The sequence below is a fragment of the Capsicum annuum genome, chromosome 10 (assembly GCF_002878395.1).
Source record: "Capsicum annuum cultivar UCD-10X-F1 chromosome 10, UCD10Xv1.1, whole genome shotgun sequence".
NCBI classification, from domain to species: domain Eukaryota; kingdom Viridiplantae; phylum Streptophyta; class Magnoliopsida; order Solanales; family Solanaceae; genus Capsicum; species Capsicum annuum.
Window position 1 is genome coordinate 191638712 of NC_061120.1, and position 72089 is coordinate 191710800.

General features: G+C 35.8%; 2 protein-coding genes and 1 non-coding gene across 20 annotated transcripts; 2 read left to right on the forward strand and 1 right to left on the reverse strand.

The window, feature by feature from the left end:
• Window positions 1-11805: 11805 nt before the first annotated feature.
• On the forward strand, window positions 11806-11879 carry TRNAV-CAC. The gene has a single exon. It is a non-coding gene; the product is annotated as a tRNA-Val (tRNA).
• Window positions 11823-44126, forward strand: LOC107843456 (PRA1 family protein A1). Of its 18 annotated transcripts, XR_001666384.2 has the most exons (12): window positions 11890-12169; window positions 16259-16299; window positions 16395-16473; window positions 17748-17834; window positions 17913-18001; window positions 18132-18203; window positions 18284-18431; window positions 22741-22804; window positions 23745-23819; window positions 29366-29424; window positions 39166-39221; window positions 43728-44126. XR_001666384.2 is itself a non-coding variant. In XM_016687760.2 (8 exons), the coding sequence occupies exons 1-7, from the start codon at window positions 12012-12014 to the stop codon at window positions 18385-18387; spliced, it is 630 nt and encodes a 209-aa protein (XP_016543246.2). In that variant the 5' UTR covers window positions 11864-12011; the 3' UTR covers window positions 18388-18431; window positions 29366-29643. The 18 variants fall into 18 exon arrangements, 6 of the variants coding, with proteins under 6 accessions (XP_016543247.2, XP_016543246.2, XP_016543248.2 ...); XR_007046296.1 differs by lacking the exon at window positions 39166-39221; XR_007046300.1 differs by lacking the exons at window positions 23745-23819; window positions 39166-39221.
• A 2811-nt stretch (window positions 44127-46937) lies between these two features.
• On the reverse strand, window positions 46938-50950 carry LOC107843459 (NADPH-dependent aldo-keto reductase, chloroplastic). Its single transcript, XM_016687766.2, has 7 exons — window positions 50689-50950; window positions 49620-49670; window positions 49004-49080; window positions 48479-48566; window positions 47986-48261; window positions 47607-47858; window positions 46938-47227 (listed from the first exon to the last, which is right to left on the reverse strand). Exons 1-7 carry the CDS (start codon window positions 50806-50808, stop codon window positions 47162-47164), a joined length of 930 nt encoding a protein of 309 aa, XP_016543252.1. The 5' UTR covers window positions 50809-50950; the 3' UTR covers window positions 46938-47161.
• Between the last annotated feature and the right edge of the window lie 21139 nt (window positions 50951-72089).

Genomic DNA, 72089 nt, shown 5'->3' on the forward strand with positions numbered 1-72089 from the left:
ATTAATTTATTCTTGAAACTTGCAAGTCTCTATTGAGAAAATTGAAAATTTTCATATTGCGATATATTTTTCAAGAGACAAAAATTAAGATTATCTTTTTTAGAAACCATTAAATTGTCGTAACGATTTACATGATCTTTTCTATGAAAAATATACAAAACAAATTAACACAGCATTTATAACTCAAATATATATAAAAAATCAAATTAGAGAATGCACGTGACAAATTCCTAGCCATCACAATTTCAAAATTAATTTAATTCCTTATTGAAGAAATTGCTCATGAAGTAACGTGTAATTAGAAATAAATTAAGCGTAGATATAATGATTTAAAAAAAAAAGTAAAGGAGACATGCAAAGCTTAGGAAATTGAAAGAAGAAAAAAACGAGGGCCCCACCAAAAATAAAGAGATCTCTTAAGGCTAAGAAGCAAATAAAAATTTACGAACAAACAAACACTAAATCGATAGCTAAATCATGGCATTCCACATTTGACTTTTTATATTGTGGGTGCCACTTAGCATATATATACCAATTTTCACAAATATCTATATATATACTACAAATTTTAACTTCAATGTATGAGTATCGTGACACTTCTACCTTATAAAACAGATTCTTCTTGGTATCTTGTTCACTCACTCTAACTAATAAAAGATGTTGCTCCCCTTTTTGTTTGATTTTTTTTAAGATGAACTCATTTTTTTGCTTTGTTGAAATATTTAGCTAAATCAAAACTATTTTTTTCTAAGAGCTGTTAAAATAGATTGATTGTTAACATGGCTAAATTGTATGTTCTTAAATATAAATATTAGTATTACTTCTTCTACCATTATGCAATGTGAAAAATAAAATCTAAGGCAAGTGATCCGTTTCACTTTTAGTGGTGGAATTGGTGGTATAATTAGAAGTAAAATAAATTATTGGAATCGTAGGCTTTATAAAAAAAGTTAATCAATTCAATCATTTTTCTTAACTAAGTGCTCTTTTCACAAACTACATGTAACATTGTAACACCCTGGGTGTTACAGAGTCTAAAATGAGTCTACGTAATCCCTAAATTAAATGTGAAACACCTTAGAAAGAGTTCGGGTGTATTGGCGGAGGTTTGAGACATCAAACTAGGTCGTGTATTGTGATGAGGTCGGTGCGCGATGGCCCCACACTATGAGGAGGCCCGCGAGGGTTGACTGCCTTACCTCTGTACTGGGCATCACACCATAAAGGAAAATCCTCGCGATTGGCATTGCGGTGCGAGGCTGGACCTTTATGTTGGGGTCCGCGCCATGACCCCTCCCGCCTTCATCAATGCAACATTGTTTTTAAATGTTTTAAGAGTATTTGGGTCCTTTCACGTCAGATAAACCATCCTACTTTATTTAACCCATTTTTAAGCCTTGAAACATCTGTATTATCTCAAAAGGGTCATTACTCACTCAAAAACTAAGTTTGAAAAGCAATAAGGTTAGGGTTCAAGTTTAGGGCTTTTCGTCTCGTAATCTCCGAGGAATTTCTCTTCAAAAAGGAATGTTGAACACCCCCTTATTTTGATTATCTTTAAATTGTGATATTTACTTGATATTCTTGTCTTTTAGTGGTTGTTTAAAGTTAGAGTTGAGGGATTCTAGTTGGCATATATTTGTATTGGTTTTTTCCCTTGTTTTAGTGGTTTTCCATGTTTGAGTAATGGTTTGTCAACCGAATTAGAAATCTGTATCTTAATTTCATAATGGATATGATTTTTAGATGGTAAAGATATAAACCTCAACCTTTGCATAACTTTCTTTTAAATGGAGATTTTCATAGCGCTTAACTCGTCCTTTGAAACATTGCATGACACTAATGAAAAATGTTTACATTAGATTTCTAAGTTCGAATTTGGAGTTTAAATGGTTAAATAGAAATGGTATGGCATTATATGGATGGATTGCAAGTCTTGGTATGACGATACCAATATGTGAATGCCTTAATAGAAAACTCCATGGTTAATGGTATGTGAAAATATTTTAATTAGACTTTAATCAAAATTTTGTAGCTTTACTGAGAAGGTTTTGTCCTTGATACCAACACTTGAAACCACAATTGCTGACGTTGGAAGATCTTATCCTGAAATATGAATACTCGGTGTATGCTTGCTTCGCGCAGTAGTACACAATTGTTTTAGAGAGGCTATTGTCTATTGGTGACTTTAGTCTAATCCTCGGTCCATGCGGCTAACATGGACTAAAGGTCAATGTAAGATATATAGTTCAGGATTAAATTTTCAAATGATCATGTCCTTGTGTTCCCCACCCCTTACTTCATGATTATTGCAGATAATGATACTATTTTATGACTGATTTTGGTAAATGTATATTTTATCTTTTTCTTGGGTTGCATGTCAGTACTAACCATACTGACTGTCTCTAATTCCATATTATTTTATGATGTAGGTTCGGAGGCTTTTTCTTGTGCCTCTGTACAATGTTAGGTGGTTCGTTATTCTATTGAACAGTTGGAGAGAGGTGGTGAGCCCTTCATCCTTTAAGAGACCTTGTTAATTATTCGATATTTTATCATTTTCATTATTTTGATTTTTCTTTGTCATAGTCAAGGTCATATCATGACTTAGTAGATATTTTAAGGATAAAGGCTTGTAGATAGTATTTTGTTGTGGTTTCTGGCTTTAGATTTGACTTTTCAATTTTCTTTTGTTATTAATCAGACTCTTTCACTTTATGGGTTGGATTTCGTAGTTTATTTATATTGTTATGCTTATGATGTAAGGCTAGGAGGCAACTTAGGCCTTGGTTGGCTTGGGGTGTCCGTCATGGTCAGGGACTCGATTTGGATCGTGAAAAGCTTGGTATCATAGCATAGTTCATGGTTACTAGGTATTTACAAGCCATGTCGAGAAGAGTCTCGTTTATTGGTTTGTAGCACACCACACTTATAAGGGAGAGACTGCAAGACATGTAGGAATATTCCCCTTCTTGTGTTCTATTTTATGCTATTGAGTCTAGTTATTATACATTTCCTCTAACTTCCTGATTTTCTCACATTTTAGATCATGCCTCTATGAAGATCTGATGGTCGTACGAATTTGGCTGGACCCTCTACCCCAATCGGGTCTAATACTAAAGAGATTTGCCTTACTCATAAAATGCAGACTCGATATAAGGCCCATAAACCTGACTGTACTATTTCTTCTGGGTTTCGTCAATCCCTACTAGTCTTTCTCAAACTCTTTGAGCTCTTCGATCTGGCGTTAACCTAATGTCTCTAATGCAGAGTTCCATCAACCCATTCACATGCTTGGTCAGATTGTGGCATCGCAATCTCGTCGGTCTAATCATGTTGGTTCTGTCACTGGCTCTTCAAAGGTTACTTGAGTTGGTTAATTTATGAGGTTGAATCCCCCGATTTTCACAGGTTCTAAGGTTGAGAGGATCCTTAAGGGTTCGTGGACAAAATGGAAAAAATCTTTAAGATTATGCATACTAGTGATATAGAGGGGGTCGAGTTTGCAGGTTATTAGTTGAAGGAGGTGTCTTATCAATGGTATCAAGAGTGGGAAAATTTAAGGGGTGAAGATGTTGAGCCAACGGTGTAGGAAGAGTGCTCAAGAACTTTTCTTGACCACTTCTTTCCCCAGGAGTTGAGGGGGGTTAAGGCTGAGGAGTTCTTAAATCTGAAGCAGGGAAAAATGAGTGTCAAAGAGTATGTGCTGAAGTTCACCAAATTATTTTGACATACTTCTAAGCGTGTATCTAGTATGAGGTCTAAAATGAGGATGTTTGCTTCAGGTCTCTCTCATGAATTAGTGTTAGAGTAGAAGGCTGATATGCTAAATCGTGATATGGAATAGCACAGCTAGTGATTTATATGCAGCAGTGGAGGATGAGAAAAAAAATCAGGCAAAACTGAAGAAAAAATAGAGTAAGGTGATTAAGTATGCAAAGCAGGATGTGAATCAGCAGAATAGTGGGAAAAAGGGTAGGAAATGGTTCAAGAGGAAGACTTGGAGAAACCCCTATCCTTCAGATAGTGCTCCAGTCCTTAAGCATTCTAGTGATCAGTGTTTCCAGTCTGGCAATGGCTCTAGGGCACAAGGTGTCCAGTCTCAAGCCAATGTAGCTCAATCAACCCCATCTTACCCTTCCTGGATTTTGGTGGTAAGTTGCACCATGGATATTGTCTTAAGGGGAAGAATTCATGTTCCAGATATGGGCAACCTGGTCATATGCAGTAATATTTCCCTAAAACTAGGGCTGCATATAGGGGTAATAAGATTTTAGTTGCCACTTCATTAGCTCCTACTGTGAAGGGTACTACTTTAGGGATGAGGGGTGGCCAAAATCAACTATATGCACTTTTCACTCGTCAGGAATCCGAGATATCCCCCGATGTCATCATTGGTATGTTACAAATTTTCTCCGTGATGTTTATGTCTTGCTTAATCCTGGTTCCACCCTATCCTATGTGACTCCTTATGTGGTTGTACACTTTGTTTTTGGTTTTGAGAGTATTTCTGACCCTTTCTCAATTTCTATCTCGGTAGGCGAGTCTATTATTGCTAGAAAAGTCTATAGGGGTTGTGTTGTGTCTATCTTTCACAGAGAAATAATGGTAGATTTAATAGAGCTTGGTATGGTTTATTTTAATATAATCCTTTGGATTCATTCGTGCTACGCTTCTTTGGATTGTAGGACTCGAAAGGTCACCTTTCATTTTCCTAATAAACCGGTGATAGAATGGGAGGGAAGTTTCCTAGTACCAAAGGGGGAGTTTATTTATTATCTTAGAGCTCAAAATTTAATATCCAAAGGGTGCTTGCATCATTTAGTTCGGGGCAAGAATTCTAATCCCGAAAGTCCCTCATTGCAGTCCATTCTTGTAGTTGATGAGTTTCTTGAAGTTTTCTTGATGATCTTCCCGAGATTCCTCCTGATGGATATATAGAATTTAGAATTGTTCTTCTGCACGATACCCATCCCATCTATATTCCACTATATAGGATGGCTCTAACGGAGCTGAAGGAACTAAGGGAGCAATTAAAGAATCTCCCTGATAAGGGTTTCATTCATCCTAGGGTTTATCCTTGGGGTGCTCCTGTACTTTTCATGTGAAAGAAAGATGGGTCTCTCTGGATGTGTATAGATTACCGTTAACTGAATAAGGTCACAGTGAAAAATAAGTACCATCTTTCTAGGATTGATGATCTTCTTTATCAGCTTTAGGGAGTTAAGTGTTTCTCAAAATAAACCTCCGTTCGGGTTACCATCGATTAAAGATTAGGGAGGCTGATATTTCCATGACTTCTTTCCAAACCCATTATGGTCATTATGAATTTTTAGTCATGTCTTTTGGGTTGACCAATGCTCCAACTGCTTTTATGGACCTCATAAATCAAGTATTTAGACAATTCCTGAACTTATTAGTCATAATTTTCATTAATGACATCTTGATGTACTCCAAAAGTGAAGAGGATCATGTAAATCACCCCCGAATTGTGTTGCAGACTCTTAAGAATCAGAAGTTGTATGTGAAATTTTCTAAATGTGATTTTTGGTTATGTATTATGACTTTTCTTGGGCATGTTGTCTCTAGTGAAGGGATAAAAGTGGATCCTCAAAAGATAAGGCAGTAAAGAAATCGCCTAGACCCATGACTCCAATCATCATTCAGAGTTTCTTGGGCCTGGTAGGTTATTATAAGAGATTTGTGGAGAGTTTTTCATCTATTTTTCATCATTTATGAGATTAACTCAGAAGAAGGTAAAGTTTTTGTAGTCTGACACTTGTGAGAGTAGTTTTGTGAAATTGAAGGATCGATTGATGTCCTCTCCTATTTTGACCCTATTGTAGGGTACGAAAGGTTTTATAGTGTATTGTGATGCGTCTGTGTGGAACCTGGGTGTGTGTTGATGTAGCATGTTAAGGTTGTGGCTTATGATTCTAGACAACTTAAGGTACACGAAAGAAATTACCCAACTCATGATCTAGAGTTAGCGACAGTGGTATTTGCATTGAAAATTTGGCTTCACTTTTTGTATGGGGTGCATGTGTATATTTACTTAGACCATAGGAGCTTACAGTGTGTGTTCACTTAGAAAGAATTAAACCTCATGCACAGGAGGTGACTTGATCTGCTTAAGAAACACAACATGAGCCTGCACTACTACCTAGGTAAAGCTAATGTTATTGTTGATTCTCTTAGAAGGTTGCCCATGGGGAGTTTATCCCATGTCAAGGAGGAAAAAAGAGGATTAGTGAAGGATATCAATCGGTTGGCAAATTTAGGAGTCCGCCTATCGGACTCAAAGAACGGGGGAGTGGTTGCACATGGAGAGGATAAATCATCTCTTGGGGTTGAAGTTAAGGAAAAGTAGGTTTATAATCCTATACTTATGCAAATCAAGGATGATGTGGGTCAGCAGAAAGTTATGGCATTTGAAATTAGGGGAGATGGTGTTCTTAAATACCAAGATAGATTCTACATTCCTGATATATATAGGTTGAGGGAGAAGATTTTTACCGAGGCTCGTGTGTCTAGATATACGGTTCATCCTGATTCGACAAAGATGTACCACAACTTGAAAGAGATGTAATAGTGGAATAACATGAAAAGGTATGTATCAAATTTTGTCACCAAGTGCATGAACTATCTATAAGTTAAAGTTGAGCTTTAGAGACCGGGTGGTACCTCCCAAGATATAACTCTACCTATGTGGAAATAGGAGATGACTAATATGGATTTTTTTACTGGTATTTCACAGTCTTGAAAACAATACGATTCCATCTGGGTCATCATAGATAAAATTACTAGGTCTGTTCCCTTTCTATCTGTGAGAACAAAGTACTCGGGAGAGGACTATGCAAAGTTATTCATTCAAGAGATAGTTTGGTTGCATGGAGCCCCCATGTCTATCATATCTAATTGAGGTACACAGTTATTTGCTCATTTCTGATAGTGCTTTCAAAAAGGATTGGATAACAGGTGAACCTTAGTACCGCTCTTCACCTTCAATCGGATGGGCAAGCAGAGTGTAATATTCAAACCTTAGAAGATATACTAAGGGCCTGCGTAATTGACTTCAAGGAAAGTTGGGTTGATCATTTATCGCTTATTGAATTCGCGTATAATAATATATGTGGTGGATGGGACTATATTATTTGGACCTAACCTGGTACATCAAGCGATGGAGAAAGTAAATATGATTCGAGAGAGGCTTAAAACTGCTCAAAATTGCCAAAAGTCCTATGCAGATGTGAGGCAAGGAGAACTGGAGTTTGAGGTTGGTGATTGGGTGTTCTTGAAAGTATTTCCTATGAAATGAGTTATGGGATTTGGGATAAAGGGAAAGATCAGTCCCCATTACATTGTGTACCAAATTCTAATGAGAATTGGAAAAGTTGCATATGGATTGGACTTACCGGCTATTTTGGTATCAGTCCATCTTGTCTTTTATGTGTCTATGCTCAAGAAGTGCGTGGGTGATCCTTCTTTGGTGGTGCCCATTAAGGATAGTGGTGTTAAAGATTCTTTGTCTTATGAGAAAGTTTCGATTGAATCTTAGATAGACAAGTTTGGAAATTAAGAACTAAGAAGATAGCTTCAGTGAAAGTGCGTTGGAGGAACCAAAAGGTAGAGGAAGCTACATGAGAATCAGAGAAGGTCATCAAAGCTAAATACCTGTTCTTATTTCCATCATAGGACGAGAGTGCTTGAGGTACGAATCTTATATTTTTTTCTTCTATTAATGCATTTTGAGTTCATTCTTGAGTCCCTCAATGTTCTTCTTTGTATTGTGCTAAAGGTGTCCTAATCTCTCATTCGAGGTCGAATGATCCTAAGGGGGGATAATATAATACCTCAGGTGTTACAAATTCTAAAATGAGTTAAAATAAACCTATGTGACCCCTAAATTAAGTGTAAAATACTTCGGGAAGAGTTTGAGTGCCTTGGGAGAGGTTTGGGATATCAAACGAGGCCATGCGTTGCGAGGGGTTAGTATGCGATGGCCTCGCACCATAAGGGGGCCCGTAAGGGATCACTACCTCTCCTCCATATCGATCATAGGACCAGAAAGGAAAGCCTCGCGATGGCCTCGCAACCCGAGGTTAGGTCTCTGCCATTGAAGTCCACACCGTGACCCTTCCTGCCTTCGTCGATGGGATATTATTTTCAAATGGTTTTAAAGGTATTTGGGTCATTTCACGTCCTATAAACCACCCTACCTTCATTTAACCCATTTCTAAGCCTTAAAACATTTGTATTATCTCAAAATGGGTCATTACTCACTCAAAAACTAAGTTTGAAAATCAATAAGGTTAGGGTTCAAACTTAGGGCTTCTCTTCTTGCAATCTCGGGGAATTTCTCTTCAAAAAAGCATGTTGAACACTTTCTTATTTCAATTATATTTAAATTGTGATATTTACTTGATATTCTTATGTTTTAATAGTTGTTTAAAGTTAGGGTTGAGGAATTTTGGTGGTCATATATTTGTATTGGTTTTTCCCCTTGTTTTAATGATTTTTTATGTTTGAATAATGGTTTGTCAACTGAAATTTGACTTACAAAATGGGGAATTTGGTATCTTGATTTCACAATGGATATAGTTTTTACATAATATAAGATATGAACCTCAATTATTGCATAACTTGGTTTTAAATGGAGATTTTCATAGCATTTAACTCGTCCTTTGAAACATTGTATGACATTAATGGAAAATGGTTTACGTTAAATATCTAAATTGGAATTTAGAGTTTAAATGGTTAAATGACAACGGTATGACATTATATGGATGACTTGTAAGTCTTAGTATGACGATATCAATTTGGGAATGCCTTAAGGGAAAAAATTCATAGTTAATGGTATGTGAAAATATTTTAATTGGGCTTTAATGGAAATTGTGTAGCTTTACCGAGAAGGTGTAGTCCTTAAGACCAACATTTAAAATCACGTTTGCCGATATTGGGAGGTCTTGTCCTGAAATATGGATGACTGTTGTGTGCTTGCTTCACGCAGTAGTACACAATTGTTTTAGGGAGGCTATTGTCTATTGGTGACTTTAGTCTAATCCTCGATCCATGCGGCTAACATGGATTGAGGCTCTCCGATGGGGGGAGGGAAAATCGAATCTATATAGCTTGTGGGTGACTAAAGGTCGATGTAAGCTACATAGTTCAAGATTAAATTTTTAATATATCCTTATGTTACTCTCCCTTTACTTCATGATTATTATGGATGATGATACTATTTTATGATTGATTTTGATAAATACATATTTTATCCCCTTCCTTGGGTTGCATGCCAGTACTTGTCGTATTGACCATCCTTGAAAGCTACATCATTTTATGGTGTAGATTTGAAGGCTTTTTTTGTGACCCTATGCAACGTTACATGCATAGTCTGTTATTATATTGGATTGTTGGAGAAGTGGTGAGCCCTCTGTCCTTCGAAAAACCTTGTTACTTTTCGGACATTTGATTATTTCCATTCTTTTGATTTTTCTTTGGCATAGTCGAAATCGTGTCCAGACTTAGTAAATGTTTTAAGAATAGAGGCTTATAGACAATATTTGATTGTGACTTCTAGCTTTGAATTTGAATTTGACTTTTCAATTTTCTTTTGTTATTTATCAAACTCTTTCATTTTATGGGTTGACTTCTGTAGTTTCTTTATATTAATATACTTATGATGTAAGGCTAAGGGGTCATCTTGGGCCTTGGTTGGCTTGTGGTGTCTGTCACAGCCAGGGTCCCAATTCGGATCGTGATGAACATATTCAAAACAATTACTTCTACTTGAAGTTGAACTATACTCTATTGAGATAATTCATTTTCTTGAACAACTTTAGCCTAATTTTGCAATATTAATTGATTTTGGTAAGTTTTTATTGAAAAAATTGGAGAATTTTGTATTATGATATAACTTTTGAGAGACAAACATTATAATTGTCTTTTCCAACCAAAAAAATAGACTCCAAATTTCAGATGATGCATGATCAATCCATTATTTTATAAAATCATTGATAAATATAATAACCTCAGTTCAAGTAAATAAAAATGGTATCACAACCACTTGTTAATTCTAATAATTTTATATGTAATAATTTGACTACTTTAAATAATCTTATTCTATCACTGATAATAAAGATCCACCTTCGATATGTGCTCTACCTTAGTTTATAAATAAATAATATTGTAACTATCCTTTAAAACTTCAAAAAATTAAAAACTCTAAATCGATCGTTAAAATCTGACTTTTTCATATGTGACTTTTTATTTTGTGGGTGTCACTTAGTATATATACAAAAATTTTCATAGTTATCTATATATATACTACAAATTTTCACCTAAACATGTAGGTGCTGTGACACTCTTACCTTTTAAGATAGATTCCTCTTCACATCTATTTCACTAGCTCCAATTCACAAAAGATGTTGCTCCACCTTTTTAAAAAAATTCTTTTAAGATGAAATGAACACTTTTCTTTAGCTATATTAACATATTTAGCTAAATCAAAATCAAAAGCAAAATATTTTAAAGAGCCATCAGAATATGTTGCTTGTTAATATAAGCTAAATTGTAAAATGAGGCCTCCAAAAATGAGGGGCCTAAAACCTTGGCTTTAGAGGTTTTGCCCAAAATTCGCCCTTAATGAGAGGCCCAACAAAAACAAAGAGATATCTTAAGGCTAAGAAGTAGATAAAAAGTTACGCACAAAAAACTCTAAACCGATTGCTAAATCATGACATCCCATGTATTGACTTTTTATATTGTGGATGCCACTTAGCATATATATACAAATTTTCACAGATATCTATAAATATACTATAAATTTTAACCTCAACGTATGAGTGTGTGACACTTCTACCTTATAAAACAGATTCCTCTCGATATCTAGTTCTCTCGCTCTAACATACAAGATGTTGCTTGGATGAACTTGTTTCTTTTGCTTTATTAAAATATTTAGCTAAATCAAAATTATTTTTTTTAAGAGCTATTAAAATAGGTTGCTTGTTAACATGGTTAAATTGTATGTTTTTAAATATGGAGTACTACTTCTTCTATCATCACACAATGTAAAAAAAAAATAAAAAAAAATCAAGTGATCCTTTTCACTTTCAGTGGTGGAATTGGTGGTACAATTAGAAGTCAAACAAATTACTGAAATTATAGATTTTATAGAAAAAATTAATCACTTTATTCATATTTTTTTAAAACTAAGTGCTCTTTTCACAAATTACATGTAACATATTTAAAGCAATTACTTTTTAAACTAAGTGCTCTTTTCACAAATTACATGTAACATATTTAAAGCAATTACTTACATAAGAAGTTGAATTATATTTTATTGAGATAATTCATTTTCTTGAACAATCTTTACCTAGTTTTGCAATATTAATTGATTTTGGTAAGTCTATGATGCAATTTTCGTGAGACAAATATTATTTTAGCTTTTCTAATCCCTCAAAATAAGACTCCATTTTTCAGACGATGCATGATCAATTCACTATTTTATAAAATTCATTAATAAATATAACAACCTCAGTTCAAGCAAATAAAAATGATATCACAACTACTAGTTAATTCTAATAATTTTATATACAACAATTTCACTAATTTAGATAACCTTAGTACTGTCACTATCAATGATCATAAAGATATACCTTCAACATATGCTCTATCTTAGTTCATAAATAAATAGTACAATAATTATCCTTTAAATCCCTACCCCGCGCCCCCTCCCCGCGGAAAAAAACAAGCAAACTTACATGATTAGGAACTAGGACAAAAAACACAATATGAAGGACAGATGTCTGGGTGGTGTAGTCGGTTATCACGCTAGTCTCACACACTAGAGGTCCCCGGTTCGAACCCGGGCTCAGACATTTTTCTTCACTCCACCTTTTCTTCTTTTTTTAATATAACCAAATCATTCGGTCCCTTTTCACTTTCATCATCTTCGTCATCAAAAATTGGAAACCGTTTTGCTACTTGAAGAATTTCCAGGGCTTCGCCTGATGGATTGGGGAACTGTGACTACAGAGGATCTAATTGAAGCTCTACGTGAAGTCGAGTGGTCATCTCCACCACGTCCCTTATCTGAATTCTTCTCTCGCTTCACTTTTCCTCGATCTTACTCCAAATGGAACAGTCGTCTCAAGTGTAATCTCTACTAGTACGTAAACCTTTTCTTCATTTTCACTCTCCTTAGTACTTTTAACAACCTAATCAACTTACTAGAGTTTGAAGAATTTGTATTTAATACTTGTTGAAAAAACACTGCAGCAATTTGTATCGAAATAGTAACAATTTTTGCATACTTATTGAAAAAACTGCAACAATTTGTATGGAAGGAGTAACAATTTGCGAATACTTGTTTAACAATTTTTGCATACTTGTTGAAAAAACTGCGACAATTTGTATGGGAGTAGTAACAATTTTCGAATACTTGGTGAAAAAGAACTGCAACAATTTGTATGGAAGGAGTAACAATTTTCGAGTACTTGTTGAAAAAACTGCAAATTTAATGGATAAAAGGGTGTGTTCGGTGGGAAGGAAAATGTTTTCTTTGAAAATATTTTACTTATTTTCTTGTGTTCAGTGTGTAAGCAGAATATATTGTCTTATTAAATGGAGGAGGATTGCCCAGCCTTGTAAGGAGACCAAGGACCTTTCCTCTTCCGATGTGGACTTAACACTCCCCCGCACGCCCAGGCTAATTGTAGCATGGACAACACGTGGACAACACGCACAGGCTAACTGGAGCGTGGACAATATATATAGGGGCCACCATCGGTGAACAAATATTTGGAATGGGCCTGACTTTAATACCATGTTAAAATTGGTCTTGGGCCTAACTCACACCCCAAAAGCTAGCTCTAGAGGGGAGGATTACCCAAGTCCATATAAGCAAACTACCAGTCCATTCCCCAACCAATGTGGGACTTTTACCCACTCTAACACTCCCTCATGTCCTGGCCCAACTGGCACTGGCGCATGGACCGGGAGCCCAAAACGGGGATGGACCTGGCCATGTCAAGAAATGGACCTTGGGCCTAGCTCAACTTCAAAAGCTAGCTCAAGAGGAGGAGGATTGCCCAAGCCACCACCCATCTCATTAACCACCAATATGAGACTTTCTTCTCTTTCTATCCCACACCGGAAGAGGAAAGGGTCTTTGGTCTCCTTATAAGGCTTGGACAATCCTCTTCTCCATGAGCTAGCTTTTGAGGTTGAGTTATGCCCAAGGTCCATTTCTTTATCATGGTATCAAAGCCAGGCCCACCCAGTTTATTGTTTTCGATGTTGGGCCCCCCGTCTTATATTGTCCACGCTCCAGATGTCCAACTCTGGGCGTGCGGGGGGTGTTGGAGTCCCACATCGGTGGGTTAAAGGGTCGTTGGTCTCCTTATATGGTCTTGGGCAATCCTCCCCTCTTGAGCTAGCTTTTGGGATGTGAGTTAGGTCCAAGACCAATTTTAACATGGTATCAAAGCCAGACCCATTCCAAATATTTGTTCACCGATGGTGGGCCCCCATATATATTGTCCACGCTCCAGTTAGCCTGTGCGTGTTGTCCACGCTACAGTTATCCTGGGCGTGCGGGGGAGTGTTAAGTATCCCACATCGAAAGAGGAAAGGGTCCTTGGTCTCCTTATAAGGCTTGGGTAATCCTCCTCCTCATGAACTAGCTTTTGAGATTGAGTTAGTCACAAGGTCCATTTCTTTAACATGGTATCAGAGCCAGGTCCATTCCCGTTTTGGGCTCCCGGTCCATGCGCCAGTGCCAGTTAGGCCTGGGCGTGAGGGGGTGTGTTAGAGTGGGTAAAAGTCCCACATTGGTTGGGGAATGGACTAGTGGTTTGCTTATATGGACTTGGGTAATTCTCACCTCTTGAGCTAGCTTTTGAGGTTGAGTTAGGCCCAAGGTCCATTTCTTTATCATGGTATCAAAGCCAGACCCACCCAGTTTATTGTTTCCGATGTTGGGCCCCCCGTCTTATATTGTTCACGCTCCAGATGTCCAACCCTGGGCGTGCGGGGGTGTTGGAGTCCCACATCGGTGGGTTAAAGGGTCCTTGGTCTCCTTATATGGTCTTGGACAATCCTCCCCTCTTGAGCTAGCTTTTGGGGTGTGAGTTAGGCCCAAGACCAATTTTAACAAAATGGAACAGTCGTCTTAAGTGTAATGTCTATGAGGATGTGTTACTTTCTCTTCATTTCACTCTCCCAAGTACTTCTAACAGCCTAATCAGCTTGCTAAGAGTTTATGAAGAATTTGTATTTAATACTTGTTCAAAAAAACTGCAGCAATTTGTATGGAAGTAGTAACAATTTTCGAATACTTGTTGAAGAAACTGCAAATTTAATGGATGAAAGGGTCTAGTCGGTATGAAGGAAAATATTTTCCATGAAAAATGTCTCTTTGGAAATATTTTACTTATTTTTTTCAGTGTGTAAGCGGAATATATTGTCTTATTCTAAATGGAACAGTCGTTTTAAGTGTAATGTCTATTAGGATGTTACTTTCTCTTCATTTCACTCTCCCAAGTACTTCAATCAGCTTGCTAGAGTTTACGAAGAAGAATTTGTTCAGATTGATTGAATTTCTTTTTATAGCAATTGAATGCACAAATTAGAAGCAGTGATTTTTCACGCACTTGTTGCAGAAACTGCAAATTTAATGGAAATGTAAAAAATATTTTACTTATTTTCTTGTGTTTGGTGTGTATGAGAAATATAGTCTTACTCTAAATAGAAAAATCGTCTTAAGCGCAATCTCTACTAGTACGTTATGTTCATTTCCCTTCCCCAAGTGCTTTTAACAAACTAATCAGCTTACTAGAGTTTATGAAAAATTTGTCTAGATTGATTTTCTTTTTTTAAGCAAATGAATGCACAAATTAGAAGCAATAAATTTCGTCATACTTGTTGAAGATATGGATGAAACGGTGTGTTCGGTACTAAGAAACTGTTTTCTTAGTGTAATCTCTACTAGTACGTTAATTTCTCTTCATTTCTCTCTCCAATTACTTCTAAAAACCTAATCAGCTTACTAGAGTTTACGAATAATTTGTCCAAATTGATTGAGTTTCTTATTTTATCAATTGAATGCACGAATTGGAAGCAATAACTTTTGCCACACTTGTAGAAAAAGCTGCAAATTTAATGCATTAAAGGTGTGTTCTGTATGAAAGGAAATGTTTTTCTTAGAAAATATTCTACTAATTTCGGCGTGTATGAGTGATATGTTGTCTTATTCTTAATGGAACAGTTGTCTTTAGTGTTATCTCTACTAGTATGTTACCTTCTCTTCATTTCATTCTCCCAAGTATCTTTAACAGCTTAATTGGCTTGCTAGAGTTTACGAATAATTCATCCAGATGATTTTCTTACGTTAGCAATTAAACACATGAATGAAAAGCAACAGTTTTTGTGTACAATGGAATGAAAGGATGTTTTTGGTATTGAGGAAAATGTTTTCTTAGTATAATCTCTATTCTCTACTAGTATGTTACGTTCTCTCCATTTCACTCTCTAAACCTTTAACAACTGGATCAACTTGCTAGAGTTTAGGAAGAATTTTTCCAGATTGAATGCACAAACTAAAAGCAACATTTTTTGCCATACTGGTTGAAAAAACAACAAATTAAATGGATGAAATGGTGTGTACAAAGGAAAATGAAACGGTGTGTACAAAGGAAAATGTTTTCTTAGAAAATTGGAAGCAACCTTCTGCAGAAATGCTGGGTGAGGCTGTGTACAATAAACCCTTGTGGCATAGCGAGAGTTTTAATGCACCAGACTGCCATTTTTAGAAATATTTTATAGGAAAATATGTGGGTTTCTAACTTAGTGTTCGGTATGTATGCAAAAAATACCATCTTAATAGCATTTTTATATAATCTAGTCTAGACAAATTATATGAGAGATGGGGCTTGGATGGTGGGGGTGGGGACTATTGGGGGTGCGTTGAAGATGAGGTGGTTGGAGGGGTTGGGGACTATTGGGGTGGGTTGGAGGGTGAGGAGGACACAATTAATGTGGAAAGTCACTTGTAGACTTGTTTTTCCGACTTCTAAGTTCTAATGAGTTAGTCATTTTTCTAATTGTTAAGCAACTTATTTTTGCAGAGGAAATATTTTTCAAAAATTTTGTCCAATCAAACGTGAGAAACCCAAATTCTATATCCTTTTGTTAAGAAGCTTTAGCGAGTTAGGTTTTCTTGATTGCATCTAAAATGTTTTTCCCCCTTTTTTTGCAGTTACAGGACGAATTACTTTATTATGATTGTGGTTATTCTTGGTAAGGAAAGATTATTGAGTTATGTATATTACTTTAGCAATACAGGGTTTATTTAGAACTCAAACAAGTACATTCATTTGCATTTCATATTGCAGCATTGGGGTTTCTAAGGAGGCCACTTGCAAGTGTTGCTGCGCTTTTGACAACGCTTAGTATTGCTTTTCTAAATGACAGGTACTCTATTCTATTTGGTGAGGTTTTTATTTGTCATCAGAGTTATAGTTTGCATATGATTGCCTATATTTTGCATTCTTGCCTTTGGCTTTTTTACTGAAAGGTTGAAGATGGGGAAAATAGGGAAGTGGTCAAATGGGTAAAGGGAGTGGTTTGTTTCATCTTTCCAAGAACATCGAAAGCTTAAAGAGCCAACATGGATTACGTTGGCGAGTAGGTGCTTCATTAGCAAAGAGAGGCAAGTATGTTTTGTATGGGTATCGACAAGGGTATTTCTGTGACCAACTTAAATCGGTTGGCTAAGCTAAGGAAAGTCAACAGGCGAGGGGCAAATTTGGACCTTTTCCACATAAAGTAAAACCTTGGTTAGGTCGTGCAACAAATGAAACATTTTTCGAAAATTTTGTTAACACATGGGATATGGATCATCTTGAGTGTGAGATAACACCTTTGACATCTCTCTCCCTCTTGGTCATCGCTTCTTTTTGTTATGCTTTTGTTAGTCTAAACCTGATGCATCTCCAAACTTAGAAGCTCTGTTCTTTGGACACAATTTTCAAATTCTCCCATTTATCAAAGGATTAAAAATCAACTATTTTAGCTGTGAGTTATTTACTTGGAAACTTATTTGGCTTTAAAACTGCAGTAGGTTGAACGGGATAGTCTTTTGCTTTGGTTTATGAGAAAATAATATCCTCCTGATGCAGGGTTGCAGTAGTGACTACCATGTATTTTTTCATTCGTTACCCATAGGCCATACTTGTACTCTTCCCTTTGTATGGAGAGATATGACGCAAGTCATTTGGACTCTTTAATATTTTTCCTGGTCATAAATATTTTTCAACGCTTCATATTAGGCTGGACAAAAAGGAAAAACAATGGTAGTTTTTCTGGCGATGTGTCAACAGCTAGAAGAATAACCGATTTCAATTGTCTTTCTGTTGGTTAAGATATCATTTTGTTCAGAGATGCATGTGAAACACAATTTGTCACCCAACATAAATTATACATGTATCTCTTAACTGTTTTCTTTGGTGTAACATGGTTATGCAATATGCATATGACACATAGGCCATGATACACTTTTTCAGTTCATTACAAATGCGTAGCGACATTTTTCCTGTAAATACTTCACAGCGCATTCTCAATGCTGAATATCTGAATATATTATCTTTAATAATCAAAAACACGATTTGCCTTCAAAGAATCAAGTTTTAATAATGACATTCATTTATTCCTGCATCTTCTAATGTTGCTTAGCGTTGTTCCTGCAGTTTTGCTGGTACTTTTAGTGAAAAGGTGACAAGAACTGTCAGACAGTTTTCACCTCGTTTAGCTGCAAAAATGAGGCCTGCGCTCACGTGAGTACACATGCTTATTTGAGTTCATAAAGCACACGAGGCTTGTGTCACTGCTGACATATGTTTGATAATGTTCAGGCCTGTTATTCGAGGGCGTCCATCCACTAAAAGAGCAATTTTCATTTGTGGAAGGCCTCGTTGGGTGTTTGTCTTTGTATTTTCTATAGGTACTGGAAGTGTTTGTTCTCTTCTTCTCTTATAGTTTTTCTATCATCCTTTTTCTTCTTTTTCTTTCCTGTTGAATTTTTGGGGAGTTATAATATAAAATTCTGTTTGGTAACTGTTGCAACTATGCAGTGAGTTTCTTCCTCTGGTTTGTTTCCTGTGGCTTCTTAACCGTTCTTTGGGCTTTTGGAATAGGCCTTCTTGGTGAGTTCTCTCTTCTTATTGTAATTTTGTTCAAATTCTATGTTATGATTGACTAAAACTTTGTCCTCTTTCTCTTTCAGCCACTCTTGTTCATGCAAGCTTCAGGAGTCCTAATTTGAAGGCTCGCCTCAATACATTCCGTGAAGAATTTCGATCTGTCTGGCGTAACTATAGCGAGCTGTAGCTTCAGTGGAGTTGCGGTTGCTCTACCATGATGTGCCATTAGATGTACTAATTCGTTCATTATATTTTTCTTTGGCTTATCTGTAAATCAACATGGTCTAATCAGTCTTGAAATAGTAACAAATATGTGTGGTTCGGCATTTTACATGCTTGCTGGATGTAGTCTATTTTCCTTTCTTTAAAAAAGAAGAAAATACTTGGTCGATCCTGTACTTTTGAAATCTCTCTCCAATTTGATATGAAAATAGTGAAACGTTTACCTACTTGATTAAGAAAAAAATAATGAATGTTGACTTGATAGGCAAATGGATTGATCTAGTTAGTGAAAGCTCAATTATAAGCTAAGATGAAGGGAAGCCTTAGAGTAACTGGTAACGCTGCAGCCCATGTGACCAGGAAGTCTCAGGTTCAAGCCGTGGAAACAACCTCTGGCAGAAATGCAAGGTAAGGCTGTGTACAATAGACACTTGTGGTCCGACCCTTCTCCGGACCCCGCTATGGATGGGGCTGCCTTTTTTTTTTTTCCAGATATAAGCTAAGATCATATGAACTACAAGGCATTGGTTTAGACTCTTCTAGTGAAGATTTAAGTAGCTGGTGCATATTCTATAGTAGAGGTAGTATTCTTTTCTATTCATTCGTGCAATTTCTTACACTTGTTTGCATATTATTGAAGAAGAGATGGTGTGCCTATTTCTCGTTTTATGAAACGTTGAGGTTTATATAAACTCAATTTGAGCATTATAAACACTTTTAGTTTATATAAAGCCAAGAGAAGACTTTGATCTAGGGTCAGGAAGAACTGTTATTTGACGGAAGTTTTATCAGTTGTACTACATGATACCTTCTGGGTTTTTAAGAACTATATGGTGAAAAAATTACTCATTAAGCTTGTAACTGTCATAAAATGAAACCCATCTATAATCTTGGATGAAAAGCTCGGAGGGTGAAAGGGAAAGATGTTCAATTGTCATATTGAATTATCTGAACCAGAGGCGAGCGCCTCGTCGCCAATGGCGAATGGCGAGGGGAGGCGAGCCTATGTCGCCTCTTCAGTCCATGGCGTGGCGAAAATCAAAAGGCGACGCCTTTGCGAGAAAGGCGACGTGGCGAGGCGAGGCGGCGAGAAAGGCGACGCCTTTAATTGTTTTTTAAAAAATTAGGGTTTTAGGTATATAAGCTAATTTTAGGGTTTATTTACACATTTTAACACTACCAACTTACAAATTGGTGACTGCGGCTGCTATGATTCATCTCACAAGTTTGATTCCAACAACTGGCGATGAACTCCGGCGACTTCCGAAACTCCGGTAAGCAGTGATTTCTATTTTTTTTTCTTCTTTCTTCTTCTTCTTCTTAATCCAGTGACTGGATATGCCTTTTGGTGCTGTTATTTTTTTTCTTCCTCTTTTTATCTTTTTTTTCTTCTATTTTTCGGCAGCCGGCATCATCTGTAACAGTGAACTTGTGACATGCTCACATGCACTGTTACAGTGTTACTATTATAACCAGTGGTAATATTAATATACTTATTATGTAATTTTTTTTAATATACTTAACCAGTGGTAATATTAATATACTTCTTCTTTTTCTTATAACTTATTATGTAATTTTTTTTAATAACTTATGTAGATTGTAGAATTAACATAGCATAATGGTAATATTAATATACTAATTAAATTATTAGATCATTAACAACTTTCAATTCAATGACGTCCCAATCTACTAGTAGCAAACAAAAGGACATAGGATGGAATTATGGTACACAAGGACCGACAAAAGATGCGGTGATTTGTAATTTTTGTCGACGTACCATGAATGGCGGCATTACTCAATTCAAACAACACTTGATAGGATATTGAATTGTTGAGTCATTTAAGTTCTAGACTTTTAGTATCTATATACTATATATTTTTAATTCTTGACTTGAAATATTTCCTAATATATTAGTGTTATTAAAATTTTGATCATTTATATATTATTTTAATTTTTTATATTAATTGTCGCTATACATTCAAAAGGCGCTCGCCTCGCCGCGTGGTGAGGCGGGGCCTTGTCGCCTCTTGTCGCCTTTCGCCGTTCAAAACACTGATCTGAACATATAAACATACTAAAGTTTATGATCTAGTTCGAGATTGCTGAACGACTAACCATATCTTGAGTGTGGAGACTGATATCGCAGCTGAATCCTCATGGCATCTTATCACCTATTTACCAGTATAAATCTGATTGTTTTCCCTATTGATTTTATGCCTGTGCCATGCCCTGTGACTTTGAGTGTGCACATACCTCTTTTACCTGGTGTACCACTCGTATTAAGGAGATGCAACTAATTTGTTTAGCTGCATCTCAAACTTTGCTCAGTCTAAAATAGTATGCCCTTCAGCATTTTTTTGATGAGACCTTTTTAGATGGTTCGACGCCTTACAACTCTAAAATTGCGTATATTACATTGTAGTTATTGACAGTAAATCATCAAACTAATGGCTCCACATTATTGACGGTTAGAATATGTGTAGGAATAGGAATATTATATAGAATCTTACTTGAAAAAGGATTGTAACGTGAGTGTCCTAGTTGGAAAAGGAGTCTAATGTAGTGTTTATGAATAGGGTTTCAATGTAATAATTTAATAATATTCGTCTCTTTTATTTATCACATGACATCAGAGCGTTTGTGATAAAATTATCGCTATGCATCATTCCAGCATCACTTTGCCTTTTTCGGTGGCCCGAAGTAGCTGCCCAAATAAATATCTTTTCCGTCGGTGTTTTTCAAAACAAACCAACACCACTATCAGGTTCAGAATTTTCCGGCGAGCAAACCCCAGTCAGATTCGTTGGAAATAAGTGTATCACGCGTCCTCACGCATAGCCATAAGAAATTCTCTGGCGAGCGCGTCAGATCCACGCGCGGCACGTGCGACATCTCCCGGCCACTTTTTCGGCATTTTTTTCAGTAGCCTCGTCTTTTCGAAGGCTTCCCATATAATTATTTTTTGATTCTGAGCAACTGTCGGCTATCAAATCTAATTTTTCGATGACATCAATATTTTTTTTAGATTTCGAACGCAAATTTTCAAAATATTTTTGCTACAAAATTCTGATTTCACAATGTCTTTTGGGTGTGATATTTTTGGCTTTAAAAATAGGGAAATTGAAAGTTCAAACCCTATGATCACTTCCGAACCCTTAATGAGGAGATCAGAAAATCAAACGTCCCAGTCCATCAAGAATCGACATGGAGGAAGTGGTTTTGGAAGATATCGACCTAGGTATAGTTATTGTAAAAGGCTTGGACATACTCGTGACATATGCTATTCTCAACCTAAATATAGTTATTGTAATAGGCTTGGACATACTCATGGAATATGTTATTCTTTGTAGGATCGATCACCTAAAAATGCTCATGTTGCGTAGTCTAACACCACAGGTAATCAAAGGGTGTATTTGTCTGAAAAAGAATATAATGAGTATCTTCAGTATCGAGCAAGTAAAAAAATATCTCTACCAGTAGCCTCAACTGCACAATCTCCTACCTTTGGATCATGGTGAAACACCCCGGGTTTTGGTCCTTGAAAAATACCTAGACCTTTGAGTTTACTGTCCTTATTACGACCCACCCTACGAGTTGTAGGGTGACTTGACGGGTCGTAGGACCCAAATCGTATGGTGTCTAGTGACTTTTGCCTGAGTTACTGCCTTGGTGATGATTTGAGGTCACAAGTCGTCAAGACTCATTACGAGTCGTAAGGTTCCAAGTCGTAGGGAAACCAGTGTTGGATCCTAAGTTCCTGATGTGACTACAACTGGCATGCTACGAGCCGTAATGTCTGAGTATGAGTTGTATGGTATGACTCGTATCCAGACTAGTGTGGTTGCCCAAGGGTACTGTCCAGACTACGACTGAACAAAATGAGTCGTAAGGTCACTCGTAGCGACTGGGCGGTGTTTTTCAGTCTTTTTACTAGGGATATTTTGGACATTTTCCTCTTTCTCTAAATATAACCCACGACCTATAAACCCTATTGAGACTTTATTTTCATCCATAACTCATCAAAGCAAACACTTTCCTCTCTAAAAAATTCTCTCAAGCAACAATACTTAGAGTTCCCTAGAAATAGGTCAACTAGAGCTTCCAAGGGCAAATTCTCTTTATAATCTTGGGTATTTCAGGCATGTGACTCTAACCTCAAACATGTTTTCATTAAAGCATGATATTTAAATGATTATTGATGTGAAATTGAATGTGAGTTTTGACATAGGTTGAGGGTTTCGACATGGTTGGTTTTAAATTATTTTCTCATGGATTGTTATGCATTGTTTATGCTTTAATAATGGTTTTGAACTTGTAGGTGCGTTGGTATGGTGAATATACTAGGGGATTGTGATTTCCCCCAACTTGTGACTTTTGAAGTGGTAATGACCTCAACCCAATATTGTGAAATTAGTTTTGAATGTGAAAAGTATGCATATTAAACTATATTTGAAATCAGTTGCATAAGAGGCCTATTGAAACATAAATGGGTTTGAGTCCCAAATTGATTAAACGGGTTTGAGTCCCAAATTGATTAAACGGGTTTAAGTCCCAAATGACTAACTATTTTGAAGTCCTTTCGGCCGATCGGTTAGAGTCCCAGATGGCTAAGTAATTGCCTCGACATGATAATAAACTTGCAAGTGATGTTGATACGACGAGACCAACCAAATGCCTTAATGCATAAGTGGTTTACTTAATTGGGAATGTGTGTTAAATGTTTTAATTGGGCTTAAAAGAGGGTTGTGTAGGTGGGCCGTGAAAGTGGCGGTCTCGAGGGACCAACATTGGAAACCGCGTTTGTTGGCGCGGGGTCTAAACTGCCTGAGGATCAAGTCTCCTTGCTTATCACCAGGGAGGTTCGAGTCCCCCTTATTAAATGATTATTATATGATTGGGAGGTTTGAGTCCCCATATCACATTGCATGATCGGGTGCTTAATTCACCTTAGTATATGACTGGGAGATTCGAGTCCCTTATGCATATATATAAGATTATTCTCCGGTTCGTGCGGCTACACGCACTGGAGCCCGACCAGGGGGTGAGAGCTTGGCCCCACATAGCCCGTGGGTACTATGTTATGATGGTTAAGCTACACAATCCAGATTAAGGTTTTAAAGTTCGTGCTAAGCCTTGTTCCTTACACTTGCATGTGGTATATATATATATATATATGAAACTGTATATGGTTGTGCACACTGGATTTGGGTGGACTGGTTTTGAATTATTGATAATGGCATTATTTTTTCCCTTATCCTTGATTTACATACTAGCGCTCAATCCGCTAACCGTCTATGTACTCTGTATTCCCACATGATACAGGATTTGGGCATACTTTTACTTCTCCCGCACAGTGATCAGTTGATTGTGGGATAGTTCATGAGTTAGACTGAAGTGGTGAGCTTCCATACTTCATAAGGCTTCATTTCATGTTATAGCTCCCTTAAGTCATAGACCTTGTTTTGATTTGTTTTTGGCTTTCGTCGGGGGCATGTCCTGACGCTTTATTGATTTCGATTTTATTTAGAAGGCTTCGTGGATTACTGTGGGCATGGGTGATGTTGATTGGTTGTTTTGGTTGGTTACCGGTTATAGACATGACTTAAATTCTTTGAACTTATCTTATGCTATTTTGGTATATTTTCGGAATTCATCCAATGATTGTAGGCATTGTGTTCTGTTTGGTTAAGCGCAGGGGGTGGTCTCCGGTTTTAGTTGGATTTGAGATACCCGTTACAACCAAGCTCTGGTTCGGGTCGTGACACATGGGTTGTGGTTCATATTTTTAGTGATAAATTACTTGTATCAAATATTGTTTATTCAGTCTCTTCTAATTGTCACTTTAGCCAATGGTAACCAAACCAAATCAAAAGGAGTTGGACAAACTACTTTTGTATCCTCCCGTCACTTTAAATTTTGTTCTTTATGTCTTTGGTTGTCCTTTTATCTTACATTGGTCAGTCGTTTGACTCGTGCCCTAAATTGTGGCATACTCTTTCTTGTCGACTCTTTTGTCATGTATGATCGTAGTACGAGACAAACAATTGGTGTAGGATATGAATCACAAAGCCTTTATTACCTTACCTCTCCTAACTCCTTCATAACATGTCCAACTACAGATTCTCCGGACATAAAACACAAACGTGCAGGACATCCTAGTTTGTTCAAACTACTAAAGATGATGCCTAGTTTGTCTAATCTATCCACATTAGATTGTGAGTCGTGCTAACTTGGGAAACATACTAGGACTACCTTTCAACGTAGAATTGAGAATTGTGCAGTCTCTATCTTTTTCTTAGTCCACTCTGATATTTGGGGTCCTACTAGTATCAATTCTGCCTCAGGGTTTTGTTATTTTGTTAACTTTATTGAGGATTATTCAAGATGTACCTGGTTTGGAAAGTTCAACACAATTATTCAGAAGTTTGGCATGATTCGTAGTAAAGCAGACACTTTGTGTTTTATCAACATTCTGCTCCAAATCTATGTATTTATTTGGTGGTTTATATTGATGATATCGTTATTATTTACAATGATCAAGATGATATCATTAGTTTGAAGCAACACATCTTTCAACATTTTCAGACTAAAGATCACGTCGGACTGAAGTTTTTTTTAGGTATTGAAGTTGCTCAGTCCAAATCAGATGTTGTTATTTCGCAACGCAAATATGCCTTAGACATTCTCGAGGAGACATGAATGATGGGATGTAAACATATTGACACTCCTATGGATTCGAATACTAAACTTCCCCAGGACAGGGGGAGCCACTCAACGATCGTGGAAGATATAGGCGTCTAGTTGGTAAGTTGAATTATATCACAGTGACCAAACCTGACATTTTTTTATCCTGTGAGTGTTGTAAGTCAGTTTATGGATTCTCCCTGTGATAGTCATGAGGATGCAATTGTTCGCATTGTGCGATGTATTAAGTCAGCTTCAGGTAAGGACTACTCTTCGAGGATCGAGGTCATGAGTAGATCGTTGGATATAAAGACGTCGATTGGGTAGGATCATCTTGTGATAAACATTCTATATCCGGATATTGTGTTTTAATAGGAGGTAATTTGGTGTCCTAAAAGAGTAAGAAACAAAGTGTGGTTGTTCGATATAGTGCAGAAGCAAAATATTGAGCAATGACACTAGCCACTTGTGAGCTAGTATGGATTAAACAGTTATTGGGAGAGTTAAAATTTAGAGAAATCAGTGGAATGGAACTTATGTGTGGCAACCAAGTGGCTCTTCATTTCACATCAAATCCGGTATTTCACGAGAGGACTAAGTATATTGAGATTGATTGTCACTTTGTGAGAGAGAAGATACTTTTCAGAGATATTATTACAAAATTTGTGGAATCGAGTGATCAGCTTGCAGATATTTTCACCAAGTCCTTAACTGGTCCTCGTATTGATTACATTTGTACTAAGCTCGGTACATATGACTTGTATGCACTAGCTTGAGTGGGAGTGTTAGAATATGAGTAGGAATAGGAATATAATATAAAATCCTACTTGGAAAAAGATTGTGATGTAAGTGTCCTAGTTGGAAAAAGAGTCTAATGTAGTGTCTATAAAGCTTAATGTAATAATTTGGACACAACAATTCAATGATATTCTTCTTTTTTATTTGTCACAGATATTTTCAACTTATTTTTTTATTTTCTTGAAAAGTGGCTGCTACTTAGACTTATGTGCTTGTATCTAGGCTATTTGTATTGGAGTTAGCAATGCAACGTATTAGTTTTGCTTTGTATAATTCATACCTTTGTGGTTATTGATTTCTGCAATTAGTATATGCTTTGGGATTGAGATGGTGGAAGCCAAGATGAGGAAAGCGAGGTTGAGATAGTTCGGTCATGTGATTAGGGACACGGATGCCCAGTGCGGAGGTGTGAGAGGTTTTGGTAGGGATGGATTCAGGCGAGATATAGGTAGACCGAAGAAATATTGAGGGAGGTAATTAGACATGACATGGAGCAAGTTCAGCTTATCGAGGAGGACATGATCCTGGATAGGAAGGTGCGGAGGAGGCGGATTGGAGTAGAAGGATAGTAGGGCCGAGTGCGTCAGTGCTAGTAGGTAGGAGGACTTTGTTATCCGTATTAGTAGCTATAGTACTAGTATTATTTCAGAATGTTGTATCGTTTGTTGTATTAATTGGTGAGTTTTGTTTATGGTATTATTTGGTGTGGTAATTTCCGTTGTATCTCGTCTTTTAACTATTCCTTTTCTAGATTGTTTTATCTTGAGCCGGGGGTCTATCGGAAACAACCTCTCCATCTCACCTCTGAGGTAGTGGTATGGACTGTGTACACTTACCCTCCCCATACTCAACCTGATGAGAGAATATACTAGTAATAATTTTGTTGTCGTATATATGCTTTGTGATTGATTTCGATACGCATAGCATCTGTCTTTTGCACAGTAGCTTTCTCAGATTGCTTAGTGCATAATGGGGACTTTCTCCAGTGTATATTACTTGCAAACTTGTTATACTGAGATGCCTTCCCAGATCCAAGTTATAAACAGTGAAAAAGGGAAGCCCGGTGCACTAAAACTATTGCTATGCGCGGTGTCCAGGGAAGGGCCCCACCACAAGGGTGTATTGTACGCAGTCTTACCTTGCATTTCTGCTAGAGTCTGTTTCCAAGACTTGAACCCATGACCTCCTAGTCACATGACAACAACTTTACCTGTTACTCCAAGGCTCTCCTTCCAAGTTATAAACAGTGCATCTTGAATATTCTTGGTTTCTTTCCCAGTGGCTGATGCAATGATTTACATGTACTTGAGATTCCAAAAAAAAAAAAAGGAATTTACTTGTACTTTCTTACGAAAATCAGAAAACATTTTTGTGTCATGGAAGTTATATATCATAGATGGCCATTTGTATTACTAGCTTTTCACTCATCCATTGTAATCATAACTCCAGTTACTCCACCACCAAGTATTGTGGTGGAATGAATAGGTATGATATCATTCTACTTAGCGTCTTAGGTCCGAATCTAGGAATGGAAAAAAAAGTCAATGGGCCTTATGTCCCCGAGTTTGTCCGGTTGATAGGGTAAAAACCCAAAAGAAAGAAGACTCCCATTACCCATTCCATAATGCTTGTGACCCTACTCTTTTTTATATTGCCCTGGTTTAATAGCTTGAATGGATAAGCATAGTCCATAAAGAACAACTTTGTTTTTCCTTCAAATGATACTCTCTTACGAATTATATATGAATCATTGTACATGCGGGACATTTCTAGTGAAACTTTCCCACTTCTAATCATATTCATGAATTCAAAAAGTTTACACAACATTACCAACGATAATCTGAATGAAATCCAACAAATTATTATTATCTTCTGCAAGAGAGGATGTCAATTTCTTCTCATTAAAGTCATTGTCGCACTTTGAAACAGCAACCCTAGCACTTTCTCCTTGTTGACCTATAGGTCTTCCAGATTGGAAAGCTTCTCTCATGTTGTCAAAGTCCAATTTGAGCAAAGCATATGCTCCAGCACAATTGCCCAAAGCAGCTTTCATTTCTGGATCTTTTTCATGTTCCGACAGTAATGTACACTTATAAGTTACTGCATTGACAAATTTTGATCCCAAATCAAATGTTAATGTATCAAGACCTGAGCACTTTTTGCGGTTTTAGAACGAGGATCTGATCCAACAATCTTTAAGCGAAAGTTTGTGTCAATTATTTGTTGTTTGTGACAAAACTGTCTCATTAAGGGGGATTGGTATTGGCTTGTGGCTAGTTTTGTAATACATAAGAAAATGAAAAAAATCAGTGATAATGAAGGGAATAATAGTTTGCCCATTTTCTTTTGATGTGACAATGGAGCTATATAAAGTAAGCCTTTGAACATATCTTTTATAATTGAAATTTTTTGAACTTGTTTGGAAATGCATTTATGGCGAGGAGATCCAGTAAGATATGATCAAGATGAATAAAGTATTGCCGATCATAAACTTACTAATTAAGCAAACATAGTTACTATATTTATGCTCAGGATTAATAGAAAAGTTAGTTTAATTGCCCAAAAAATATATAGCTTAGTTTAATTGCCAAAAATAAACTAAAATAGCTATACTTGTAAGATATTCTACCAAATATAGCTATAGTTTAGGTTTGGTATACTACATGAACGTGCCCTTTAACTTGCCCAGAAACTTTAGGTGTGTTCAAGTAAACAATTAAACATGTATAAAGTTGAACAAGTGGATTCACGCGTCATACATGACATAATACAAATCAATTCAAGTGTATCTCATGCAAATTGCCATGTACGACATGTGTATCTGCTTATTGAACTTTATATAAGTTTAAGTGCCTACTTTGTGCATTCAAAAGTTGCAGGGCATGGATGCCAACTTAAATCAAGTTAACGGGCGCGTTTATGTATTATGTCTTTAGGTTTATAGCAAATCTCTTAAAAAATGGCCTAATTCCTTCTTCACTCTTACTCTCACATGGACACTTCCGTTGGCCATTCCTCGCTTTCATCTACTGCATCTTCTTCTTCTTCTCTCCCCCTGCATCCGCTCTAAAACTAGTTACTTTGGGATCGAAAAGTGGATACTCAAATTGGATCCACGAGCCATGAGAAGCTTAACTGAACTCCATTTTCTCCTTCATCCCGGAGCAATTTCCATAGCGAAAACCATACCGTCATTAATTGGAGATGTCATATTCAATCTTTGAATTAACAAACTTGATATGTTTTTTTTTGATAATTTTTCATTTAAAAATGATCTTATCGGATATATTGTCATTTTGAAAATTTGACATACATTTCAATAGTAATTCTTTATCTGGTTTATTCTCCTACCAATAAGAAATTGGAATACTCAAGTTTTTTAGTTAAAGTGCTACCCTCTTATGTTCTTTATCCATGCATATGCATTCAATTAGTTTATTTGGTGCTTTTGATTGACATAGGGTGCTTGCTGGAGCAGTTCAACGAGATGCGCGTTCGATTCCCGCTATGCCTCATCCTAGTAGGTGTTTGTGCCATTGGGCCAACTAAACTTGCTTTGATCTTCTACGATCAGTAGGAACTGTTATTTATGTACTACTTGATGTCTTCTGTGGCTCTGAGAATTACATGGTGAAAAAATTAATTACTAAGCTTGTGACTAGCACAGTAGGAACTGTTATTTATGTACTACTTGATGCCTTTTGTGGCTCTGAGAATTACATGGTGAAAAAGTTACTAAGCTTGTGACTAGCATAATATGAAACTCATATATGATCTTGGATGATAGAAGGACCAAAGGAAAAATGTTCAATAGTCGTAGTGAATTATCTAAACATATGAACAAAATAAGGTTTTCTCATGATCAAGTTCGAGATGAGCGACCATATCTTGAGTGTGGAAACTGATGTCACAGCTGTATCCTCATGGAATCTTATATAAGGCCCACTCTCTCACTTTCGATCTCTCCCTCCCCAGTCCCCAGGTCTCCCTCTCCCCGGCACTCTCTCTCGAGTCCCATTCTCACAGTGTCACTGAGGCAGCACCGATCGGAATCGGATAAAATAGTCGGTTCAACTACAATCGACGACCAGCGTACGGCAAAAGCAAGGAGATGCCCCGGCGACATTCTAGTGAAATTTCGGCATCATTCCGGTGAAATTCCGGCGACTTTCCGACGGCTTCTTTGCCGGCGAACCTAGTCAGGCAACAAATCTCGACACCAAAACTATAGTAACCAGCTATAGCAGGAGTACTCCCGGTGATTTCTAACCCTTTATTTTATTTTTACTTTATTTTATATCTTTGTGCTTTATTTTATCGCGCAATTTTTCGGTATTTTTGCTGCCTGTATTTTTTGTGGGATTTGTGTCGGTTAATTGGGTTCGAGTTGCTATTGTTCTTAAAATTGGGTTAAACTGTGTGCTTTGAGCTATCGTTATTGTTTTGCTGTTTTAACCTCTTCTGTTGCATTTGTTGAGTAGTGGCTTGGGTAGTAAATGGTGGACTAGGGTCATGTCCTGGGGGGCTGCGGGTGCGGTCGGGGCCAGGTGGTGGGTCAAAGTTGAGACGCGGAGGACGGGGTTTTAGGGGAGGAGAGTCGAGAGATGATAAGTTTAGGGTAGGGTCGTGGAACATAGGGACCCTTCAGGGTAAGTCGATAGAGCTAGTTAAGATTCTTAGGAAGAGAAGGATCAGTATTGCGTGTGTCCAGGAGACTAAATAGGTAGGTTCTAAGGCTAGGGATGTGGATGGGTACAAGTTGTGGTATTCAGGTAGTGAGAGGCATAGGAATGGAGTAGGTATCTTAGTGGATGAAAAGCTTAGGGGGCAGGTAGTGGAGGTTAATAGGGTTAACGATAGGGTGATGACTATTAAGTTGGTCATTGGGGGTTTTACGGTGCACGTCTGTAGAGCTTACGCGCCACAGGTGGGCCTGGGCGAGGAGGAGAAGAGTTTTTGGGAGGTCTTGGATGAGGTGATTCAAGGCGTGCCTAGTTCGGAAAAACTCCTCTTAGGAGGGGACTTCAATGGGCATATTGGGCATTTGCCGATAGGATACGATGATGTGCATGGTGGCTTTGGTTTTGGGGATAGGAATGATGAGGGTACTTCTCTGTTTGATTTTGCTAGGGCCTTTGGATTGGTGGTAGTGAATTCCAGCTTTCCGAAGAAAGAAGAACATCTGGTTACTTTCCGTAATAGGATAGCCAAGACCCAGATTGGCTTTTTGCTGCTTAGAAAGGGGGATAGAGCTTTGTGTAAGGACTGTAAGGTTTTTCCGAATGAGAATCTTGCGACCCAATATAGACTTCTGGTGATGGATTTGGTTATTAAGATGGGCAAGAAGAGGAGGGGTGGGGAGGGTCGACCTAGAGTTAAGTAGGGTGGCCTGACTCCGGTCAGTGCTTTAGAGATAGAGGCAAAGTTGGAAGGGATGGGGGCATGGGAGTGTCGGGGGGACGTGGATAGTATGTGGGATAGGGCGGCGGGTTGCATTAAAGAGACTTCTAGAGAGGTTTTGGGTGTCTCTAAGGGATGGTCTGGCCGGCATCGGCGGGATTGGTGGTGGAATGAAGAAGTTAAGAAGAAGGTGGAGACGAAGAAGACGGCTTACATTAAGTTGGTTGAGAGTAAGGAAGAAGAGGAGAAGCGAGTGTGCAGGGAGGAGTACAAACTTGCTAAGAAAGAGGCTAAGTTAGCAGTTACTACTGCTAAGACAACAACATTTGAGAGACTTTATTTGGGTTTAAAGGAGAGAGGCAGGGAAAAGAGGTTGTACAGGCTTGCCAAAACTAGGGAGCATAAGGGTTGGGATCTAGACCAAAGTGAAGTGCATTAAAGGAGAGGATGGAAAAGTTTTGGTGGAGGACGTTCTAATTTAGAAAAGATGGCAGTTGTATTTCCATAAGTTCCTGAACGATGAGGGGGACAGAGGTATTGTGTTAGGGGAGTTGGAGCACACTAAGCAGCCTTGCGATTTCGGCTACTGTCGGCGTTTTAAGGTCAAGGAAATATGTGAGGCTATTTGCAAGATGCGAAGGGGCAGGGCGATGGGTCCCGATGAGATTTCGGTGGACTTTTGGAAGTATGCTAGCGGAGTGGGATTGAGGTGGCTAACCCATTTGTTTAACAATATTTTCAAGACTGCTAAGATGCCCGAGGCGTGGAGATGGAGTACGGTGATTCCTTTATACAAGAACAAGGGAGACATTCAAAGTTGCAACAACTACCGTGGTATTAAGCTGTTGAGTCACACGATGAAGATTTGGGAGAGGGTGGTGGAGCGGAGGTTGAGGAAGATAGTGCCTATTTCGGAGAATCAATTTGGATTTATGCCTGGTCGATTGACGATTGAGGCAATTCACCTTGTGCGCAGGCTGGTAGAACGATATAGAGAGAGAAAGAGGGATCTGTACTTGGTGTTTATCGCTTGGAAAAGGCATATGACAAGGTTCCTAGGGAGGTTCTGTGGAGATGCTTGGAGGCGAGAGGAATACCAGTGGCGTACATCCGTTCGATTAAGGACATGTATGAGGGGGCGAAGACTCAGGTAAGGACGGTGGGAGGGGATTCCGGGCACTTTTCGGTTTTGACAGGGCTGCACCAGGGATCGACTCTTAGCCCGTTCCTATTCGCCTTGGTGATGGATGTGTTAACGCGAAATATACAAGGGGAGGTTCCTTGGTGTATGCTCTTTGCGGATGATGTAGTTTTGATTGATGAGTCGCGCCGAGGTGTTAATGATAAGTTGGAGGTTTGGAGACCGCCGAGGTGTTAATGATAAGTTGGAGGTTTGGAGACAGACTCTGGAATCTAAAGGATTCAGGTTGAGTAGGACCAAGACGGAGTACTTAGAGTGCAAGTTTAGCGATTTGAGGCAAGAGGATAATGTGGTGGTGCAGTTGGAGTCGCAGGCGGTTTGTAGGAGGGATAGTTTTAAGTATCTTGGGTCTATGATCCAGGGGAATGGAGAGATTGATGAGGATGTCTCCCATCGTATTGGGGCAGGTTGGACGAAATGGAGGCTTGCCTCGGGAATTTTATGCAATAAGAAGGTGCCTCTTAAGCTTAAAGGTAAATTCTATAGAGCTGCGGTCCGGTCGGCCATGTTATATGGGGCGGAGTGTTGGCCTGTTAAGAATTCTCTGAAGGTTGCGGAAATGAGAATGTTGCATTGGATGTGTGGATTTACGAAGGCGGACAGGGTCATGAATGAGACTATTCGGGAGAAGGTGGGAGTGGTTTCGGTGGAGGATAAGTTGCGGGAAGTGAGGTTGAGATGGTTTGGCCACGTGATGAGAAGAGGCATGGATGCCCCAGTCCGTAGATGTAAGGGGTTGGTCTTGGAGGGTTTCAAGCGGGGTAGGGGTAGACCAAAAATGTACTGGCGAGGAGTGATTAGACGTGACATGGAACAATTACAGCTTACTGAGGACATAACCCTAGATAGGAAGGTTTGGAGGAAGAGTATTAAACTAGAAGGCTAAGGTGGGTGGTCGAGTCGTAGTCCGTAGTTAGGAGGTTTAAGGATAGCTTGGTTGAGAGTTCCAGTTATGGGGGAGGGGGTCCTTGGGTTGTGGGTTGTTAATTATACTATTTTTTTTTTTGTGAATGTTGGTTCTTTTGTAACTTTAGCATATTGCTTGCCTTTTGGTTAATTATACTTTATTTTTTTGGATGTTGGTTCTTTGTTCTTTATCATGTTGCACAACTGTTGGTCTACGGTCTTTTGTCTTGAGCCGGGGGTCTATCGGAAACAACCTCTCTACTCCTTCGGGGGTAGTGGTATGGACTGCGTACATTTTACCCTCCCCAGACCCCACTATGTGGGAATATACTGGGTTTGTTGTTGTTGTTGTTGTAATTTGATTGTCCATCCTATTGATTTTATGCTTGAACCATGCCTTGAGACCGCGATTGTCCGCATACCTCTTTCACCTGCTGTACCAGTTGTGTTATAGAAACTCTATTAATTTGTTTAGCAGTACAGTGTATTGGTTTCCTTTGGTTAAGTTCTTACATCTGTTGTGGACTGAATTCTACAATTTATATACATATCAAAGACTTTGGGATTTCTATTCGCATAGATTCTGTCTTTTGCACAGTAGCTTTCTCAGATTGCTTTGTGAATAATGTGGACTTTCTTCAGCGTATATCTCTTGCAAACTTGTTATATAGGGCTTCCTTCCTAGATTCAAGTTGAAAAAGCTGCATCTTGAAAGAGATTCTTAGTTTGTTTTTGGGTTGTGGGGAGGGGAAAGGGGATTCCTCATCTTGGTTTCATTTCATTGGCTGATGAAAAGAATTTACATGTCCTTAGGAAAATTGAAAAACATTTAGGTGTCATGTAAAAGTTAGATGTCGTAGACTGCCATTTGTATTCCTAGTCTTTCATCCATCCATAGTAATCAGAACTCCAATTATTCCATCACCAAGTATTTTAGTGGAATGAATAGGTATAGGATCACCTTACCTAGATGTCTTAGATTACTCTAGTTTAATAGCTTGAATGGATAAATGTAGTCAATAAAGAAGAACAATTTTTTCCCCTTCAAATGATAGTATCATAAATGTTACTCCTTTATGAAACATTTTACACACAGGACATTTCTAGTGAAATTTCCCACTTCTAATCATATTCATGAATTAAAAAAGTTCACACAGTTACCTTTGATAATCTGAATGATATCAACATTATCTTTTGCAAGAGGGGATTTCAATTTCTGCACATAGAAATCGTGGTTGCACTTTGAAACAAAAGCCCTGGCTTGTAGTACTTGTGGTTCTATAGGTCTTCCAGATTGAAAAGTTGCTCTCATGCTGTCAAAATTCAAACTGAGCAAACTATATACTCCAGTACAAGAGCCCAAAGAACTTTTAATCTTTGGATCTTCTTCATTTTGCAACAGTGATGAACACTAAGTTAATGCTCTAGAAAATTTTGATGCCAATTCAATTGTTAATATTTCAAGTTCATGAAAATTTTTGCTGTTTTTAATCCAGGATCTGATCCAACAACCTTCATGCAAAAGTTTGGGTCTTGGATATGTTTGTGACAAAACTGTGATACTAAGGGGGATTGGCTTGTGGCTAGCTTTGTGCCACACAAGAAAATGAACATAATCAGTGATGATGAAGGGAACAATAGTTTGCCCATTCTCTATTGTTGTGAAAATAGTTCTATATAAAATAAGCCTTTGAACATGTCTTTTATAGTTGCAATTATGAACTTCTTTGGGAATGCATTTATGGCGAGGAGACCCAGGATGATAGGGTCAACATGAATAAATTATTGCTGATCATAAAATTACCTAACTAAGCAAACATAGCTGTATATAACTATACTTTTAAAATGTTACCAAATATAGTTATGGTTTAGGTTTGGTATAATGCATGAACGCTCTTTAACTTGGCATCAACGGGTATTTATATCTTCCTAACTTTGGATGTGTATAAGTAGGCACTTAAACTTGTATAAAATTACACATCATACATTACATGCTACAAAATAGTTCGAGTGTATTGCACGCGAATCGTTGTGTCGGATGCGTGTGTCTGCTTGTTCAACTTTATACTAATTTAAGTGTCTACTTTTGCACACTCAAAGGTTGCTGGCATAGATGCCAACTGAAGTCAAGTTAAAGGCACGTTAATGTATTGTCCCGTTAGATTTTATAGCAAATCTCTAAAAATTGACCTAAAACCTTCACTCTCTCTCCCCTGGATACTTCCCTTGGACCTTCCCCTCTTTTGTCTAAATGGGTAAAATTGGAGAATAAAGTACAGTTTATGTCTTAGTTTCTTTTCCTTAATAGGTGTCCATTGGGGTAGAAGATCATTTATTTTGGACTAGAGGGAGTAATATAAATCTGATTGTCTTCCTATTCACTTTATGCTTGCACTATACCTTGTGACTTATAGTGTGCATATGCCTCTTTTACCTGGTATACCACTTCTATTGAGGAAATACAACCACTTTATTTTGCTGCATCTTTAATTTTCTTAGATGTTATCTCTATAGATGGCAGTTTGACTACATATAGCTCGAGAACTATATATTAAATTGCAGTTATTGGCAGTAAATCATCAAACTAATAGTTCCACATTACATATATTCAACTTTTTTTTCTTATTTTCTCGAAAAGGTGGCTGCTATTTAAACTTTTGAACTAGTTTCTGGGCTATTTGTATTGGAATAGCAGTTTTGATACATTGGCATCATGCTTTTTTTGTGGTTACTGATTTCTGCAGTTTATAACTTTATATGCATATCAGATCCCGGATATTAATATGCGTAGATTCCGTCTTCTGCACAGTAGTTTTTCTCATATTGCTTTGTGATAATGGGGACTTCTTCAGTGTATTTCACTTGCATTTGTTATGTTGAACTGCCTTTTAAGGTTCAAGTTGTAAACAATGCATCATGTAAGAGATTCTTGTTTCTTTCTGTTTTTTTTTTTCTGTCTTTTTCTTTTTGTTTGGGGCTCTTCTTGGTTTCATTCCATTGGTTTTGGCTGTATGTATTCCCAGTTGTTCACCCATTCCTAGTAATCATAACTCTCATTACTCCATCACCCAGTATTATGATGGGATGAATATGGTCATCGCACTTGAAGGTCTCAGATTCCGTGGAATGGAAGAATTTCTGGTAGGGAGCAATTGCACTCTTATGCTTGAACCATGGCTTGTGGTTGTGATTGTCCACGTACCTCTTTTACCTGGTGTAGCTCTTGTGCTGTAGAAATGCAACTAATTTCTTTAGCAGTGTAGTGTATTGGTTTCGTATGTTTAGTTCTTACATCTGTTGTGTGCTGAATTCTGCTATTCATATGCATATCAAAGGATTTTGGATTGCTATATGCATAGCTTCTATCTTTTGTACAGTAGCTTTCTCAGATTGCTTAGTGAATAATGGGGGCTTCTTCAGTGTATATCACTTGCAAACTTGTTATGTAGAGTTGCCTTCTCAGATTCAAATTGAAAGAGATTCTTAGTTTATTTTTGTGATGTGGGGATGGAGAGGGGGAGGGGGGTTGCTCATCTTGGTTTCATTCCGTTGGATGATGTTTGAATTTACATGTCCTCAGGAAAATTGGAAAACATTTTGAGAAGCCTCTGGCAGAAATGAAAGTTAAGGCTGCGTACAATAGACCCTTATGGTCGGGCCCTTCCACGGAGCCTGCACATAGATTTAGTGCACCGGGCTGCCTTTTTCTTTTTTTTAAAAGAAAAACTTTTAATTTCTTGTTTCATGTAAAAGTTATATATCGTAGATGGCCATTTGTGTTCCTACTGTTTCACTCATTCATAGTAATCATAACTCCAGTTACTCCATCACCAAGTATTGTGGTGGAATGAGTAGGTATAGGATCACCTTACCTAGACGTCTTAGATTCGAGTTTAGGAATGGGTACAATTCAATGTGCTTTACGTGTTGGGGTTTGTCGGGACTTCAAAGCCGATAGGATGAAAACCAAAAAGAAAAAAACAACTCTCGTTGCCGGTTCCATCTCTTCTTATATTGCCCATGTTTAATTGTTTGAATGGATAAACATGGTCAATAAAGACGCACAAATTTTTCCCTTCAAATGATAGTATTATAAATGTTACTCCTTTATGAAACATTTTACACACAGGACATTTCTAGTGAAATTTCCCACTTCTAATCATACTCATGAATTAAAAAAGTTTACACAGCGTTACCTTCGATAATCTGAATGTGTTTCAACATATCATCATTATCTTTTGCAAGAGGAGATTTCAATTTCTGCACATCGAAATTGTGGTTGCACTTTGAAACAAAAGTCCTGGCTTGTAGTACTTGTGGTTCTATAGGTCTTCCAGATTGAAAAGTTGCTCTCATGCTGTCAAAATTCAAACTTGAGCAAACCATATGCTCCAGTACAAGATCCCAAAGCACTTTTAATCTTTGGATCTTCTTCACTTTGCAACAGTGATGAACACTTCTTAATTAATGCTCTAGAAAATTTTGATGCCAGTTCAATTGTTAATGTTTCAAGGTCATGAATACATTTTGCTGTTTTTAATCCAGGATCTGATCCAACAACCTTCATGCAGAAGTTTGGGTCTTGGATATGTTAGTGACAAAACTGTGATACTAAGGGGGATTGGCTTGTGGCTAGCTTTGTGACACATAAGAAAATGAAAATAATCAGTGATGATGAAGGGAAAAATAGTTTGCCCATTTTCTTTTGTTGTGAAAATAGTTCTATATAAAATAAGCCTTTGGACATGTCCTTTATAGTTGCAGTTTTGAATTTCTTTGGGAATGCATTTAAAGCGAGGAGACCCAGGAAGATAGGGTCAACATGAATAAAGTATTACTGATCATAAAATTACCTAATTAAGCACATATAGCTGTATATAACTATACTTTTAAAATGTTACCAAATATAGTTGTGGTTTAGGTTTGGTATAATACGTGAACGCTCTTTAACTTGGCATCTGCGGGTATTTATATCTTCCTAACTTTCGACGTATATAAGTAGGCGCTTAAATTTGTATAAAGTTACACACACGTCTTACAAGACATGCTACAAGTCAGTTCGAGTGTATCGCACGCGAATTGTCGTGTAGGACCCTGATCCGTGTGTCTGCTTGCTTAACTTTATACAAGTTTTTAAGTTTCTACTTGTGCACACTCAAAAGTTGCAGGGCATAGATGCCAGCTGAAGCCAAGTTAAAAGGCACATTTATGTATTATGCCGTTAGGTTTTATAGCAAATCTCTAAAACTTGACCTAAATTCTTCTCTCTCTCTCCCCTTGATACTTCCCTTGGACCTTCCCCTCTTTTGTCTACTTTATATTCTTCTTCTCTTTCCCCTCATCCTCTCTAAAACCAGTTACTTTGGGGTCGAAAAAATGATATATAAATTGGATCCAGCGGCCATGGGAAGCTGAATTGAGCTCTATTTTCTCTTTCATCCCGGAGTAATTTTTCCATGGCGAACACCATAATTTCATCTCTGTCATTCATTGGAAATGTCTAACATCCAATCTTTTAATGAACAAACTTGATATGGGTTTTTGATAACTTTTCAATCAAAGATAATCTCATCAGATATATGATCATTTTGGAAATTTGACATACATTTCAATAGTAATTCTTTATCTGGTCTGTCCTCCCTGCCAACAAGAAATTGGAATACTCAAGTCTTTAAGTTGAAGTGTTACCGTCTTATGCCCTTTATCCATGTGTATGCATTCAATTAGTTTATTTGACGCTTTTGATTGACTTAGGCTTGCTGGAGCTACTCAACAAGATGTGGGTTCAATTCATACTATGCCTCATCCTGGTAGGTGTCTGTTCCATTGTGCCAGCTAAACTTGTTCCGATCTTCCGGGGTTGGTAGGAACTGTTATTTGAGAACTACATGACAGCTAAACTTGCTCTGATCTTTTCGGGTCGGTAGGAACTGTTATTTGAGAACTACGTGACAGCTAAACTTGCTCTGATCTTCTGGGGTTAGTCGGAACTGTTATTTGAGAACTACATGATGCCTTCTGGGCTTTAAGAACTATATGATGAAAACATTACTTGTGACAAGCATAATATGAAACCCATCTATAATCTTCGATGAAAGAATAATGACCAAAGAGAAAAATGTTCAATAGTCGTACTGAATTATCTGAACATATGAACCAAATAAAGTTCTCTCATGATCAAGTTCAAGATTCCAGGGCGACCATAGCTCGAGTGTGGAGACTGATGCGCAGCTGGATGCTCATGGGCATCTTTTGAGGTAGCGGTACGGACTGCGTGCACTCTACCCTCCTAGAACTCTTTGTGTGGGAATACATTGGGCGGGTTGTTGTTGTCGCTATGCTCATTGGCATCTTATCACCTATTTACTACTACTAGTTCAAAATAAGTGAATTTTTGAGTTATTTTTCAGTGTCCAAAATAAGTGAATTGCTCTCTTGGCATGTTGGAAATTTCTAACAATTTTATTGTTCATTTAGATATTCTAGGTTATGAGTTCCAAGAGTCTTAATTGACTTTATTTTAATGTGGCTGAAATTTCAAGTGTAGTTTGATAATATCTAAAAGGGTAAAGTTGGAAAGTAAAGTACAATTTATGTCTTAGTTTCTTTTCCTTAGTAGGTGTGCATTGGGGAAAAAATTCATTTATTTTGGACTAGAGGGAGTAATATAAATCTTATTGTCTTTTTTGCACTATCTCTTGTGACTTATAATGTCCATATGCCTCTTTTACCTGGTGTACTACTTCTATTGTGGAAACACAACTACTTTATTTTGCTGCATCTTAAATTTTCTTAGATGTTATCTCTTTAGATGGCAGTTTGACTACATATAGCTCGAGAACTATTTATTAAATTGCAGTTATTGACAGAAAATCATCGAACTAGTAGTTCCACATTACATATGTTCAACTTTTTTTGCTTATTTTCTCGAAAAAGTGGCTGCTATGTAAACTTGTGAACTAGTTTCTGGGCTATTTGTATTGGAATAGCAGTTTTGATACATTGGCATCGTGTTGACTTTTTATGTGGTTACTGATTTCTGCAGTTTATAACTTTATATACATATCAGATGCTTTGGGATTTTTATATGTGTAGATTCTGTCTCTTGCACAGTAGTTTTTCTCAGATTGCTTTGTGATAATGGGGACTTCTTTAGTGTATATCACTTGCAAACTTGTATGTTGTTGAACTGCCTTTTAAGGTTCAAGTTGAAAACAATGCATCTTGAAAGAGATTCTTGGTTTCGTTCTAGTTTTTCTTTTTTCGTTTGGGGCTCTTCTTGGTTTCATTCCATTGGCTGAGGCAAGAATTTTTATGTACTTGGGGAAGTCGAAAGACATTTTGGTGTTATAAAAGTTATATATCGTAGTTGGCTATATGTATGCCTAGTTTTTCACCCATTCATAGTAATCATAACTCTCATTACTCCATCACCAAGTATTATGATGGGATGAATATGATCATCGTACTTGAAGGTCTCAGATTCCGTGGAATGGAAGAGTTTCTGGTAGGGAGCAATTGCCCTCTTATTGTTGAACTATGGCTTGTGGTTGTGATTGTCCACATACCTCTTTAACCTGGTGTAGCTCTTGTTGTAGAAATGCTACTAATTTCTTTAGCAGTGGTGTATTGGTTCCCTATGTTTAGTTCTTACATATGTTGTGTGCTGAATTCTGCAATTCATATGCATATCAGAGGCTTTTGGATTGCTATATGCATAGCTTCTATCTTTTGCACTGTAGCTTTGTCAGATTGCTTTGTGAATAATGGGGGCTTCTTCAGTGTATATCACTTGCAAACTTGTTATGTAGAGTTACCTTCCCAGATTCAAATTGAAAGAAATTCTTAGTTTATTTTTGTGATGCGGGGATGGAGAGGGGGAGGGGGTTTGCTCATCTTGGTTTCATTCCATTGGCTGATGCTTGAATTTACATGTCCTTAGGAAAATTGGAAAACATTTTGAGAAGCCACAGAAATGAAAGGTAAGGCTGCATACAATAGACCCTTATGATCGGGCCCTTTCCTGGACCCTGCGCATAGTTTTAGTGCACCGAGCTGCCCTTTTTTTTAAAAAATAAAAAACTTTCAAATTATGGTGTCATGTAAAAGTTATATATCGTAGATGACCATTTGTGTTCCTAGTCTTTCACCCATTCCTAGTAATCATAACTCCAACTACTCCGTCACCAAGTATTGTGGTGGAATGAGTAGGTATAGGATGATCACCTTACCTTGAGTCTTAGTCGGGACTTCAAAGCCGATAGGATGAAAACCAAAAAGAAAACAGAACTCTCATTGCCGGTTCCATCTCTTCTCTATATTGCCCTTGTTTAATACTCCATCCATTCCTCTTTAATTGCTCCCCTCGGTTTTTCTTGGGTCTTTGACTAAGTTTTAAAGTTAAATTAGATTTGATTAATTTAATTATTTAAATTAAAATTTGGATATTCAAAAACTACATGAAAAGTATTATAAATTACAATATTTCTTTTTTCAATTTGATTAAGAAATAAATCTTAAAATGTTGGTCAAAGTTTGTATCGTTTGACTCTAAAAAGGAAAAGTGAACATATAAAAAGGAACGGGGGAGTAGCTTGAATGGATAAACTTGGTCAATAAAGAAGAACAATATTTTATTACTTCAAATTATAGTAACATAAATGTTACTCCTATATGAAACATTTTACATACAGGACATTTCCAGTGAATTTTCCCACTTCTAATCGTATTCATGGAGTAAAAAAGTTTACACAGCATTACCTTCGATAATCTGAATGTATTTCAGCATATCTTCATTATCTTTTGCAAGAGGAGATTTCAATTTCTGCACATCAAAATCGTGGTTGCACTTTAAAACATAAGCCCTGGCATCTAGTATCTGTGGTTCTATAGGTCTTCCAGATTGAAAAGTTGCTCTCAAGCTTTCAAATTTCAAATTGAGCAAACCATATGCTCCAGTACAAGAGCCCAAAGCAGCTCTAATTTTTTCATCTTTTTCACTTTGCAACAGTGATGCACACTTCTTAGTTAATGATGTAGAAAATTTTGATGCAAATTCAATTGTTAATCTTTCAAGTTCATGAATGCTTTGTGCTCTTTTTAATCCAGGATCTGATCCAACAACCTTCATGCAAAAGTTTGGGTCTTGGATGTGTTTGTGACAAAACTGTGATATTAAGGGGGATGGGCTTGTGGCTAGCTTTGTGACACATAAGAAAATGAAAATAATTAGTGCCGATGAAGGGAACAATAGTTTGCCCATTTTCTTTTGTTGTGAAAATAGTGCTATATAAAAGAAGCCTTTGAACGTGTCTTTTATAGCTGCAACGTTGAACTTGTTTGGGAATGCATTTATGGCGAGGAGACCTGGTAAGATATGATCAAGATGAATAAAGCATTGCTGATCATAAAATTACCTAAGTAAGCAAACATTAGCCATATATGACTTTACTTTTAAAATGCTACCAAATATAGCTATTGTTTTGTTTCAGTATAATGCACGAACGTGCGTTTTAACTTGGCATCAATGTGTCTTTATATCCTCCTAACTTTGGATGTGTATAAGTAGACACTTAAACTTGTATAATGTTACAAACATGTGATACATGACGTAATACGAATCAATTCGAGTGTATCGCACATGAATTACAATGTAAGATGTGTGTGTTTTCTTGTTCAACTTTTACGAGTTTAAGTGGCTACTAGTGTAACTCAAAAGTTGTCGGACATAGATGCCGCCTAAAGTCAAGTTAAACGACACATTTATGTATTATGCCTTTAGATTTTTATAGCGAACCTCTAAAATTTGGCCTAAATCCTTCACTCTCTCTCTTCCCTTCGCCCTTCCCTTCTTTCATCTACTGCATCTTCTTCTTCTCTCCCTGCATCCTCTCTAAACTAGTTACTTTGGGGTTGAAAACTGGATACCCAAATTGGATCTACGGGCCATGAGAAGCTGAATTGAGCTCCATTTTTTCCTTCATCCTGGAGCAATTTTCCATAGCAAAAACCATAAATTCATCTCCGTCATTCATTGGAAATGTCAAATATTCAATGTTTGAACTTTGAATTAATAAACTTGATATGTTTTTTTTGCTAATATTTCAACCAAAGATGATCTTATCAGATATATGATCATTTTGAAAATTTGACATACATTTCAATAGTAATTCTTTATCTGGTTTACCCTGTCAACAAGAAATTGGAACACTCAAGTCTTTTAGTTAAAGTGCTACCGGCTTGTGTCCTTTATCCATGCGTATGCATTCAATTTGTCTTTTTTTTTGACACTTTTGATTGACTTAGGGTGTTTGCAGGAGCAGCTCAATGAGATGCGGGTTCAATCCCACTATTCCTCATCCTAGCTAGTAGGTGTCTATGCCATTGGGCCAGCTAAACTTGCTCCGATCTTCTGATTCAGCTGGTACTGTTATTTGAGAACTACATGATGCCTTCGGGGGCTTTAAAGAACTTTATGGTGAAAAAATTACTCACTAAGCTTGTGACTAGCATAATATGAAACCCGGACCAAAGGGAAAGATGTCAATAGTCATACTGAATTATCTGAACATGTGAAACAAATAAGGTTCTCTCACGATCAAGTTCAAGATTCCTGAGCGACCATAACTCGTGTGTGGAGACTGATATCTCAGTTGTATCCTTATGGGCATCTTATCACCTATTAACAAATATAAATCTGATTGTCCTCCTATTCACTTTATGCTTGCACTATCCCTTGTGAATTTGGATGTACATATGCCTCTTTTACCTGGTTTACCACTTCTATTATGGAAATGCAACTATTTTATTTTGTTGCATGTTAAATTTTCTTAGATGTTACCTCTTTAGATGGCAAGTTCGATTACATATAGCTCAAAAACTATATATCAAATTGCAGTTATCTAGAGTCTAGTAGCTAACCATTACCTATGTTTTCAACTTTTTTTGCTTATTTTCTTGAAAAAGTGGCTGTTTTTTAAACTTGTGTACTAGTTTCTGGGCTATATGTTGGAATAGCAGTTTTGGTACACTGGCATCATGTGCTGACCATTTACGTGATTACTGATTCTGCAGTTTATACGCATATCAGAGATGCTTTGGGATTTCAATATGCGTGAGATTCTGTCTTTTGCACTGTAGTTTTCTGAGATTGTGTTGTGATAATGGGGACTTCTTCAGTGTATATCACTTGCAAACTTGTTAGGTTGAACTGCCTTTTAAGGTTCAAGTAGAAAACAATGCATCTTGAAAGAGATTCTTGGTTTCTTTCTGCTTTTTTTTTTTTTTGTTTGGGGCTCTTCTTGGTTTCATACCATTGGCTGATGCAGGAGTTTGTATGTACTTGGGAAAATCGAAAGACATTTTGGTGTTATGAACGTTATATATCGTAGTTGGCTATATGTATTCCTAGTTTTTCACCCATTCATAGCGTCATCTCTCTCATTACTCCATCACCAAAGTATTATGATGGGATGAATGTGATCGTCTTACTTGAAGGTTTCAGTTTCAAGTTGTGGAATGGAAAAGTTTGTGGTGAGGAGCAATTGCCCTCTTAACAGCCTGGATGGATAGCACATAGCGAACAAAGAACAATTATTGGGACATTTCTATTGAAATTCCACAGTTATTAAAGAATAAATTAAAAACTTAATCATATCCGTGCACTGCATTAGCAAGGATAATCCGAATGAAGTGCAACAAATTATTATTGTCGTCTGCAAAAGGGGATGTCAATTTCTTCTGTTGCACTTTAAAACAGCAATCTTAGCATTTTCTCCTTGTTGAACTATAGATATTCCATATTGAAAAGCTACTATTATGTTGTCAAAATCCAAATTAACCAAATCATATGCTCCACTACAAGAGCCTAAAACAGCTCTAATTTTTATATCCTTTTCACTTTGCAACAGTGATGTACACTTATCAGTTACTGTTTTGGCAAAATTTGATCCCAAAACAATTGTTAATCCTTCAAGATCATTTGACACTTTTTGCTGTTTTAGAATTAGGATCTGATCCAACAACCTTTAAGCAAAAGTTTGGGTCTTGGACTTTGTTGTGACAAAAAGTTGACACTAAAGGGGATTGACTTGTGGCTAGCTTTGTAACACTTAAGAAGAAAATGAAAAAAATCAATAAAAATAGTTTGCCCATTTTCTTTTGATGTAAAAGTGGAGCTAGCTATTTGAACATATCTTTTTATATTGAAATTTGTTTTTCGGATGCATTTATGGTGAGAAGATCCAATATAAATTATGTTTCTTCCGTTAATGTTTTATTCCAATTTTAATGCATTTTGAAAGGACGAAAGTCACGAAGTATTATCGGTGCGCCATTTTTAAAAATGTGTACAAAATCATTAAATTGAACTTGAAATGTCAAATATTCAATCTTTATATTAACAAGCTTGATATGCTTTTCCAATTAATTTTTCAATCAAAGATAATCTTATATATACGACAGAATAAATTTTTTCTCTTTATTATAGACAATGTTTAAATTGCAAGAAACAAATTATTAGAGTCCATGAGATGTAAACACTCCAACAAAATACTAACACAATACAAATTAGTACATAAGTATGCTACTCTATGACGACATCCAAACATAGTGTGAGAAATAACTACTATATATTGTATACGTGTTAGCCGAATTAATGAAGTTATAGAGGAAGTTTGGCTGAAATGACTCTCTTTTATATACGTCTCCCCGATTGCATGGGACAATCACATTACATATTGTAGTACCAGCTTAACAAATTTGGTGGCCTAAAGTCAAATCTTAATAAGAGGTTTAAAGTATATTTAATAAAATTAAATTTTGTTTATCATACGTGTATCTCGTGCAATGGTGGAGCCAGAATTTTCATGAAGGGGTTCAAAAATAAATATATAAACTAATCGAAGAAGGTTCAACATCTACAATATATACATTAAAAATAATTTTAACTATATATAAATAGTGTAGTTTCTAACGAAGGGGATTCGGATAAACTCCTAGTCTAAGAATAGCTCCGCCCCTGATCTTGTGCGATATACGTGCATGTCATGTGACATACGAGATAGCCCCCACAAAATGAGAGTTCACCTCTACTTTCATCTCTTTTAATTTCCCATTTTCATCCTTTGTTTTATTTTGAAAAGAGTTAAAACTTTGTGCGACAAATTGCCATGTGGTGACGGTGGTAGTTGCATTCTACTATCCAAACAAAGACACTTTAAATAGAATAAGGGACGTGTTCATATAATTCAAAATTTAAAATTAGTGTTTGGGTGAGTGAATTTTATTGCATTCATAATTTTTTTCTTTGATTTACCTTTCACACACACATATGTTACGAGTTAATTAATACCACAAATTCGTATATAACTTCTTTTTTTTGTTGTTGTTGGTTACAACTGAAGCAGAAGGTGCAAATGGGAGTAAGAGGAGTAGAATGGAATACGGTCCAGATCATCCAGATCATGAAATGAATTACTCCCATGGAAAGTTTAACTTCTCCCACAGAAACAAATTAAAAGCAGTAATGCAACAATAAGATATTCATGAATCATTATACAACTCAAAATACAAGGATAATATATATAAAGTTGGAGTTGACCCATAAATATGATCACCAAGTACCAAATCAAATGGTTATTTTTCTTTGAAGGGACATGAAAATTATTTTGAATTTTCATCTCTTGCATTTAGGAGATGAAATGGATCCTAGTCATTGTCTTATTTTTTTTTTATTTTTTTTGTGCAACTCTTAAAATTCACCATCCAATATCTCTGAAAGAATTTTCGCAAATGGAGTGACTCTAAACAGGCTTGCCTGCACAATTCAAAAATAACAACCAACAAGAATCCGGTTAAATTATGTCCAGCAAATATATCTGGTAAATGCATTTACAAAGAATCTTCAACCATCAAAGTTTTATTCATTGTATAGCAGAAAATATACTGAAGGAATTAGGGGCAATGGTAAGGTTGTGCAGGCTTTAAGTTTTTGGTTCAGCAGGACCTATATATGTAGCTTTGGCACAAACCTCGTGTACGTGTTAAAAATCCATTGTTACGTATAAACATCATATTTAGAATTCAGTTACTAACACTCCTATAAGTCTGGAGCCATAAAGTTCAACACGCTGAATCCACCTATGATCAAATTAATATCTGGTTCACACATATAACAATGCATTTAAACAACTCACCTGCTCAATTTCGGAGAACTTGGTGAACAAATCATCGGGTATGGACCAGTCAAAAATATCGAAATTCTCTTTGATCCTGGATTCATGTGTGCTTTTAGGAAGTACGCTATGACCCATCTGTATGCCCCAACGAAGACAAACCTGAGCCGGAGTCTTTCCCAATTTCTCAGCAACTGAGATTACAACAGGCTGCTTCAGAACCTCATCACCCTTAAGCAATACAAAACCGGGAGAACCGAGCGGTGAATAGCCCTAAGGAAATAAACATATTAAACAACTGAAATAAGCGAACATAAGCATCAGTGCAAGAATTTGCCCCTGAGAAAGTGACTAAAACGTTTGTGCAAATCTGAAAAGTGCTTTTAGTAAGTGAGCTTACAGAGAGGTGCACTCCCCTGGATTTGCAGAGTTCCTTCAATTCCGTCCGTTGACATGTAGGATGGCACTCCACTTGGTTAACAGCAGGAGGAACACGAGCTATTTCAAGAAGATCTCCCAGTTTTTTAGTAGAGAAATTGCTAACACCTATAGCCCTAGCCTTCCCGGAATCATAAAGTTTCTCCATAGCTTGCCATGTGCTAGGTATATCTGCTGGAATTAGATTCTCAGGTTTAAAGCTATCCACAGCATTCTTCATCCGGACAGGCCAGTGAATCTTCAGAAAACATAAAACCAAATAGGAAAATGAAAATGTAAGTCACTCAGAAGTTTAACAACCCGTTGAATCCCCAATTTAGAGAGAATTTTTTTTGGTTAGACCCGACAAGCACAACAATAGCAGCAGATGCTTCTAAAAGATAGTTAATCGAAATGGAAACATCTAGTCAGCATTACTGACAGTAGCATATGCAGAGCTTCTATTAAGTACTCACAAGGTACAAATCAATGTAGTCGAGCTGCAAATCATCTAGAGTTTTGTTAAATGCCACGGGTACATCTTCAGGTGCATGATCAGTGCACCTACACAAGTTCATATACCAAAATCGATGAATATCCCTAAACACGAAGGATAAAAGGTAAATGGAAAAGAACCAGAGACTGCCAACTTTCCATTTGCTTGAAAGCACGTCATCTGAATCAACTATGCCACACATTTGACATAAAACAAGAAAATGCCATTTGCATATAAATGAAAGGAATTAAAAGACCATATTAGTTACGAATTAGAAAAGGCATCTTAGAGTAGTAATTCCTTTGTCTAATATTAGGAAGTGTGAAGCATACATCAAAAGCATCAATAATGCCAAATAAAAGAAGGATTGTTAATAACTGATGAGATCACAAACATTCAAGAAGTCAATTTCCAAAGGACAGAAATGGGACACGGTTATACTTAGGGTGAAAAACAGAAAAAACAAAAGAGGTGTCTTTTATCAATTTGTTTGAATCTTGATTACCAGAGTTTGGATGTAATAAAGAGATCGTCCCTCTTGACAACACCATCTTCGAACAGCTTCTTCAGAACTTCACCGATCTAAAGAAATGGAGAAATAGTCAATAGAGGTAACACTTTCAAGTTTCAACAATAAATTGTTAGTCCGGCATATGTTTTGAAGCTTCGAAGGTTAAGATGTCAATACAGTTTGGACAAGTTACAAATATTAGACACAGCTAGAAAAAAAATGGCATGTCTATTAGTTACCGAAGCCAACATGACAATTAAAATGCTGATATGTCATTATGATTCTGCAGATTATATTGTGTGCTGCTATCTGAGATCCAAGATAAACTAATAAAAGTTCATTCTGCACCACAGCACCAACATTTGAGGAACATGTAACAGGATACATGAAGGGTAAGCGATAACTTAAGGAAATCTTTGGTGAAAGCAGACATTTCAATAAGGACATCTTTGGCGAAAACAGACATTTTGCTGTAACACTTTGCATCGTGTACTTTGTGTATTGACAAATGACAGATTACATTGTTCACTTGTCGTAATATGTTTAATGCATGAGATACTTATCTATGATATCAAAAGCCTATATTTGCTTCATAGTTAAATCAAATTACCTCCTTTTCATTGCCATATACTTGAGCACAATCAATATGACGGTATCCAACCTGTAATGCATAAACGAAAAGTGAATAATTAACTCTGAAAACTGTAGAAAATACCACAAATGACACAGCTCTAATATTCTTGCACCAGACAATCATCCCTTGCTAACTGAAGTACTACATAACAATATGTTCATAACAATCATCCCTTGATCCATAAAATATGTTCATAACAAAATGCTACATAACAATTCTAGCACCTACCAAAAGTAAAACACATTTCCTCTAATTTTTCCACATTGTGGACGACATCATACCAAATTATAATAGTAAATATGAGAAGGAAAAGCTCACAGTCAAATGCGGTACCATTGGCATTGGGAGCTAGCTAGAAGCCTAGTTGGAATACTTACTCACAGTCCAAGGCAGAGCTAGACTTTCACTTACGGATAACTTTGATCCAAACTGTATATTTGTCTTAAATTATTTATTACATATGTATACCTATTAATTTGCCTTGCTACTTCTCCGGAGGTAGTGGTATGGACTGCGTACATCTTACCCTCCCCAGACCTCACTACGTGGGAATACACCGGGTTTGTTGTTGTTGTTGTATGCCTATTAATTTGGAACCTAGTAACTTAGAAGAACTGGATAGAATCTCGAACTCATAAGTTTCAAATCTGACTTTGACTTTGGCTCTGCTCACTCACATCCCGTACATATACCGAACAAAAAAGGTGCATGACATGTGTAAGACTTTAATAATTTACTCACTCGATTTCAATTTGCTCGGTCTAACGTAACATGTTTAAACTCACAAAATCAAAGGGCAATTTGATGCATTGGACATACTTTTTAGAATTTCATGTCAAATAAAAATAGGACAAACAAATGTAAACGGAAGAAATAGTAAATTAAATTAAATTAAATTATTCTCACCCGATATTCACACCAAGCCAAGTCATATAGTAGTTAATAACTACATATTCTCACCTTTTTAATTTATGATTAACCAAGGAACATTAATAAAAATTGAAACAAACTAACAAACTGAATGTCATAGAGAGAGAGAACAAACCTTGATAGCAGTCTCAGCAGCTTGGCCAACTACACCAGGAGGGGACTGAAAAGTACCTAAACCAACGGAAGGAATCTTAGCTCCTGTATTCAGTTCAAAGTATTTTATAGCATCTGCCATTGATATATACAAAATTAAGCTTAGCACTAATTAGAAGTCAACAAGAAGGAGACTAGAATAAATAAAAGAAGAAAAAGATAATGAAAAGAGAAATGTGAAGTATTAGCAAACACAACCTGTCTACTCAACTTCAAGAATCTTACTGTCAGATTTTCAAGAAAAATGTTTTTTTGATAGAATCGTGTCAAATTACTAACTTGTGAAAATAAAAGATATTTTAAAATTTTGTGATTCTAAATTAAAATTATATCAAATATATTATAAAATTTTATAAATTTGTGATCTTAAAATTTTTATGTAAAAAGTTAAAATTAAAATATTATCATAAAAATACTTTCTTCATTTCATTTTATGTATCGTCTTTTCATTGAACGCAGAGTTTAAAAAATAAATGATACTTTATAAAGTTTATAATATTGAACCTTTGTCACTTTAATATTTATTTTTTAGTTATTTTTTTTAATTAAGTAAGACCCAATAACAAAAATAAAGATAATATTATTAAATAATTATCAAATAAAAAATGTGTTTTTTTTTTTCTGGACAAACCAAAAGGAAATAAAAAATCACGCTCATTAAGAAATTATGAAATACAATGTGTAGTTACTAAATTATTCTTATTTAATAAAATATCTCTTGAAAATTGGCTCTATTAAGTAGATGGAGCATAAGAATATATTAGAAAAAAAGATATATTAGGCAACACTTATTTGGAGATGAAGGAAGCACTAAACAGAATTCAAAAAGAGATTATTGGCGTGAATTTCTTGTGAAAATTGTAGTTCTTGCAACGTCACATCAAAAAGATTTATTGGCCATAGATTTAATTGAATTTAATAATTTTTATTCAAATTTTATATTTATCTTAAAAATCTATTTAATGTATAAAGGTCATTAACTTATAACATGTAATTCAAAATGGTATTTCTAATTCTTCTTGTAGATTTATTTAAGCATTTTAATATTTTATTATATTATCTAAAAATTACCCAAACCCACAACTTAATTTCACTTATTACAAAAAATCTCATCTCTCCAAACATATTACAAAAATCTCATTTTTCTCTAAAAATATATATTAAGGGTGTTAAGTGGGTCGGGATGGGTCAAATCGGAATCGGCCCATGAGAGTTATCCAGGTTGTGGGCCGATTCGGATCCGGGTCGGTCTGGTTCCAGGCTCAACAGTAAAAGCGTTCAAAACAATCCTAACCCGGCCCACTTAACCCAACCCGGTCCAACCCATCTAAACCCGGTCAAAATCGGTTAAAAATCCGGTCAAAATCGAAGAAAAGGAAAAAAAAATCTCTATTATACGATATATATACCCACCTATATACATTTTAAATACGTTAAATATACACATTACTAGTAAATATATAGCATATACTACATTACTATTTAAAAAATATATACACATAATACATATACACAATTACACATTTAATATATACGTACCATAAAAGATATATACACATATATACGTATCATTCAACATATATATACTACTTTAAGTAAAATATACTACAATATATACACACACTATATATATAGTTATATACTAATTTGTAAAACATATACACATGTATACGTTAAATATATACGTCAATAGAAGATATATACACATATGTACGTATCATTCAATATATGCATTCTACTTTAAATAAAATATACTACAATATATATACTACAATATGTACACACACTAGGTATATACATAGTTATATACTAATTTATAAAACATATACACATGTATACGTTAAATATATAGTACTTAGAAAATATATACACATACATACATATCATTCAATATATATATACTAATTTAAATAAGATATACTACAATATATATACACACCATCTATATATAGTTATATACTAATCTATAATATATTAAAAGTGTGAAGACCCTTAGAAAAGTGATTTGAACTTTTTACCCTTCATTAAAAGACTCTTCTTTAGACAATATTGTCTTTTCACTATTTTTTATTATTATTTAATTATTTTTTATTATATTAACTAGACTTCCTAAAATATGTGGGGCTCCTAAAATATATGACAGAAGAATTAATTAATATTTTTCTTTCGACCCTTAGAAAAGTGATTTGAACTTTTTACCCTTCATTAAAAGACTCTTCTTTAGACAAAATTTTCTTTTTACTATTTTTTAATTTATTATTTAATTATTTATTTATTATATAGGTCGTAGATGAATGTCGGTTGGTTTTGAAGAATTTCTTGTGTAAATGTTAGATTTAATTGTATTGTTTTGATATCTTTATTATCTTATTGTTTATTTTAATTTACAGATACTAGATGAACGTGGGTCGGCTTTGAAGTTTTTTTAGGTAAATGTTAGGTTTAATTGTATTATCGTAATGTCTCTATCAGTTTGTTATTTTGTGGTAGTTTACAGTTCGTAGATGAATCTCGATCGGGTTTGAGAAATTTTTGTGTGTAAAATTTAAGTTTAATTGTATTATTTTGATATCACTTTTATTGTATTATTTTGTTGCAGTTTACAGGTGATACATAAATATTGGTCGGCTTTGAGGAATATTTGTATGTAAATGTTAAGTTTAGTTGTATTATTTTGATATCTCTATTATCATATTATTTTGTTATTATTTACATGTAGTAGATGAGTGTCGGACGACTTTAAATTTTTTTTTGTGTGTAAAGATTATATTTAATTGTATTATTTTGATGTCTCTATCATTGTATTATTTTGTTGTAATTTACAGATGGTAGAAGAATGTCGATCGACTTTTAAAAATATTTTTTGTAAAGATTAGATTTAATAAATAAATTCTCCATTTTTACAAACTCAAAAAATATTAAATTTAATTATTATATTCATATTTATTATTTAAACCAATATCCTATTTAATGTAATATTTGAACTCTTAAAGCGAGGTACACGCGCAAGGCGCGTACACTAAACTAGTTTATAAAATATATACACATGTATACGTTAAATATATAGTACTTTAAAAAATATATACACATATATACATACCATTCAATATTTACATATCACTTTAAAATATATGTACTTCTTTAAATAAAACATATGCTACTTAATATGATATAATAATAATACTTTATAGTAATATAGTAATAAACATATGCTAATTCCATTTAAAAAAAAATTCATAACCGGGCCGATTAATCGGCGAACCTGGACCGATTTTGCTCCGAGCGGGGTTAACCGGGCCCCAAAAAAATTAATCAGTATCCTACAACCCGTAGGATGATCAGGCTGGGTAAAATTGGACCGGATTGGTGTGGTGAGCCGGGCTGGGCCAGTTCGAGTCGGGTCGAATCGGCCCGATTGAAAGGTTTAATACATATACATAGCTTCTATGTATATATCGACCCTATTATGTATTTGAATCGGCTTCGTTATGTATATGTCGGCTTTGTCATACTTGTATGTATATGAATCGATCTTGTTATGTATATGTCGTCCTTGTCATATACAAAGATTTTTATGTATATGTCGGTTTGTTATGTATATAAATCGGGAGAGAGAGTAAAATAATTAAGAAAGTGAGAGAGTGTGTAAATAATTCTAATAAGGTTGAGATTTATGTTATTTTTACTATTATTATTGCTGACATTGGTGTGCCTTTACTTTCTTTTTCTTTGAATTACAAAAGTTGTTGTTTACTGCTGAACTACTCTTTTTTCCATTTTTCAAGTTAAGAGGACTTTAAAGCAACAAAATAAAGTGTCGCATCACTACTGTATTTATTGTACAATATTTTTGTCCATTTATGATCTTATTTTGGTGACGTTATATGTCAATTAATCTCATTTGTTATAGGTAAAAATGTGACATATGTTTTTTTATAACTTCTATCATTATTTTATCACTTTATGACTTGTAACTCTTGTAACCTCTAAATCATTGATATTTCCTTTTTACTATCCCACCCTCTTTCTATTAATTGCAAGGAAGAGTTTCTCACCTATAAAATAGTGACGATTTTGAATATTTTTTTAAGTACAAAAAATATAGAGTGCATAAGGTTACTAAATAAGAGCGTTTATTAGTTGAAGGAAGATGTTCTTTTTTGTGGAGCTTTAAACTCAATTCTTGTCCAGAGTTTGTTGAGTTATACTTAGTGAGTGAGTTGTTGTATCCTAGAGGGGACAAATCAATAAATTTATTGTCAGACATATAAAAACATTTGTTGCAGTGGGGTTGAATCTCTTTAAAGAGAGTGAGATATCATCGCCTCAGTCAAAAAAAATATATTTTATTTTCTTCATTTTTTGTATTTTCAATTATAATTGTTGTAATATTTCTCCTACAATTTTAAGGAGATTCAATGCAAATAATTGAAAATTTTGCGAATGTCAAGATGGGTGATCTTAACAAGTCATTCCGATTCAATGATACTCATTTTAGGAGGTGAAAGGATAAAGTACCTTTCTACTTAAATCTCCTCAATGTTTCTTGTGTGTTAACCGAGAAGAATTCAAATAAAGTAGATAACTCTTTCATGAATAATGATGAATAATGAACTTATTTCTCTTCAAGATAAAATTGAAAAGTATGATGATGACTCCTACAAGTGTTGGTATTTTCTACTTAATTGTCTATTTAATAATTTTTATGATCACCGTGATAGAACTTACTCTAGTGTAAAGAAAATTTATAAAGTATCGCAGAATAAGTATGATACCAAGGAGGTTTGAGCGAAAAAATATGTTGCTAGTAGATTTTTTCATTTTTAAATAGTGGACAACAAATCAATGGTAGACCAAGCCCAGAACTTTATAATAATTATTGAAAAGCTCAGGTTCGAGGAGACTAAAATTGGAGATAATCTTGTTGTTTGTGGCATAATAGATAAACTTCCACCTTCTTGAAAAAAATTTCAAAAAACTATAAGCCACAAACAAAAGAAAACAATTCTTGAGCTTTAATAATGCAAATCCGCATAGAAAAAGAGGCAAGGGGTCAAGATGAAATTTTACAAACAGAAGAAAACAACATTATATCAAAGGTAAATTTATCTACTTCAAATAATGTTGTCCCTGGTACTAGCATTATACTGCTTTGAAGCCTAAGAAAAAGATTCAAAAGAAAAATAATTATAAGCATCTCAAAATAATAATGGTGGAAATAACCAAACACAAAATCAATAAGTTCAAGAAAAGGGACCACGCTTTGTCTGTGGAAAGAATGAACATATTGCCCGAGTTTACAAATTTCAAAAATATGGGTCTACTCCTCAGACAAACATTACTAAAGAACATTTGTGACGGTGATAGCAGACATAAACATGATTGAGAATGTTAATGGATGGTGGTCAATTTTGGTACAAATCGTTATGTCTACTATGACAAAGATTGATATAAAATATATACTCTTTTTGAGGAGTCTGAAACTATAATGCTTGGTGATTCTCATACTACTCAACTTCTTAAAAAGAGAGATGCAAAGTTGAGTTTCAATTCTGGAAGGACATTGACTCTAAAAGATGTACTTTCTACTCCTTCCATGAGAAAAAAATTTAATATCTAGTTTTCTTCTTAACAAAACATGCTTCAAGCAGATTATTGAATCTGACCAATATGTAATATTGAAAAATAGTATTTTGGTGGGAAAGGGATATGCTTGTGATGAGATATTCAATTTGAATATTGAAATGAATAATACTTTAACTTTTCTTTATATGCTTTCTTCTATTAATTTTTGACATACTCATTTGAGTCGTATAACTGATCGTTATGTGAAAATCATGAGTAGTTTAGAATTAATTTCAATTATTAATTTTTTTTAAAGAAAATATGAGGCTTGTAGTAAAGTCAAAATCAATAAAAGGCCTCATTTTCAAATAGAAAGAAAAATTGATTTATTAGAATTAGTTCATACTAATATTTATGAACTTGGAGGACTTTTAACTCGTGTTGAAAATAGATATTTATCACTTTTATTGATGATTTTTCTAAGTTTACATATGTTTACTTAATGAAAAATAAAAGTGATGCTTTTAAAAATTTAAAAACTTTTCTCCATAAAGTTGAAAATCAATAGGTAGAAAAAGAGAATTAGAAGTGATAGAGGCCGTTAAATATGAGTCTAATGATTTCAATTTAGATCATTGATTATAATTCATGAGCTACTCCTCATTATTCTCCTTCATCTTAGGATTTAGCGAAAAGAAAGAATAGAACTTTGGTTGAGTTGACTAATGCCATGCTAATTGAGTCAAGTACACCTCTATATTTTTTAAATGAAGCACTTTTGACTGCTTGCTATGTGTTGAATCGTGTGACTCATAAAAAGACTAAATTAACAACTTTTGAGTTATGTAAATGTCATAATCCAAATTTGAGATATGCAAGAGTTTGGGGTTTCTTAGCCTATATAAGGTTAATTGTCACGATCCAACAGTAAGGTCATGATGATACTTATCGTGGTCTAATCTTGATAAGTAAATCAATCACATCAAAGGAAAGAAAAATAAAATAAATAAGGTAGTAAAGTAAAACGAGACTTCTAGAACAAAGTCAAGTCATGCATAAATATAAGTAGAGGACATAAATCCAAACACGGTAAAAAATTATTTCAGAATATGATGTCATAAGTGTAGAACATCTAATAATACAAACTGACTCTGAAGTACATGATTTGTATCAAAAAAAATCAAATTGATACGTGATGCACTGTTGAAACACGACACATTCAAAGCCTACAATAAAGAAATTATGCTTTCACTTAGGTTATTTTGGTGGATATGAGGTGTTTGTTGCTTGATTGCAATAGAAATAGGTATGAAGCACCTTGGAACAAAAAATCAAAGAAAACGCTTTGAAAAAGATGAAGTTTGTTCACCCTACGAGTCAGTTTGCAAGTTGTCAACACATTATACGACTTGTAGGTTTGCTCGTAAGTAGAACAGTGACAAAAGTCAAGCAGGGAAGCTAAGTGAAGAGTGGATACGATTGGAGAGTATGAACCATAAGATATAGCTACGAGTCAGGAGAAATGATCGTTGAGAGAGCAGAAACCAAAGTTAAAGTTTAGAGTTGAAGTCATAGAAGAAGACGAGTCGTAAGACTTGAGTACAACTTGTAAGGGTAAGTCGTGAGCTGACCAGTCTACAAAATCCATAAAGAACAATGCCCAGGTAGTGACGAGTGAAGGCCATGAATTCTAAGTTATGGTTATGACTCGGGAGAATGAATCGTGAAGATAACAAAAACCTGAAGCCCTGGAACATCAGTCACTGGAGTACTTACGACTAGCACTGTACGACTCGTAAGAATACCTTACGAGTGGACTACGCGAGTTGTACCTTGTGCTAACATACTTTTTCTATTCTATTTTAATTAGGATTTCTGGATTATTTTGAGATGCTATAAATACCTTAGGGTTATTCCTTTATTAGGTTACACACTATTAAATACTTTTACATTACTTTTACTACTTTTAACATACTTTGCTTATTGAGATTCATGTTCTTGAGATTTTGGGTTTTTATTCAATTGAAGACTTCAGATTCTCTTCCCCTTATTCTTGTGCAATTAACTATATGTATTCTTTATTGATCATCATGGAATGTTGCATGAACATAAGTGGATAACTTTCTTGACTAGGGTTGTGGAAACCCCAGTGGATTAACTAAGGAAATGGGAGATTCTTCTATTTGATTGTGACAGCATGTATCTTAATCTCTTTCAAATTTAATTGACCTCAGAGCTACTGCAGAAGTTTGAGGATTTCCCGTATTCGAGAACATTCTCACAAGGGAGTTTGAGATTAGAAAAAGGGGGTTAAGACAGCTATGTGGGAGTCCCGTCCATCTTATAATTTCAATATCTCATCTAATCAACTTGAGAAGTTTATGGAGTTGAGAAGCCATGAGGAATATGATCCTAGTGTTCATCTTTTACTGTTTACAAACCCATGCATTCAAGTTCGGTTACTACTTACTGTTTATTTCAAATTACCCCCATTTGCTTTTCCGCACTGCTCGTGGATTTTGTCAAGTTTGAGATACTGTTCAACGTTTTTCCTGTGGGTTTGACCCCAACCTAGTTTGGATTACTATATTTGACATCGACCGCAGCATAATTCTTTGGAGGTTAGTTTTGGGCGACATCAATAAGAAGAGGTATGGGGTCAACTCTGAAGATGTAGAGCAATCGGTACCTCGAGCATCACCAATCAACAGTACGCTCTCAACCTCCGTTTGTTATATTCGTGCTAGAATATCAATCGAAAAGGCACAGTAGGGATAAGTACGATCACTTGTACTTAGTAAGCATCACAGACTGACTGATTAAGGAAAAAAATAACATAAGTAAAGAAAACTATAAGCACATTACCCCCAAGAAGAAAAGTCTTAAATGGTAGCTCACACCATCTCCATTAACAGTTATAATATATCAATACAGAAAAAAATAAGTACATATACACATGAAAAGTAACTGAAATTAAATACAAGTCAAGAAAATTAAAGAAATCATGAAAGATGCTTATGCAATGCAAGGATGAGATAAATTGTGAAAGTCATCACATAACTTTTTGTATACACCCACCGAGCTCATAACTCTCAGGTAGGACTCATGGGGACTTTGCAACCCATATACTATAACTCCTATCTCAATATCTCAATCCGCCTCTCTGGCTCGAATTCACGAAGAGGAATTTTATAAAAATGTCTCATTTTCTTTTAAAGACAGTGTTCCTCAATGGAACAAGTATCTCATGAATGTATATGTGGAATGAGGATGTAATATTCACAATCAACTCAATATGAAGATATCCAATCCATTCAACATGTATATAAGTGAGCCCAAAATCAACTCAATATGTCTATAATTCATGATTATCAACTCTAGTTAGGCACTATCGAACTAAACATGCATTTAAGATATCATTAAGATAATATTGACTACTAACTCAGACACTTCTATCGTGATAAAGGCAACCAATGCTCAAAAGGGCCTAAATAACGATTCAAGCCCCCGCACGGATATTATATCTAGAATAAAGGCATTTAAATGCACAAATAAGGTCAATAATGTAAAATAAAGCCCCCATACAGGCAACACAAAATATCAAAGATCACAAGTCAACAACACTAGAATATAGCCCCCAACACGGGCAAACAATAGTAATAATAAATATAAATCCTATAGTTATTTTTTCCAACTCATAGCATGCTTTACTTATTTATTAACTACCCAATTTAATCTAAAAGAAGTTAAGCCATAACCTACCTCGAAACGATGAAATCACAACTTAAAGTGCTTTAATATGGAGCTTCCCCTTATGAACGACCTTGAAATCAACCACAATATTTAAATATAGTATTTACGTGTTAAAAGAAATATACAGATACTCATATTGCCTTTATTTGAGTTGGATCCAAAACGGATGTGAAAAATAAATTTGAAAATGCAAGATGTAAAATCAGAACTTTATTTTAAAAATACATTCCCCAAGCTTATAGTAGTCTATAGTTGAAAACACACGCAAAAATAGATTGAAAATGATGTTGAAATTAGAGAAAAACTATTTTTAATTTTATCAATAAAAATCTCAAAATCTCATTTTGAAATCATGAATAAAAAGTATTTTTGAAGATGTAATCAATAAAGAATATTGAAGATATGAGTTTAGAGGTTACCCACATGAAATATGATAAAGAAACTCTCAAAAGTTGCCTATCCCCAAGCTTGAGGTCCAAAAATGATGAAAAAAATTGAGAAAAGGGGTTATGTACAATGGTTGCCTCTTAAGCGGCTAAGTGGCCGCTTAAGCGGCTAACTCTTAAGAGATGCCTATCTACAAAAGTGGCTAACACTTAATTGATCTTGGGATGCTAAAGCGGATGCCACTTAAGCACACCTTGGCTGCACCAGATATTAGCAAATGTTGATTTTGGTGCAAGCCTTCCAAGCTCCAAACAGACCCACTAGATTTGCTTGGACCCTACAGAGATAAACCACATATGCTACTATGCTGATTTTGATGTTCCAAACTTAATGACGACATTGAATTTTCAAAAAAGATCGTTTTCAATAAATTAACTCCCAGGTCTCTGTCACACCCTTTTTTTGCCTCACAGGTCGAGTTGAAAAGTTTTTCCAATTAAAGTGACAGTTTTGAATAGGGATTAGTTTATTTATAGAATCGCCACTTGAAATTGAGTTATACTGTTCCAAATCACCTTATTGAATACCTAATAAAAAAGAAATGATTCTTTATTACGGTTTGCGAAAACAGAAGATCGGGTAAGTTCTGTTGATCGAAGGGAAGGAATGAGGCACCCCTCGAGTCCCGTGGTTCTAGCACGATCGCTTTATTGACTTTTCTTGACTCAAACTATTTTGATAAATTATGTTAGGGCCTAGGTTCGCTCAATTTTAATATACTAAAACTATTTAAAAACTCTTGTATTAAATGGTGAAAAATTAATTTTAGAAAAATATTTATCAAGGTGCATTATTGAATCCTTGAATTGTTTTTAAATACCTAAAAAAGACGCATATGCCACATTCTTAATTTAGATAAAAAAATTTAAATGCGTCTAAAATTTTCCTGTCGTTTAAAAACATTGATTTGCCACTTGTAATTCAAGATATCTGGACTTATTCTTTTCTTTAAAAATCGTAAATTTTTTTTTTTGAATTAGTCCACAATTCGTGTCGCACCCTTATAAATTACATAAATTATAATGACAATATAAATTTGAAAAGAAAAGACAGTGTGAAAAGTAAAACCTTATTCATTCAAATAATTTTAAATCAAATTTAAATAGCCACTAAATAAACTCCTACTCTAAAATTAACACCACATAAGCTACAGTTATATGAACCATACACGAGACCTATTTTCCTTGACATCCAACTTAACCAAAAATTAAATTTTTCTTTCTTAAAAAAAAATTGATCACAAAACTAATTAATAATGACTTGACATAATACACAAATGGAAAAACACAAATCAAACTTCAATCCCATATGGAAAGGGAACCTAAAAAAAATAAACAAAATAAAATCAATACGTAACAGTAAATATAAACTCCCCTTATTTTCCTTAAACAGTTGATAATGGAGAGTGGAGGGGGTGGCATATGGTGGCTGCCATGAATTCGCCAGAGTGATCAAGGCAGCGGCGGTTTGCTATGTTTTTGGCGAGTGGGTTCACCGGTGGGATGCCAAAAAAAAAGGGGAGAGAAGAGGGTGGTAGTGGCGGCGTGGTGGCTGCCAGTGATTGTCGGACAGATCTGGATTGATTTTCCGGCGAGTTGTTTTTCGTCGAAGGGGTTCGTTTTGACGGAGGATCGCCGTTTTTATTTTTCGGTGGATTCCCGGCGAGATTTGGAGTTTTCCGTAGACTTCTCACCGGGAAAATGAACTTTCTGTTCTATTTTCCGCTCTCTCTCTCTCAAATTTTTCTTATTCTCAAATCCCATTTTTAGTTCACTGATTTTACACTATTTTTATCAATTATTCTTCTCGATTTTTTTTACTGATTGTTGCTATTCCGGTGTGTGCACTATTATGTGATACTTACTTTGACTTGACATAAAATTTAAAATTTTTTTTAAAAATATTTAAATCTTATAATCTTAAATTAAAGTTGTGTCAAATATATTAAAATATTCTTTAATTTTATGATCCTAAATATGTGTGGAAAGTAGAAATTAAAATATTACTAAAAAAAATAAATTATTCTTTTCAAAACAGATGTAAAATAAGTCACTCGTATTTAAATATAGGAGTAAAAAAAATCAGAAAGTCTGCGGATGTTTCAGTGTAAATTTTTCTCTATTGTGTGTGTGTGTGTGTAGTGTTATACATCTGGTTCGTTGATGAGAGTGTATTAATACTAATCTTTTCATGTACGAATATAAATATTCAATAAACTTGATTGCATAACACACAATAACAAAAGTTTATATAATTAATTAACTATACATACTAAACAATGCAAAAAAATTATTTGAATATTTTCATTCATTCCTTTTTATAAAAATTAATATAAAATGGTTCAAGATTAAAAAAGAACCTGTGATTGTTTGAACTGCATAATAAAACGAGAAATAATCGTTACCGAAAACTCAACAGGCAATCAAACTCGATTTTCAAACTTCAAAAAATATTCTCTTCTTTATTTTTTTCTCACTTCTTTTCTTACTCTTTTTGTTTGATTTTTTTTTTCTGATGTTCACTCTCTATTTTTCTGTGTTGCTCTGTCCAAGTGTAGATCAAAAGTATGTACGTCTGTTTTATCTAAGGGTGAGGGAATCCTTAAATAAAGGGATTTGGGGAACAATTATGGATATCGGGATTTGAATTTTTTATTTTTATATTTTTTTTACCTTTTTAAAAAATTAAAATATAGAATAATAATAATAATAATAATAGTAACAAATAAAAATAAATAAATAGATAAATAATAAATAATAATAATAATAATAAATAATAAATTAATTTTTTATATTTAAGAAAATACAATAAAATTTTATAAATATCCAAAATAAATATAATTAAGGTAGTACCAAAACTACTAACTTATTTATTAAAATTTAAAAGGAAAATATATTTTTGAATTTTTTATATTATTTTTAAAATAAAAATAAAATATCCCAAAATGTAAATTTATTTATTTATTTATTAACTAAAATTTATTAAAAATAAAATAAGGGTTAAAATAATATCGGACTAAATATGAATATTTAATATAGAAAAATAAGTTAAACTTTGGGGAGGATAAAAAATCATGTGTCTACAGTCTTCTTTTTCACTATTTTAAACGAAGGATCAAAATACAAAATAGAAGTCCCAAACCAACCATGCTAATAACTTAAATTCGATATTTCATGCCTAATGGAACTGTTCAAATCTTCATTCAACATCGAGAACAATAAATATTGATCGAAGTCAATTATATAGCTTTTAAAGCCTCTAAAAATCACAAACTCGCCCAAATCATTCTCGGTTGCATTGATAACTGTGCCAACCATCTCCACATTTCAAAATCATTATGTAGCAACTACGGGTAAGGGCAAAATGGTCAAAATGCATAAAAAAGAGGTTTTCAACAACCAGGTAATTACACCATCCACCACTAAGACTCTAGTTCGTCCTCAAACTAAAAGGCAAGGAAATATTTGGATCGGTGTAACAAACCGAGGGTAACTAATATGCATGTCGAACTCGACCTCCCAAATAGCCCCTATAATCGAATAATGTCTCTAATGAACCTTAATCACATGAATATCTCTAGAATACAACCATCTAACATCTCTTGCTAATATGGACACTGATTTCTCTATAGAGATCAACCTTTCATCCAACTGAATCGAATCACAATGAAGCACATGAGACTCATCCGAAATATAGAGCCGAAGCATAGATACATGAAAGTTGGATGAATGGCTGAAAATTCTAGAGGTAAGGCCAACTCATAAGCAACCTCCCCAAATGTCAGAAGAATCTCAAATGGGCCAATGTACCTCGGGCTCAACTTGCCCCTCTTCCCAGACTTCACCATGCCCTTTATGGGTGACACACATAAAAAGACTCGATCACCAATTCCAAACTTCAAGGCACAAAGCGTACGATCCCTATAACTCTTTATCTTACTCTAGGTTCCCCAAAACCTATCCTGAATCATCTAAACCCTGTCCAAGGAATCACGAAGCAAGATGGTACCACAGGATCTAACCTCTGAAGTCTCAAACCAATTAATAGGGGATCGACAATGCCTAAAAAGGTTCCATCTCAATACTCAAATTTTAGATATTATTATAAGCGAACTCCTCTAAGGCCAAATGTTTCTCCCACTGAACTCCGAAGTCCATAACATAAGGGCGGAGAATATCCCCTAAAACCAAAATAGTTCACTCTAACTGACTATTAGTCTGAGGTGGAAAGTTATGCTAAGGTCAACCTAAGGACCTAAATCCTTATGAAAAGTCCACCAAAAGCTAGAAGTGAACATTGAGCCTCTATTTGAAATAATAAATACGGGTACCCCATAAAGATGAACTACCTCACAAACATAGATATGGACCAATCTTTTGGTGCTGAAGAAAATTTGAATAGGTATGAAATAGGTTGATTTGGTCAATTTATCCATAATGACCCAAATGCTATTAGACCTACGAGAAGTACGAGACAACCCACTCATGAAGTTCGTAGTGATTAGCTCCCACTTCTACTATGGAATGGTAATCTCTGAAGCAAACCATTGGGTCTTTGATGCTTGGCCTTCACCTGCTGACAGCATAAGCAATGAGCTATAAAGTCTATCACATCCTTCTTCATACCACCCCACTAGTAAAACAACTTCAAATCATGATACATCTGTAATACCCCGAAGATCCTAGCTCGATTCATCTCACACTTGTATGTAGAAGGGGTCCAAAACTTGAAAATTTCACCAAGTATTGAGGACTTAGTTATTTTCAAGACCCCTAATCTTTGTGGATTTTAGTTTGGCCTTCCTGACCTCAAAATGCTGATTTTAAGGTTAATCCTCATTTAGGGAGGTTAAAAGTATGTCTCGGGAGAGTTTCGAGACTTTTAGATGAGGTTTGGGACGTATTTGGATGGCCTAAATAGTAAGGTATCGCGATAGACCTGCGATGCGATGGTGGCTCTACAGGGCAAGGGGTTCGTGGTGCGAGGGCTGCTTGACCCAAGTAGGGGTTGCGGGGCACTTGGGTCTTTTCCCCTCAAGCAACTCGTCCATAACACGATTGGAACTCCCAATAAGGGCATTATTTTCCCCCTTTACTCCAAATTTCTCTCAAGAAACCCTCTTTCTTACCTAAGAACAATTCAAGCTTCATTCTCAAGAAATCAAGGGGTTCAAGGTTTTAATCCCAGAAATTATCAAGAATTCAGTTGTTAAGGTATGTGGGATGTTCATCCATGGGGTGATTTTACCCATGGAGCCCCAAAATCCTCTTTTGTTTGAAATTATAAGTTTTATACATGTTCAAGGTGAAATAAATCCATGAATCTCTTGTCAATTCAATTGCAAGTTATGGTTACAAGTGTCTTCAAGTGGAATGAGTCATATCATGTTTTACATATTGCAATTCCCATGTCACGACCAATTTATTTCAAGATAAATCCCCAAATTATGAATTTAGCCATGCAATTATGTTGTTTTCCTTATGTTTAAGGCATTCCCTTGTTCAAGTTTATAATTCTCACATATTTGATGAAATGCTCATGTTTTGGGTCATTAAACCATGACTACACATTACAGTATTTTAAGCTATGATATCATATTTTATGATCATTCAGTACTGGCGGGTTATGAACACCCGATACCTAGTTGATTTACATGATTTCAATATCCCAAAAATAATTTTAGTCAAACCATGAGTATTATCATTCAGTCAGTTATTATGATCAGATCATGATGAGCAATGTCAGTTGTATTTAATTCAATTCAATCCAGTGCCAGTGTTAGTTCAGTCAGGAGTAGGATTTAGCACAGAGCAAACTTAGGGATAGGGGTTCACCCATTAGGGATGGTGTTAGTTCAGTCAGGAGTAGGATTTAGCACCGAGCGAACTTAGGGATAGGGGTTCACCCATTAGTTATGACTGGGTCCTTAGAAACAGTCCCTAGGTTCCAGAACTACATAGACAGCGTAGGTTTATGAGATATCACCCGCCAGTTTAGGACTAACATTCTTTTAAGGTTCACCTTCCAGTTTAGGACTAACTCCGCAGTCCTTCGGGATATCAAATTAGTGGATCCACATAGCCAATATTAGTACCCGTGGCACAGTACTGACACCCTTCCAACTGGGGTTATAGGTTGGACCCCGATTATCTCAATCAGAGTATGTCGATTAGATGATACCTCCCACAGTCTCAGTACAGTATTCAATATATTTCATTCCAGGTTTGCTTGACCAAGTGTACAAAAACCTTAGTTATGCAATTATACAGATTTCAGTTATTCAGCTATTTAGTTTACAAATTATTTTGTTTCAAAAACATACCCCCATGCATTTCAGCCAGTCCTCATCTCATATACCAGTACATTCAAAGTACTGACCACATACTTTCCTTTGCGCTATGTTGTCTTATAACATAGGTTTGGACGCAAAGTTTATCGGCAACTTTTAGACAGCTCAGCGATACTCAATAGCAGTAGTGGTGAGTCCTCATCCATCGAGGACATAATTTGTTTATTTCAGTTATTTTAGTATTTCTATATTTTCAATTAGTTGAAGTTAGTTGGGGGTTTGTCCCATCAACTTCTCATGATGTTTAGAGGCTTTCAGACAACTAGTTAGACAGTCAGTCAGTTTATTCAGTATTATCAGCTACTCAAGTAGATAGTTTAATCTCCAGTGTTTTATTAGATATTACGGGCATATTTTTGATTCATATTTTAGTATTCAATTTTACAACAGATTATCAGCTTTTCTTCTACATGGATTGTATGGCTATTTTGTTCAGTGCTCATAGCAGGTACCAGCTCATGGGTTAGCTTGTGGTCACTTGTGGCCGTAAGTACCATTGTCGCGACTAGGAGGTAGCCTCGAGTCGTGACAATATCTTACACACCCTAGGATGGATAGATATCTAGAACAATACACCTCTTCTAAAATTAGTCCTACCCATCCACCAACTCTTGGCACACAAACTCAGCCTTCAATCCTCATAACACTATCCAAATCTAGAGATGCCGCCTTAGCCTCACCACTCAACACTTTATCTAAAATCACCCTTAAACTATCATCATTAAACTGGTGAGCTCGAATCTGATCCATTAAGAAATATCTTGTGTTAATAAAGAAAAAACACATCCAAGCATTAAAATACTAAGCCTAACTATCTAGTTAGCTAAAAACTAAATCTCCAAGGCTAAGGGCCACTCCTGGGTCAAGATATGAGCTAACTCTCCATACTAGTCGAATTCTAGATTAAGGCATCTGTAACTACATTAGCCTTGCCTGAATGGTAAAGAATTAATAAGGTTATAATTGTTAAGCAACTCAAGCTAATAAGGTTATAATTGTTAAGCAACTCAAGCTAACTCTGTTACCTCATATTAAGATCTTGCTAACTGAAGACTATAATGTTCTAAGAAATTCTCACAAGGAACTCTATACAAGTAATGATGCTACAACTTTAACATAGACACCACGACTGTCAACTCTAAATCATGGGTATGGTAATTTATCTCATGAATCTTCAATTGACGAGAGACATAATGTAACATCCCATGGTTTTAAATGCTCTAATAATGCATAAGAATGCGTCTTAGGACCTCCTAGATCGATGGTAAATCATGTCTAAAGGTTGTGGGTTGCGTTGGGGGGTGCTTTTAGGTGTCAGAATTGGGTTGTCATTGCAAAAGAGGCACTCTGCAAAGGCTCAGTGTCGTGAAAGGATCGCAAAGAGCTACTGGATGGGGTCTGCTTTGGCTCCGTTCCATGGACCTCTAGCTACGCTTTGGAGCCACATAACAGATCTTGTGATTCGCGATGGGGGCGTACTGCAGAGGCTCTCCCTTGTATCAAAAGTAATTTCGTTTTAAGTTATTTTAAAGGTGTTAAGGTCTTTTCACATCCCTAAAATGTTCCTAACCCATTTTGGACAAAATTAAGGTCTTAAAAATGTTACTTTCCCCCACTAAATACACCATTCTATAAGCATGAGTAGAGAAACTACCTAGGGTTAGAAGATGTAAACTTTAAGGGTCAATTTTACCAATGTTTTAATTGCTATCAAGGTATGTGGGACTATCCTAATCTCATGGGCTTAAATTTATCATTTAAACAAGATTTAAAGGTATATAATTATGTATCTGAAATGAGTTTTGATATTTTTGAAAAACATCCATTGTAAACCCCATTTTATGATGAAATCTTGTATAAACTATGGGGTTTATCCATAAACTTAAATTGTTTTCATGAGTACATATATTATGAGTTTTGAGAATTTATATAAGAGCATGACTTATGGTATTCCCTCTCTTGTTATAAAATCCATTATCTTAACATGTTGTGGTTGTTTATACGAATAGTTAAAATCTTGATTTAAATATTTTACTATCATTTGTAAAATTACATTCCTTTATAATCCACTGAGAGGGTGTTTTATTAACTTATAAATACTCTTGTGTCCAGTGAAAAATTGCATGTGTTTTATGTAAGAATTGGCTACCCCAGTTAAAGTATTAAAAAGAGTGCATTTTGCATATATTTCATGTGCCATTTGAAATAAGGACTCTCATATGATGTTAAAATCCTTTGGTAGACATTAACATGTTTTTAAATATAGAGGGCTACAGACATAATTTGATATGATATGGTTTGCAAGTTTAGGTATGACAATATCTTTTATAAAATGCCCTTAACATGAAAGAAATGAAGGTCTTAAGTAAGATACATGTTTTAAAAGGCTAAAAATGGGATCTAAGAGAGTTAGATAGTTACTCGAAGAAGGAATGCGTTTAGACAACTTATTGCACAAAATTGTGTTTTCAATACGGATTTTATTATATGTTATTCTGTATGTGGGATAACATGGTATGCCAGTAAGTTGAGGATACTCTTTCATGATACTCCAATCCTTGCGGGAAACTTGGATTGGGGGCTTGAACGATGAGTTAATGGGGGACCCATATAACCCGTGGGTACTAAGTCATAGGGTTTAATATCTAGCTCAGAAGTAAAGCAAGGAGTTGAGTTTATAATTACAAAAAAGTGTTTTTAAGGTCTTGAATTATGCCCATATGTTTTTATCTATATTATCCTAAATTGCTTTTGGAATACGCTTAATTATTTTTCATGAATTATACATTATTTTGGATTGATCTACATACCAGTACTTTTCAAGTATTGACCCCCTTACCCTACAAGTTTACGATACAGTCCCGTGGCCCAGCTCAGTATTAGATTATTCCCAGACTTTCATAATTGGTGAGCCTCCCATTTTTTGAAAGATAATTTATCCATATGTTAGTTTAAGTTATTTTATGGTCCGACCGGGGGCTTGTCCTAGCTTAGTTAGAATAGTATTTTTAGTTTAGTAGAGGCTTCATAGATTGGTTTAGATTTGAATTGATTTTCTTATGGATTTCTGTCAAGAAGTATCAAGTTTGATTATAGGATTATCATATTTTCAGTTTATCTTCCGCATATTTGTTTCATATGAGTTAAGCTTATGATCATATGCTAATGGGTATCTCGAGCCTTCGTGGTTCAGGATGACCGTTATGGATAGGGCCTCAGCTCAGGTCATGACAAGCTTGGCATCAAAGCATAGTTTAGGGTCCCAGCGTATCTATGAAGCCGTGTCGAGTAGAGTTCTTTTTATGGATGTGTGGCGCGCCACACTTATAAGGAGGAGGCTACAAGCCATTTAGGAATGTTTCTCATTTCTTCATGTTCTAGTTTGTGTTATAGAGTCTGAATGTTTCCTGACTCCTAACTTTTTATGTTTCAGATCATGCCTCCCCATAGATCTAATGAGTAAAATACCTTATCTAGGGCCTCCGTCCCTATAGGGATAAATGCTGAAGAAGTTTACCCAACTTATGGGATGCAGAACCGTTATATAGCCCTACTTTAGAATTCACTATTCCTTCAGGAGTCCCTTCAGTCCAAACTAGCCTACCTCTGGCTCCTCAGTCCGGTGTTAATTGCACTTAGTCTCCTCCGAAAGAAGTCTCAAATACTGATTCCTATCAGTCTATCCATATGATTGCTTAACTTGTGGCTTCTCTGTCTCGTCGATCTAGAGATATAAGTTCTGTGCTTGGTTTTCTAAAATCACCTAGGTTGGATAGTTCATGAGGCTGAACCCATCTACCTTTACAGGTACCAAGGTTGTGGAGGACTCCCAAGGGTTCATAGATGAGATGGAGAAAATATTTAGAGTCATGCATGTTAGTGTTACTGAGGGGGTAAAATTGACAGCCTATCAGTTGAAGGACGTAGCCCACCAGTGGTACGAGGAATAGGAAGAGTTGATGGGTGGGGATATTGCACCTACTATATGGGAGAAGCTTTTAAAGGCCTTCCTGGATCACTTCTTTCCTAAAAAATTAGGGGAGGCTAAGGCCAAGGAATTTGTTAACTTGGAATAAGAAAAACTGAGTTTCAAGGAATATAAATTGAAATTCACTCAGTTGTCCCGTTATGCTTCGAAATTAGTGTGCACTATAAGGAATCGTATGAGAAAGTTTGCATCTGGTATCTCAGATGATTTGGTATTAGAATGTAAGAGGGTAATTCTGAACAAGGACATGGATATATCCAGGCTAACAATGTATATGCAGCAGGTAGAAGAGGAGAAGAAGAGACAGGCTGAGGTAGAGGAAAAAAAAGGTAAGAGGGTTAAGTCTGCAAATCAGAATGTCAGTCAGCAGTAAGGTGGCAAATTGGATAAGAAATGATCTAAAGAAGAAATTTTGGAGAAATGCACAATCATCACGTAACGCCTCAATTCCCAGACCTTCAGTCGATCAGCGGATTCATAATTCCCAGTCTAGCAGTGTCGGGGATGCAGAGTACACAGTCCTAAGAAAGTGTAGCTCAGCCATTCAGACAACACCCTTTTTATGGTAATTGTGGGAAGAGTCACTTGGGAAGATGCCAGCGTAAAAGTGGCCTGTTTTATGGATGTGGTCACCCAGGCCATATCTGGAGGTACTTCCCCTCAGCTAGAGGAAATATTGTAGGTGCTAAGTCCCAAGGTGTTTCCACAGCTCTGCCACCTAAGGGTCCTGCTTCTGCTACCGAGGGTGGTCATAATCGATTGTATGCATTACCTACTCTCCAGGACTCAAAGGCTTCACTAGATGTGGTTACTGGTATGTTACAAATCTTCTCTCATGATGTGTATATGCTATTTGATCCCGGGTCTACCTTATCTTATGTGACCCTTTCTGTGGCGATTGTTTTTTGGCTTTGACTTTTGAGATCGAAAATATTTCTAAGCCTTTCACTATCTCCACTCTTGTGGTGACTGTATTATTGCTAGTAAGGTTTATAGAAATTTTGTGGTATTTGTGTTTCATCGAGATACTTTGGCTAATCTTATAGAACTTGATATAGCAAATTTTGATGCTATTCTGGGGATAGAATGACTTTATTCATGTTATGCTACATTAGACTGTAGAATCAGAAAGGTCACTTTCTCTTTTCCTAATAAGCCAGTAATAGAGTGGGAGGGGTATTCCCTTTCACCTAGAGGGAAGTTCTTATCTTATCTTAGGGCCCGTAAGCTCATATCCAAAGGTTGTTTGTACCATCTTGTT

What these genes read in the sequence shown, in the direction of transcription:
- LOC107843456 (XM_047398652.1), top strand. Translation starts at nt 32,431, where the DNA reads ATGTATGAGGGGGCGAAGACTCAGGTAAGGACGGTGGGAGGGGATTCC. An exon ending in GTGTTAATGATAAGTTGGAG is followed by an intron (nt 32,659 to 32,695) that starts GTTTGGAGACCG and finishes GATAAGTTGGAG; the next exon opens with GTTTGGAGACAGACTCTGGA.
- LOC107843459 (XM_016687766.2), bottom strand. Translation starts at nt 50,808, where the DNA reads ATGGCAGATGCTATAAAATACTTTGAACTGAATACAGGAGCTAAGATT. An exon ending in ACTACATTGATTTGTACCTT is followed by an intron (nt 48,262 to 48,478) that starts GTGAGTACTTAA and finishes TGTTTTCTGAAG; the next exon opens with ATTCACTGGCCTGTCCGGAT. An exon ending in CCAGGGGAGTGCACCTCTCT is followed by an intron (nt 47,859 to 47,985) that starts GTAAGCTCACTT and finishes TTATTTCCTTAG; the next exon opens with GGCTATTCACCGCTCGGTTC.